Here is a 56,050-nt window from a genome sequence, read left to right as displayed (position 1 = left end):
CTTGTGCCATGCTTTATTTGTGGTGGGGAAATAAAGAATGCTGAATAAATATCAATCTGGAAAGTAGGTTGTGCTTCAACACAATAGGGAGGATTCTACATCCTGACCTTTTTTTTCAATCCAAAATGGGATTTTACTTTGGAGAGAACGATCCCTCTGTCACGTCCGATGTGGCAGACGTGTGGAGTGTAGATAAGGACCCAAGATGCAGACTGCTTAAGTGGTGAGCGAGCTTTAATAACCAAAGGATGACACAAACGGAGAAGAGGTGGGCGAAACCCAAAACCTAAGAATGAACTAAACTGGGAAAAGCTAAGCAAAAACAAACCTGAAACCTTGAAACATGAAACGGAGATGCAGGGAGAATAATGCGGCCAGAATACGCAGGAAAATGGAGGGGAATAACACAGACGAAACAGCAACTAACAGAGGCAGACACGAGGTTTAAATACACAGAAGGATAACGAGGGAATGAGACACAAAAGGAGGGCACAGCTGGGAGTAATCAGACCTGACGAGACAGGGGAAGAGTAAACTGAACACACTGAGATAAGACACAGACCGTCACAATAAAACAGGAAACACATACACACAAAGACACAGACTAGCAACGCGGACTTAACACAGGGGTAGACGGCAGAACAGAACAACACTAAACCGGAGGAAGAACAGAACCAAAATGACACTGGTAGAAAACACAAAACGCTGGGTCAAAAGGACCCAGGATCGTGACACCCTCCTACATTAGTACTACCTAATATCTCAGTTATTTTGTTGGGACATTAGCATTGAGGCAGCACACTCAACAGACTCCTCTTCATTTATATTGTAAGTACTTTCCTGCTTATTGCTTTATTCTACTAAATTTCATGTTATCATGAGTGTTACATATCTTTTTATATGACTGATGTATGTTCAGTTCTGTGAAATGTCTCAAATAGTTATTAGCAAATTAAATTTAGGATCTCATTTTGTATAGTTAGTTAGTAGCGTGGTTGTTTGAAGTATTGCTTGACATTCTAAACATATGCACAGAAAATCCCTTGAAGCTACGATCACAATATTTAATACAATCTCTGTTTTGAATGATCAGCTTTCATTTTTTCTAGGAAAAACGTACGTTACATATATTTTTAATTATCATTTCAGTTCTTCACTGAGAAGATGAACCCACTTCTTTTTTTGTGCATCTTGTGCCTATCGGTCCACATCACCTACACTCGCCTACCTCCTGATCGTAAAGGTCAGAAAGGAGATCAAGGAGATCCTGGGATACCAGGAGTACCTGGACCACGTGGGAGAACTGGAATTCCTGGACTTCCTGGACGTCCTGGTGAAATAGGTCAAAAACATTATGAGTTGACAAGAATGTTGTAAAGAATATGACTTCTTATCATCGTTTGATTTGGGCCCATATTTGTGCAATTTGACTTTAGAAGGCTCAATGCATGTTTCTTTGTTTTCAGGGGATATAGGAATACGTGGGCTTCCTGGGCACCCTGGAGAAACAGTGTGCACTGAAGGTAAAGATAAGATAAGATACAATAAGATACGACGATCCCATGTAGCATACTGATATTAGTCTCAATCTTTGTCAGACAGCACAAGATCAGTTTGATGACAGATTGCACAGTGAATTAGTTGTTGCTCTGCAATTTAAAAGAAAAATAGACCACACAGACTCATCAGCTCCTTTCATTCCTGTTGTACTCTCACAATTTAATTTCAGCTACAGTTGAATCCAGTTGCCCAGATGTTGAAACCTTAAAAAGCAGACTTGCTGAGTTAGAACTGGGTAAGTATCATGATCAAGATATTATTAAATATGTTTATTTAAAACTCTTTCAAAGGCCATCTGTTAATAATTTGTTGTTGCTATTTACAATAAATCCTGTGTTTTTGCCTGATGTTACAACTTGATCAACATTAAAACCGTTAAGAGTTAGTTAACAGTTAGTAGCAATAAAAAACAGCTGATCAGAACATCAAAGCTAAAAACATTTGAAGATGATTGATGAATTGGCATATTCATTTAGAAGCCTCCAGAGATTTGAGGTGTGGTGTGTGATGTTGTTCCTACAAGGTCTGTGTTTTTAAAATTTGATTTTACTTGCCTTTCGTTTATCTAACTATGACAAATGCACATTGAAGATAACGGTTTTTTTTCATGGTTTCTTAATTGCTTATTTGCTTTGTTGATAATGTTTTCTTGAGTCACAGCTTGTTCCCTGACATTTTTCTGTTCTATAGCCATAAATTATCACTTTGTCCGGAGAGTTGGTCAGAAATACTTTGTGTCCAACAAGGAGAGAGGCTCTTTCTCCAAGGCTGTCGAATTCTGCTCCCAACAACACTTAGAGCTGGCTTTGCCCCAGAACGAGGAGGAGAACAACGCACTGACTCAAGTGTTTGGCGATGATTACAAGGCAGCTTGGATCAGTGTCAACAACAAAAAGGCAGAGGGGAATTTTGAGGTGGACATGAAAAACCAACGTCTGATCTTTACCAAGTGGGGTGAAGGACAGCCAGACAAATCCATCCAAGATACAGGCTGCACCATGCTGTCAGAAAACGGCATCTGGCGAGTTACACCGGAATGCTCCATCAACGCTTACATCATTTGTCAGTTATAGAAAAATCCTGGTCCCTTGCAAATCTCACTTTGAGGGATTTCCCCCCACTATCATGTTTATCTCAACTTTTTTATTGCACTTTCTTATATTACATGTAGAGAAATGTTCTCATTTATCCCAAAGGAACGAAAATCTAAACTTCTAAGTTAATTACTCATAAACAGTTTCATTGTTTTGGGCAGATAACACAACATGATGAGCATGTAAGATATTAAGACAAAATCTCATGAGACAAACAAAAAAACGTAACTTTCAAACACGATGAACAATTTAGGATATTGTTAGAACAGACTCCTGTATAAACGCTCATAATGCTGAGCTTGGAGTTGCTTATGAATTATGGGTAAAGCCTCGGGGATGTGTTTTGTAGAAGAAAGAAAACTTTGTAGTAGTAAAAATGAGACCAACGATTCTCAATTGACCAACTGTAGTGAAACTCCCAATAGCAATGAGTTCATGAATGCTTTGTAATAGAAATAACTATTACCTAAACAGACCTAAGTTTAAGTCAGTTATTCTGATGCTTGACTGATGTATTGTCAATAAAACATCTACGGTAACTCTTCATGATTTCAAATAAATGCTTTTTCATCACTAATGTGTTTTCTGCTATATGTCAGTGTGTTTATGTTAGACAAAAGCCTTTTTCTGTCTCCATCTTCATAATTATATAAATATAATAATAAATGTATAAATAATTAAACATTGAACTGCAATAGAAACCAATTGTTTGTTGTTAGCGTGGCATTCAAATCATGAAATGGTGAAAGTAGGTCATTATGTTATTATTCACATGGTTATAACGCAGTCCCAGACAATTTGAAGATATCTTTTAACTTTTTCCAAAGGTTGCTTTGAATACTTATGTAGTGTTTGCGTATAAAAACATCATAAATTGTGCATTTCTACATAAAAGCGTTTTAAGCTGGTTGGTGTTTGCTCTTTGCGACGCAATACTGCAGTTGTGGTTTGTCAAGAGATTTATTCTAAAGACACTTCTTCAGCTAAGAGTCTAAGGGTAGAAACACACACAGACGCTGTGTTTTTCACTTGTATACAAGGGCGGTCACAGAACGCTCACACCAGAGTGGGGGCCCTGTGATGCGCGCTCTGTTCTTGCACTTGTCTTTATTTATATACAAAAGTAATACAACAGTGAATACGTCTATTCATAGGCAGAGGAATGTTAGTGCGTAGGGAGTGAAGATAGGAGTGGTTCGGATGTATGTGTGTGTGTTGTGAGATTCAGAAGGACGCAGCCCTTCTTCTTGTTAGAGAGCGCAGATAAAAGTGTCCAGCTCTCCTCTTCCTGCTTGTTCAGCTATTATCGCTGTGAGAAAGAATTTATAAAACAGTCTTGTAGTGGACAACAGTCTAAGTCATCAAAAGGTCAACATACAATATTCTATCATATGCAAACTTATATCATTAAAAGCTTATACTGACTACTAAGTTCCTGAGCAACAGACCCCAGAACGTAAGAATGGGAGAGCACACCTCCTCCACCCTCATTCTGAATGTGGGTGTCCCACAGGGGTGTGTCCTCAGTCCCCTCCTATACTCACTTTTCACCCATGACTGTTCACCTATCCACACCAGTAACACCATTATAAAATTTGCTGATGACACCACTGTCATAGGACTGATCGACAACAACAATGATTCAGCGTACAGAGAGGAGGTTCAGCATCTGAAGCAATGGTGTGACGACAACAACCTGCATCTGAACACAGCCAAGACCAAGGAGATGGTAATCGACTTCAGAAGAACAAAGCGATCTGAGCACTCTACCCTCTACATTGATGGGGAGGAGGTAGAAAGGGTAGAAAGCTTCAAGTTTCTCGGAGTCCACATCTCGGCCGACCTTACCTGGTCCACAAACATCTCCCACCAGGTAGGGAAAGCACAACAAAGGCTGTACTTCCTCAGGAAACTACGTCAGGCTCAATTACCCCAAAGACTGCTAGTAAACTTCTACCGCTCCACCATTGAGAGCCTTCTGACTTACTGCTGCACACTCTGGTTCAACTGCTGCACTGCGGAGGACAAGAGGAAACTGCAGCGGGTGGTGAGGGCAGCAGAGCGGGCAATCGGCACCTCACTAACTCCCCTCAGAGACATCTATACTGGCAGACTTCAGCAGAAAGCCAGCATCATCATTAAAGACCCCTCACACCCTGGACACTCACTTTTTTCCCCCCTTCCCTCTGGTAAACGCTACAGGTCCATCAGGTCGAAGACAAACAGACTCAACAGAAGTTTTTACCCACAGGCTGTCAAACATGCCCTACCTCCACCCTGATTGGAGGATAACTGCACTGCCAACACTCATGGACATTACACCTTATTTATAAATCGTATTTCTGTTTATACTTCAATGCAAACAACACCCCTACCTCTTTAAACTGTATTTATTATAACATTATTTAGTATAGTTCCAACAGCACCCCCCACCCCACTCAATGTGCAATATCACTGATCACACTGCACCTCTCAATGCACCTGCTAGTTAGATGGCATGTATGTGTATGTATATAGATGTAAGTGTGTATGTGGAAATATGTGTGTGTATGCATGTACGGATGCAAATATGTATATATACATATATGTATGTGTGTGCGTGTATGCTTGCAGGTGTATGTATAACTTGTACATATCTTTCTTGTGTAAATGTAAATTTGTCATTGTGTAAATACTTACGCTATTGTGTACTTCACACACATGGAGAGATGCCAAACTGCCTTTCACTGTTCTTGTAACAGTGACAATAAAAAGCTATTCTATTCTATTCTATTCTATTCTAAGTACAACTTTCCATTGACATTGTTGAAAAACTGGAAAGAAATATCAACATACTTAGGAATAAAATGGAGGTGTCATGATAACTTCATAATATCAGAGATCAGGAAAACGGTTGTTAAAAATGAAAGAGGATTTTGTATTAAAATGACCTCTACACACACACACACACACACACACACACACACACACACACACACACACACACACACACACACACACACACACACACACACTCATTCCTACTCCCAGTTCCCATATGAGACTACGCAGCTGTTGTTTACATGGAGGTCTGCCTAATGTCTCGGCTATTTTTCTGTGGAATGAGCAAAAAGGAGGTACACCCAACATAACAATGCTTATTTGTATGTTGACTTCTTCCCTGGAGTCTTTTAAGCACATCCCTAATGCTTCCATGGGAGTTAGGAGGACCAGTTGCAGCCATATGCTGCTAATTAAATGCACCTGATTGTTGTGGTGTAAGCCTGCGTACTATTTTGAATCTTTCATTTCTGTTAACAGAAGAGTAGGCCAAAATTACTCTACAATTATGTGAGAGATTGATGAAGTCATACAGAGGATGCTTTGTTCAAATTATTGCTGCTAAAGGTGATTCTGCAAACGTCTGATTCACAGTGTTCCTAGTTTTTCACTAAGAAATGAACATACTGAAATATTTACATTGCACACCACCTCTGCAACATCTCAGTGTACTATTTTAAACATTAAACTGCTGTTTAATTTCCTTTAAATATGTGTTTCAAACAATTCAGCGTCACCTGATTCATTTCTCTTAAATGTTGAACATTGAATTTTTACGTTTTTGACATTAATGCGTTAACGAGCCAACAGTGTTAATGCGTTGACGCCGTGCAGCCCCACGCACTGGGCGATCCGTGCTAACTCGCTAACGGAGATTTGCCTCGTTAATGCGGTTATGGCGTTAACGTAATTTTAACGAGATTAGCACTGACAGCACTACTTTAAAACAATAGTGCACTCATGTCTTAATCTTATAGTGACAATTGTTTGCTCGAAATGAGCACAGTTCTTTTTGAAATTGAGTTTTGTACAGGGCGTTGCTTTTATGTTAAGTGGCGGAAACTGTTTGTGCCTCATAAAGTCAAACTACATCAAATTACTATTCTCATGTTTAGATTCATAGAGTCTTTAAGGTATCACAACACAGTGGCCTTTTTTTGGTTTGAAAGGAGGGAGGTTAACGGACAATCCCTAATGAGACGTTCCAGCTGCTTACTGTGGACTCAATCCCTCCCACATTACTTCTAGCAAATATCTCAGTTCTCTTTCTGTGGAAGCAGCAAAGAAGCAGTACGCCCAGCACATCACTTCTCGTTGGTGGGGTGAGTTCTCTCCTGTTTATCTCTGTATTGTACTAAGTTTTGTGCTACCAAACGGTTTTAACTCTTGGAAACACTTTAAAACAACAAAGATAAAGAAGTACAACATGCTAGCAAGAAAAATTTAATTAAATTTAGCAACTTGTGCGTAGAAAATGTCTACAATGAGAATATTTATCACTCTTCCATTTGAGGGTTAGGGCTACATGGCTTGTATATGGAAAACTTAATACTATATTTAACCAAAATTTCAGTTCTGAACTACGAAGATGAAACTGCTTCTCTTACTCTCCGTCATCTGCCTGATGGCCACTGTCAGCTTCAGTCAGCCTCCTGGTCCTCCTGGTCCTCCTGGTGAAAAAGGCGAAAAAGGAGACCGAGGATCTCCTGGGTTTCCTGGGATCATGGGACCAACTGGACGAGTTGGTCTTCCTGGGTTACCAGGGGATAAAGGTCAAAATCATCGATGTTATTACTTCATTCCAGCAGTATTTTAAAAGATATAATTTCCAACCAAATTTAGGGCATTTGTTTTTTATTTGGACAGACAAATATATTTGATTTGACGCCACAAGCACCTTTAGCTCACTACCTGTTTTCCTGTTCTGCAGGGGATCGAGGATTTCCTGGGATGCCTGGATTTCCTGGAGCTGATGGAACATGCTGTAAAGTTTACACTTATTTAGATGCTGGTTAGCAGCAAGTCAATGACGATGGATGAGCTAGAAAAACAGTTTAGAAATAGTAACGACTTGTCTTTTCCATATTTCTCTCATGACTGTACAAAACATCCTGAAACTGAACAGTTTAAAGAGCCCATTCAGTAAGCTTAAGCACAAAACGAAGAAACTTTAAATGTTCATTTGTAGGTACAGCACAGCTGTAAGTGTGGCCTCTGCGTAAAGTTCACTAACTTGATCTGTTTGTTTCAGCTGCTACTGAGACGAACTGCCCAGATCTCAGAGCCTTGAAGGACAGACTTGCCAAGCTAGAGCTCGGTAAGTGTCACAATCATGTGTTTTTAATCCAAATTCAAACACAACTCAGTTACAAAGAACTGTTTTTGTCAAATACACAGGACTGTATACAAATCTGAATAGTAAAACTTTAAGACTAATTTTCAGTGATGATTAATGAGTCATAATATTCAGTTTTCAGAGTGCTGCAGAAATTTCTCTGTCGCAGTTTTCTATTTATCTACAACATTAGATTGATTTTAAATGTGAAGTTTAAGAGTAACAGTTTGCTTCATTATATTTTTCTGTTCTATAGCCATAAATTATCACTTTGTCCGGAAAGTTGGTCAGAAATACTTTGTGTCCAACAAGGAGAGAGGCTCTTTCTCCAGGGCTGTCGAATTCTGCTCCCAACAACACTTAGAGCTGGCTTTGCCCCAGAACGAGGAGGAGAACAACGCACTGACTCAAGTGTTTGGCGATGTTTACAAGGCAGCTTGGATCAGTGTCAACAACAAAAAGGCAGAGGGGAATTTTGAGGTGGATATGAAAAACCAACGTCTGACCTTCACCAAGTGGGGTGAAGGACAGCCAGACAAATCCATCCAAGATACAGGCTGCACCATGCTGTCAGAAAACGGCATCTGGCGAGTTACACCAGAATGCTCCATCAACGCTTACATCATTTGTCAGTTATAGAAAGTTCACAGTTCCTTGCAAATCTCGCTTTGAGGGATTTTCTTTCCCCATGTTATGTTTATCTCAACTTTTCATGAAGTGAATTAACACATAACTTTCTTAAATAATGATAAATGACATCCTACCCTGTGTATGTTGTTTGTTTTTTTTTACCAGTTTATTAATGACCTAGCAAGACAACTTAGGAAACAAGACCTTGATTAAGTTTATTAATAATTTTTAAAATATTACTACTGCTGACAAAACATATTTAGAGTTTTCATCTCTCTTTTATGTAAATGCCAGATGGTATATGTGTACATGCTTTAAATATAAAAATTACACAATAAAAACAACACTGCAGAAGTGTGGGATTTTACTTTTACTTTTTCACTTTTACCTTTTACTAAAGTGAAAAAACGCAACTTTAAATGGTGTTTTAATTAATTGGTTTGACTTTGTAAACTGATATTAATGAGGCAACATATAGTTTTCTGCTCTTTTTATTAAATGCAGACAGCAATTTTGTTTGTCTCTAATCATTTTAAAAAGTAATTACATAACGAAGAGAGTGAGAATTTCAGAACAAAAATAGTGCTATAGATATAAACTGTATCCAGGCCTAAAGTTACTGTGGTTTGATTAAATATTAAGACTAAAATAAACATTTATTCCAAATGAATGTAATTACACGATTTAATGTAACATTATGTTACTTATCTTGTAAGATTAGTTAAAAAGAAAAAAAACAACAACAAGTTAGCAGAGGATGGTTTCGATCCATCGACCTCTGGGTTATGGGCCCAGCACGCTTCCGCTGCGCCACTCTGCTGCCCAAGCGAGGGCCGCAAAGGACACAGTCTATTGGAGCTCTGCATACGCCCCTCCCACTGTTGTCTTTTGCAGAGGCGACGACGATAATGCATTTTACACCACATTTATAATGCTTCGTAGATAATACGCAGTTTAAACCTACCTATCACATTAGTACAACCGACTATGAGAACAACAGCTACCTGCTCCATGGTCACATCCATAAAACATCACGGAGCACTTTTTTTGGTTGTTCCTGCCTTTGTTGTAAAGCACAGTTATTGGCGGCAGAGGGCGGTGTTGCTCATTTTTGTTTCAACATTTGAAACAACAACATTCAAAAGCAAAGAGGCACGTTTAAAAATCTAAATGATTCAATTCTTTAAGTTATATTTGTTTTGTATTCAGTCATACTTTTGAACTTACGTCTCACTATAGTGATGGTCATAAGATCTCACATTTCACAGTACTAATTTCTCTACTTAGAGCATCATCATGTCCTTTCCCGAGATTATCATCAAAGTTGGTTTTCATTGTGTCATTGGCTCAAAGTTGACTCATTTTTATCATGTTTAAATAGCATCAGAATCATTTCACTGGTGTTCGGAAATCAAATGAAGAAATTGTGCCTCTAACAATGTTTTTCATAAGCTCTACAATACAATGACAGTTATTGTTTTGCTGAAATAAAATTTCTGAAAAGTTGGAAATTATTTATAAATTAAATAACCTGTATGTACTGTAATATTTAGATTATGCACATTTAACATCAACATTTGAAAATGATCATGTAGTAGAATTGAGTATTTTCTTTTGGATTGCCAAATTAATGCCATATGTCATTGACACAAAATATTGTCATCTCTGATCACTCCCCTGTCACATTAACCTTAAACATCCAAAATGCAACTAGACCGCAGCAAATATGGAGGTCAACCCTCTACTGTTAGGTGAGAAGGATTTTCATGAATATTTGGAAACACTGATCTCTCTGTATTTTGATGTAAATGACAACTCAGAAACTAAGCCTGCTATGCTTTGGGAGGCCTTTAAGGCCTATTTCAGGGGTACTATTATCTCTTTTGAATCAGCCAGAAGGAAGAGAAACCAGGCTAAGCTCCTTGACTTGGACAAACAAATTAAAGCTTTGGATAAAGAGAACGCCCAAACGCCATCCACTATGCTACATAAGAAAATACAGTCTTTAAAATATGAATATAATAATCTACTCTCAGCAAAAATCAGTAAAGCCTTTTTGTGCACAAGCAGAAATACTTTGAGCTTGGTGACAAACCACATAAAATACTAGCAAGACAACTTAGGAAACAAGAACAAGACAGTACAATTCATAAAATTAAAAATAATGCAGGTGAGGCTTTAACGGACCCCAGAGATATTACCAATCACTATTTCCAATTTTATCAAAGTTTATACGCTAAACAAAATATAGATTGTGACTCTATGAAAAAGCTCTTGGATAGCTGCACTTTTCCAAACCTAGGGGAGGATGAACTCGCATGCTTAAACTCAGGAATAACAATAGAAGGGATCAAGTAAAAACAATTAGGCTCCTGGACCAGATGGCATCCTCAGCGAATTTTATAAGAAATTTAGTGAGATTTTGTGCCCATACCTGCATAAAACATTTACTTAAGCTCTAGTAGATAAAGTCCTCCCTCCCACCCTTACAGAGGCAATTATAATTGTTATTTATAAAAAAGGTAGGAATGCAGAGAATGTTGGTTCTTATCGTCCCATCGCCTTGCTAAATCTGGATGGGAAACTATTCTCTAAAATATTTGCCAGTAGATTAAGCCCCTTTTTAACACAGTTAGTACACCCAGATCAAACTGGATTTATACCCCAGAGAAATTCATTTTTTAATCTCAGGCGACTATTCAACATTATTTACTCCACTGCCAGACCTAAAGAAGAGTTGGCAGTTTTGGCACTCGACACTGAGAAGGCATTTGACCAGACTGAATGGCCCTATTTGTTCTAAATATTGGAAAGATTTAAATTGGACAAGAAATTTATTTCAATAGTGAAGTTGCTTTATGTCAATCTTCTTACCAACCAGATTCTATCCCCATCCTTTGGCTTATATAGAGCGACAAAACAGGGATGCCCCCTCTCCCCATTGATATTTGTCTTGGCAATAGAGCCCCTTGCTGAAAGCATATGTAAAGATCCAAATATTTTTGGTTATAATACTGATACAACTACTAATAAAATCTCACTCTATGCAGATGATATGTATTTTTAAGCAGATTAAACTACACTTTAATTTGAAGTCTTTGTCCGCTATTACACCCATTGTAGGCAATCCATCTTTTCAACCATCTATTTTAGACAATACATTTAGACTTTGGAAACAGGTAGGATGTTGCACAATCAGTAATCTATACTGGGAGGGTGTCTTTGCCTCTTTCAAGCAGTTACAAGAGCTATACAAGCTACCAGGGAGAGACTTTTTTAGATAACTGCAGATAAGAGACTATGTCAGGAAATACGTACAGGGCTTTGAGAGTCTTAACATTTCCGGTCTCGATAAGTGTCTCCAACTTTCACCTCGTAGTGAGAAATGCATCTCTTGCACCTATCAGAATCTAATGTCAGTAAGCCCTGTGACCTCATCCTTTATCAAATCTAAATGGGAAGAAGAATTAGGTATCACAATCACAGACACTCAATGGGAAGAAGGTTTACAGAATAAATGTAAATAAATGTGCCTATAATGCAGGACAGCGCTTGATTCAGTTTAAATCTTTACATCGTCTACACTTTTCAAGAGAAAGGTTAAATAAAATATGCCCTGAGGTCTCTCCTATATGTGAGAAATGCTCCCTAGCTGAAGATATGTTAAGCCACAGTTTTGTTTTTGGTCCCAAGGTTGAAAAATATTAGGCCGACATCTTTGATTCAATGTCTGAAATTCTTCATGTGCAGTTGAACCCTGATCCACTAACAATTATTCTGGGCATCTTTGATGATACTGTGGGAATAGACAGTGCAAAGTGATGTTTGATATCCTATTGTATTATTAATGCAAAGAAACGTATTGTTACTCATTGGAAGAAGAGAGATGCACCCCCCCCTTAAAGCTCTGGCTTAATGAGCATGGCAAATTCATTATATCTGGAGCGAATACAATATACTCTTTTTGACAGACTCTCTTCTTTCAGTAAAATTTGGGCAACTCTCTTTACATTTCTGAAGATATAACCAGCAGTTGCGGTTATATAGCGCAATATAGCAGTGGCGGCTCTGTCAGTGCGCCCCAGGGCGGCTGTGGCAACAATGTAGCTTGCCATCACCAGTGTGTGAATTTATGTGTGAATGGGTGGATGACTGGATGTGTAAAGCGCTTTGGGGTTCTTAGGGACTAGTAAAGTGCTATACAAATACAGGCCATTTACCATTTACCATTAGTTATAGTTTTTTGGCTTCTCATTATGACAAACTAGCTGGGCAGCTGGGACTGGTATTGTGGGCATGTGGGAGGGTATTGTATCATATTATGTTATGTATTGTTATGCTATGTGATGTTAAAGTACAGAAACAGAGCAACTATCTGATGCTGTAAATTCTATTGTCATACAAACATGTGAATTGCTCAATAAATATATCTTTGGAAAAAAAACATTTGAAAATGACGTATTTGATATGTGCAGTTTCCAGCTTTGCTGTGTGTCCTGGAGATGCCCCTGTGGGGCTTTTTCCCATTTGTTAGGCGGCGGCAAACCTGGCTTATTGGCCTTTTAAAACATAGTCTGTTGAGTCTGTTTAATTCCCTTTCAAATATATATAATCCTTGTGTTTATATCATAATGATTTTCAAAAAAGATATATTTTAAATGAAAAGGACAAGCACTTGATTCTAAAGCAGTTCCTCTTACCCTGGTTAACCCTATTGTCCAGCATAAACTGGTCAGTGGCCATCTACAGTAGACTGTGGGATCTTCAATGTATGCAACTATTACAATTTGTTACAACTATTACAATTTGTTTGGCTTCAGCTTAAAAAATAATGTTCAGGTTGGATAATTACTTTACTTTATTTTATGTAAGAAACGGTGACCATTTACATGAAAACCAAATGAAATGAACTGAACTGATAGTTCACAAGATACAGATGCCTGCCTCAAGACCTCTCCTCATCAGACCTATCAAGGCTTTTCAACATCATTCCACCTCGCACCACCTTCAAATCTCTAGGAAAATTAAGATTAGGTATCGTTTGGATACTTTTCTCAGCTACAGTTTATATATTTGGTCTTTCTCTCAGAGAACTGTTTCCCTGTCTTCTTCTCTCTATCTCTATTTCAGTCTCACAGGCTTGACCACATAATGACAGACCTGCTGTGCATTAAAGGACCCTGCCCATGCATGCTCTCCCTGCCACCTCCCTCTTTATGGGCCTTTTTAAGCCTCTCACATAGAGGGGGGGACTACTCTCAAGACGAGGACCAAGCATCTGGAAGGATAACAAGCTCACAAAGTTGTCTATCCACTTACAGCCAGGATTCCCCTCTCTGAACGCTAACAATGGACAACCATTCCTACAACTTCCCTTCCGACTGCACCCCTCTCACCAACTGCAAATCTGCCCGCAAGCCTGTTGGATCCACTGTCGTGAACATGGGGAACACTGGCAAGAATCCTCCTCGAGACTATCTAGTCTGGTCGCTGTGCAACACCTTGTATGTTAACTTCTGCTGCCTGGGTTTCATGGCGCTCATCTACTCCATCAAGGTGAGGCCTTGTGCTCTTTTTCTTTCTTTCCTTCTGAAAATGTTTTACACTTAATTTACAGACATCCAACAAAGAAGGATCTACACTTTTAACTCAGTCCCAATTTAAAAAAAATCTTTTTTATTAATGTATGTTTTTAAATAAAGTAGCCTTCATTGTTGTCTCCAGTTATTTAAACTCTTTATTAAAACATTTTGAAAACAACAAAGGCAGGAACTCTTGGATACACTTGATGAAAAAAATGGAAGAATTTCTATGCAGTGTAACACTAGACTTTTGTCAGTCTTGAACAGCTTAATGCCAACAAGAACACTGTGTTACTATAATTACCTCAGCCTTCTGCAATGAAACTTGGCACAAAAGCAAAAGTTGTGCCAAGTTGGCAAGGATACCTATAAAACAATGGGCAAAACTCAAGCACCAATGAGTGGCAGCACCTATAATAACATTTCTAAAAGAAGCAGCGGGAACCAGCAATTACATTTTTGACAAACTAAAAAAAGAAAAGTGTTTTCTTTTAGCCATATGTGTAAGTGAGAGTATAAACTGTAAAAAGAGGAAAAATAACCCTGCATCCCCTATCATATTTAAGGTGTGGTTAAAAAATCTGGGGGAAAAATCCTTATAAAATGAATATGGAAGAGTTCTTCATTTAAAAATTGTACATTATACTTAATTTTTTTTTACAGATTTTTTATGTGTAAAAAGCAGAACAACTTCTAGCTTTTCCGCTGTGTAAAAGTTCTGTTGAAAAATTCTTTGAATTTGATTAAACGCAGTAACATTCTGAAGCATGTAAAGACTTATTGCTGTCTCTGGTCGAATGTCTCACACAGTAGAAAGCAGGAGCGCCCTTTACCACAGGAATGGAGCTGCAGAGAAACATAAAACAAAACAAAAACTTAACACATTTTAAAAAGTTAAGAAATCCTGGAAAACTGCATTTTCAAATCTTGTTTGGAAACACCGTATGACTACCTGGAAATAAAAGTTCCCGAAAATCTCACCACAAAAGGGTGTGTATACCCTTTATTTAAAATTTTTTTCTGCATGCACACAGTGCAGCTCAGAATCACAGGGCCACTACTGGCTCAGCACTCAGATTAAAGACAGTCACTGGTTCCTTGTCTGGGGAGTTAAAAATGGCATAATTGGTATCTTTCTAATGGGCAAGTACTCATGGGAAATTAGAGAGTTGTATGGAAGGCCCTGGCTGGGTTCTTTCCACAATAAATGGATACACTTAGAAGCAATTCAGTCTGCCCTGGGTCAGCACTGAACCAGATCTGTGGGACATGCTGTCTGTAAACAAAAAGATGATCTGTGTTTTACCTTCTTTATTTACAGTGAACTCATATTATCTTTTTTATGTAGTGCAGACAAAGCTTTAATGTCTCCAGGTGTCCAACAAGACTTATGAGACTGAGGAGTCTTCATATTTAAATTACCAGTTAAAACTGACTTCACCAGACGTCTTAATATGAATTTGTCTTCATGCATCTTTGCAGGCCAGGGACCAAAAGACTCAGGGCAACCTGCAGCTGGCTCAGGAGTGTTCGGATAAGGCCAAATGGTACAACATCCTGGCAGCCGGCTGGAACCTTCTCATTCCGCTCCTGGCCATCATCCTGCTTGTCCTCCTGCTCGTCCACTTGGGCTCATCTCAGGGCTCTTTCGACTTCCTCGGAGAAGACGGACTCCAAAACTTCCTGAAACTTTTCAGCTGGTAGATGAAGGCAAAAGATAAGAGTGATATATGAAGAAGGCATTTGATTTAAAACAAGAATATGAAGAATATGAAGAATTTATTACACTCCTTATCTAAATGGGAGTCTGGACTTGGGCTGCCCTCTCTAATCCCTAATCAGCATTAAAATACCATTTTAACTCAAAGGAAATCATGTTAGTGCATTACGACATGATCTCAAAAATGCGGAAAAGTGACCTTAAACTAAAATAAAAATAAAAATTAAGAAAAAAAAAAACTTTAAGAAAAGGCATAACAAAAATTTCACACATGGGATCTGAAAAACTAATATTAAAATGTCCCCAATTTTAATGTCAGCCTTACTAGGATTGGTCAGTAGAGATGTGAAGCTGACCAAAGACTGAATAAGTATTAGTATCATATTAAGACTGGGAGCTGAATCAGGTTGAGAGACTGAGCAAGCAGCTACTCTGCATCGTTTTTGTTATTTATTGTATTTATGAGTGAATTTGAATGATCTTTTGTCAGGTTAGAGAGAGAGAGAGAGCGAGAGAAAGAGAGAGAGAGAGAGAGAGAGAGAGAGAGGAATAGCAGAGAGAACAGGGGGCTGTGGAGCTGATGTCTGAATACCACAAGGATGAGAAACCACTGCACAAAAGGACAATCAACATTCATCTTGCATTGACAGTCAAATATATTTTATCTTTCAGCAGGTTTTAAATGTTGTTAGTCACAACACACATTTATTTTTTATCACTATTCCTGTGTTTTTATAAGTATTTTGAATTTCTCTTGCTGTCTTATAAATGAGCTAAATAAACCAGTTACTGTTAACACTGTTAGCACCAAACTTTTATTCTTTTGTTTAAAAAAACTTTTACTCACCTCATCAAAGATCTACAAATGTATTACAGGTCTTTCAGGAACACAGAGGCAAAGAGGTGCTCCATTAAATTGCGGTTTTGCACCTACACCCCACTTTAAAGGTATCATTTTGGGCCTCATATGTAAGCCTGTAGGGTGGTTCTAAGGCAACGGGAAGAGCATGGTTGTTTTCATAGCAGCTGTGAGCCTGCTGTTTTGCCAATTATATACAGCACATCCTATTTCTGGAAGCTGCACAAATGTGCCCTGCAGTTTTGAGGCAGTGCCGACCACTACAGAGGAGTCAGCACCAATGTGGAAGCCTGCAGTGAAGAGGCAACATGGCTCATTTCCACTCAATCTGCTCTTTGCTCAGGCGTTATTACAGACTGAATGGGTCTTGCTCCCTGTTTAGCACTCTGAGACTTCAGAGTCAACATGTTTTTGTTAGTTTACTCTTCTACTGCAGATGGACTCATTAGAACAGCATTAAAACACCAGTTTTAAAAAAATTATTACTTGTTCCAATAATGGATAATATATCTGACAACATTCTTTAATTTGCTCTAGCATTGCTTATATTTTAAGGAGTGAAGATTGTAGATACAGATAGAGTATACCATGTGATTCAATAAATTTTATTTACATAGCATCAAATCCCAACATCGGTTACCTTAGGATGCCTTATATTAAAAGGTAAAGAACATAGAATAATAAAGATAACTCCTATGACCAAGCACTTGACGACAGTGGAAAAGAAAAACTGCCTTTTAACAGGAAAAAACCTCCAGTAGACGCTGGCTCAGGGAGGCGCAGCCACCTGCACTGACCGGCTGGGGGTTAGGGGAAGGAGACAGGATAAAAGACACACTGTGGCAGAGAACCAGAGATTAATAATAACTAATGATTAAATGAGTGTGGTGTATAAGCACATGAAACACACCCCTCAGCAGCCTAGGCCTGTTGCACAGTAACTAAGGATCACCTGATCAAGCCCTGACTATAATGACATATGTTTGCAACAGCCCTCCCAAAATGATTTACCCTTCCAAGTGTTTTCATGTTCAGCTAAGCCCTGGTTATCATGTGCAACCCATAAAAAAGAGAAATCATTTAGAAATGTACGCAATGTAATGTATGTTTTTTTTTAGCCACACATGCAATGAATCAAACTTGTACTTACATATGTAAAATATACACCCATGAATACCTCGTGGGCAAATCAAACACTAGCCTTTCATATAATTCTTCAGAGGCTCCGTTTGACCTCCTGCAACTCATTTCCCCTCTTTGATGATTTGGGTGTCCTGCTCCTACTAACCTCCCACCTTCTGGACTCCCATCATATTAGCAGCTTTTCCTTTGCTAGCAACTTTATTTATACACACCCAAATCACAGCCTGTAGCTTCCAACTTTCTATTTTCCTCTTGTGGTCTGAGAGAAATGCTTACAGATGTCTGACCCATGGAGAATTACAGGATAGGAGGCGGCACTGCATAGGGAGGTGGTGCTAACTTCTCCACACTCTTTCTCGCAGCTGAGGCCTGTGGGAGTAAAGACGTGCAGGAGGACTGCATACACTCATGCTTACAAGTCAGTCAGGAGGCGGAAACACTTCTTAGCCGTGAACTTCAGTTGTTTTTTTATAGATGTGTGAAGGGAACTCGCAGAGTACGAATTTCATTGCTCAGCGTAATCATTGTATTTTGCGGTGTATATGACAATAAACTTCTTGAATCTCTAACATTTACACTAACCTAAACTGCATCATTAGTTTTCCAGTTGGTTTGTTAGCGTTTTAGGTCAAAACCAAACCATAAAGCTACCAGTTTATGGCACTGTACCAAAAGTACTTTTACGCAAATTCCAACATGATAAACAACAAAACACTTTTTCAAGACATTTTCTATGAATTAATAAAAACCTTATCATTACCGGACAGTCTTGGCCAATTAACTATCAAATAGTTGAGAGTTGATATTAACTATCAACTTTTTTGCTGTAATTTTACACATTTATGTTTTTATTTAGAACACAGACATATTTCTTTGCAACAGCAGCTTTTTCTGTCACGGAGAAAAACTGACACGTAGTGTTAACATTATTAATCTTTTTCATACATTAAGATACATTATTACATTGCCACCTGAAGCAAACATTTTGTGTGAATGTGTGTGTGAATGTGTGTGTGAATGGGTGAATGACTGGATATGTAAAGCGCTTTGGGGTCCTTAGGGACTAGTAAAAGCGCTATATAAATACATGCCATTTACCGTTTACCATTTTCTGGTTCAACATCCGGGCTACAAGGGTACTAACCAGGTGTAGAAATTGTCAACATGCTGTGCTTCTGTGTCTTATTTAATGTCACTCTGACTTATCACTTATTTAAGTCTAACCAAAATAGGTGTTCTACAATGTGCTCCAAGATGTATATGATTATGAATATGATTTCTACACAAGGCACAAAAATGTGCTTCAAGTCATTCATAAAGGGTCACATAGTTTCAATGATGTCAGCATTGTCTGTAGGACATGTAGCAACTTCACAGCAATCAGGAGTGGTTTATGGAATCCATCACTGGAGTACAATGACTTCAAAATTTTCCTACGATACGTTACAGTAGGGTTCCTACAGTATGATCCCCAAAAATCTAGTACTGGTCATTACAATTCATAATTTACATAGAAGTCAAACTGATTCCCAGATCATTTTTTCTTGTAGCACGGTCCAGGTTTTAAGAGCAAGTAAAGACTAAATTTTGTATCATAACACTCGATAAGCTTTCTTGCCACACCACAGCTACATGTTTTCCCTTTTATGGATAGTGCAGATAGCTGGGCTGTTGTTGTGTTGAAGCAGGACAATGGTCATGTTGTTTTGAATAGTGTTTACATTAAACTGCAGCGCTACAGGAGGGTTAAATATCTCATTGTCTCCTTATTAGCACTAGAATGACCTAACTGAAGTGTAGCACTATGAACATTTACATATAGGGCCAGAATGTAGGTTTGCAAGAGCGGTTTATGCCTAGGAGCTCCAAACAGCTCCTTTTGGTGAGTTGATCCAGCAGAAACAGAAGCGTAATGTGAAAAGCTAATTTCTCTTGTGGGTTGGCTCAAATATAATTCACGTTAGGTTAACCTGGTTTAAACAAGCAAAAATTATAGCAACTTTTGGTAAGTTACTTGTACAGGATCACTGTGGTCTAAGATGCATTGTGTTTTCTGTTCCTATTTTCTTTTTAAATATATATACGTATATATATATATATATATATATATATATATATATATATATATATATATATATATATTTTTTACACTGCTGTACACTGCAGCACATTCTGTGTTTCTGCATCCCTACCACTCGCCCAGCATTCAGTGAGTGCCTGACCCCTTGTGGACAGCAAGCTTTCAAAGAAAGAGACTGGCGTCTAATTCACTTATGCAAGAGATTCCTTGGCCTTTTCTAAATAAAAATTTAAAATATAAGAAAAACCTTGGTTTACATCACATCACTGTAAGAGGAAAAAGACTGAAGGTTCATTCATTAACTGTGAAGAGATATAATCTATTATCCATATGAAATGTTTCCAAGCAGCTTTCATACATCTATCAAAAAAGTCTCATTAGCTCAAAGAAGTATTCAAGAATATATTTCTGTTTTGTAATTCTGTTTCAACTTGATTTTAAACTCTGTTTTGGACTCTTTATCTTCATGTTACCATTTTTCTTTAAAGAAGTAAATAATCAGGCATCTCCCACATTTCCACCAATACAGACAGTTCTTAGAGAACAACGTGTACTTTTATCATTTTATGTGCACTATTGTGCAAGAGTCTTTTGTTTCCAAAGTGTAATTCTTTGAAGTGGTCTTAAGCAACAGTTCAGCTTTATTAAGGTCTCACATTTTTCTTTGGGTATTGGCTGGTTCACTCATTCTCAGTCTAGACCTCATACCCGGCACTTTTGTTACCAGCGACCTATCAGAAAAACACATAATTTGTTCCCTTTTCTTGTGAATTTATGAAAAATATGAGCAATATCACAGTTTCACAGGCATAAGATAGTATTCCAAAAGAGCTACTATGCAAAAAATTTAACATATCTTTGCATTGTAGTGTATCTTTAAAGAAATTTAAGGAAACTAAGCAAGTGGAGGACAAAAGAAGATGTGACAATTCAAAACTATTTACAGCAGATTAAAAGTCATATCATTCAAAAAAAAAAAAAAAAAAAAAAATCCAGCAAAGACTTCATACACTGACTGTTTGCCGAAGCCTCAACGGGTGGCTGTCAAGAAGCTCATTTCAGTTCATTTCATCTCAGTTCAAATTACCATTGATATGTTTGGAGGAGGTCAGGGGAGAGGTACAGCAGTGAGTGTCTACAGCCATCTGTAAGACAGGCTCTGTCATAGTTTGGGGCTCCATTTCAGCCAGTGTTGTTGGGGAAAACCTCTCAAAGTGACTCCAACATCATCTGTTCTTGCCAGGTAAAGACAATATGTTGCAATATCTGGCACTCAATAAGGGCTCTTGCTGGACGTGATCACACCGTGGCTCACATTTTTCTAAGAAACTGTGTGGCTGAATAAAAAGGACATGAAGCTTCATTCACAGTTTTTAAGTAAACGTTTTCATTCATTGCATTTTTCTGCATGTACCGTCAGCACTTAGTTTTTTAAATTGCATTTATTTTAAAAGATAATGGGTTTTTTTTTTTTTGCACTTTTGCTCTTGAAAAGCACCCTGTGTATGAAAGCATTGCGAAAAATAACGAACTAACCCAGAATGTTTCCTCCTAAATAGTAATACATGTTATATTATTATTAAATAAGTTGTATAAAGATTACATTTTTTAAATCTCCGGCTTCTTTAAGCCCGTGATTGGGGAGTTTGCATACTGGTGCAGGACAGCAGTTTTCAGCGGTACCGCGTGGGTGCAGTGTAGAGAAGGTTGTGATCCGAGGCTCGCGCACACATCCCTACAGTAAGATTTCTCTCTTGGATTAAGATTGTGAAAAATGCATCAGAGAGAAATTTCTCAGTCTTCCCAGAAATGTAAAAGGAGTTGCTGAGGTAAAAAGATGCAGTTCTTTGAGGCTTTTCTTGTCCATTCTTAACCTGTGTATTACCAGCAATGGTGTTTTCAAGCAGAAAAATTGTGTGTAGACCTACATGTCTGTATAAGCTCTGTATTAGGGACGCAAGGTTAAAGGTGCGATGTTTACGAGGTCGTCTTTGAGACAGAAATCAGGAAGTAGAGCGCGATTAAAACAGCAGGAAAACGGAAAGCGCCAGGTGTGCCAAAAAGTGATTCCACTCTGCTGCCCTCTTTGGCCAGATCTCTCTTGAAAAAGACATTTTATTGACAAAGACACTTAAAAAAAAATCCGGATAAATAAATGATATTAAACAGTGAATTTGCCAAACTGATTGACTTGTACTTGTGATCAGAATGTGCTTTCTGGGTTAAATTGGCACGATATAATTCATGAGTGATAAGTTTGAAATATTTTTGACAGTCATTTATGACACAATTCCCACAATTATGTCGTAGCAAATATCGGAAAACAGCAGGTTCACGACCTTGTCAAATCACAAAGCTTCTCCTGCATCACGCCTGCAAGGGCAGAGAAAATACCTGACAGATAATTTTGACACATGTGGCGTTTCCTAACACTGAAACACTTGAAGAGGGAAGTTGACAGGTCATAGACATCATCGGATTTACCCCCAACACATCTGAACCAGGATCGACAGACCATCATAGTGAAAGGACAGCAAAGTCAGCATGAGCAGGTAGGAGCGTGGTTAGAAGTGTGGTTAAAGGACACCAGTAGATTCAGTTAATGAATTAATAACCTGTGCGCCATGACGAGTTAGCAACTCATCCAAGAGTTTTTTCGTCGTGATTAACAACACTTGCGACAAAAAGTGCTTTTGTGATGCTATACCTCGGTATAATTTTTGCAGTAGCTTATTATTTATTATGTATACAGACGTTTACTTGTACCGTGTTTTAGTATTTCTATTGTCTCCGTCTTTATTAATATTCTACTATCTCACTTTACAGTTTTTAGAGAAAAAACTATAAACGTCAGCTTACAGCAGTGCTGTGCCATCCTATTTTTTGGTGTCGAGCCACCAAATCATTAGCATTTGGCCATTACTGGTAATACCAACACTTTTAACCTATAAAGCTGATGTAGGGAAGAGCAGTGTGCTACGACTTCATGAGATGAATCATAAATAATGTGGAAATTCTGAACACATTTTAATGACCACTAAATGGCTGTGGGTTTTACTTTCCGCAATAATTAGTTAATACAACAAAACACACCTTTCAGGGTTTTTTTTTAAACTGACGTGACAGTCAGCACAAGGCATTTTTCATTTCCATCATCATTATTATTATTATTATTATTATTATTATTATTATTATTATTATTATTATTATTATTATTATTATTTAACAGGCGGGCAACATAGAAAAACAGCATTGATACTATTGTGCTAGTATCTAAGCAATACCAGTACCAGCGTTGGTATCAATACTATCAATATTTGCATTGCCCATACGCCTCTGGTTTAGAGTGCAATGCCCAAAATCTAGCCAAAAATAAAGAATGGTAAATTGCTCCTTACATTAAACTAATAATAATGCATTAAATGATAATAATGAAATTATACACAATGATGTTAAACTTTCATTAACTTATCTTACTTTCATTGTTTATTTTGCCTCTGGGTAATTCTTGTAATGTGGAAATGTCTTGTTGGAAATTAATGTTAATTAAAAGGAAAGGTGTTTTTATCACAAATAGTCTCAGTGTAAGTTGTTTCTATGTCTATTTTTATTGATTCTGAAAGAAGCAAAAAGGAGGATGAGAATAAAAACAGGATGAAAAGCATTAGATTTTCAGCATTAAACACTCAGAACTCAGTCTGATTCTCATTAGTTGTTCAAACTTGTTTTATTACAGGAAGGAAACATGGAAAAGGTTTGATAACCAACTGATAACCACTAATCATGATACACATCATGACTGACTGGGCTTTTAGGTTTTGTCGAGCCAGTTAATGTAAGAAAGCTGGCCATGTTGAACTCTCAAAATATATCTCTCAGGTGTTCTCTTGAAGGCAGTTCTCTACTACAAGCATATCATCAGTGTGGTTACAGGTTTTGAAATCACTCCAAAAATGGACTTTGAAATTTGAATTAGCACAGGGCAGGAAACAAAATCCCCATGGTGGGACTGTTGTGTAGAGTATGGGGGAGCTTTGCAGTTTGCTGTTCTTGATTCCAGTCTTTGCATGAGAACTAGACCATCAGGCAGAAAACTCCTGTGGTAGTTTAACTGACTGTCATGGTCATATGCACTGATTTTTAATTAGATGCAGTGAGCCAAAACAATTATTTACGTAGGGCTCAAAGGTGAACACAAAATATGTGTGATGTAATCAGCTCAGCTCACACAGAATGAACTCAACAGATTCAGATGTGTTACACAGAAACATTTAATTAAACTCATCAAGGAGACAATTATAATACAATTACACAGGCTGACAGCCAGTCATGTGTGTTACACATTCACATCTACGTGTCAAAAGTGAAAGAACAAAGAAGGTATGCTAGCTATGCTTTCCAAATAAACAACTTCTGGTGCTAATAAAATGAAAATGAATGAACTTTTAGTGCACAATACATACAATAATAGATGTTAGGTGTGTTTTATGTTGTCCTATTTGGCATTTAGTTGTAATTACACAGGCAGCAGGGCAAGCCCAACTACTTCCAGGTGCTTCAGTGTGGTGCTGAGGCACTGGAGGTGGTGCGTGGACAAACCAGGTAAAGAATATGATACACCCCAGCCTTGTGGAAATAAATAATGAATAAATGTTTTTATGGTTAAGTATTGATAGGAGTTGCAGAGTGTGGCGCGTGAACTTTTTGTGGCTTTTTAAATGTCTGTCTTTCACTGCACAAAAGTTACATTGCATTTAATACACTTATATAAATGAAGTACCACTGCACCATTCTAACAAAATTAGCTAGCCACCCCTTTCATCCATGTATACTCAGGTCAAGTAACCAAGATGGTGATGGTTATTTAACCTTACAAAATAAAAGCAATACATTTTATATAATATATGATATAATTAAAATTTTTAGGTAAAATCAACTGTAATTTAAGCAAAATCAGCAATTTATGATAGAGTAAATAACTGGACTGTCGACTGTTGAATTTGATATGACTGATAAAAAAGTAGTATGTGTAATGTGTTTATTACATGCAATATCCAAACAAGCAGTAAGGTCACATCATCATCTTTACTCTACTTTTTTAAATGTTGCTTATTAAATATCACATTCCCCATGCAGATGTTTGATCAGCCATGTGGAGGTCAAAGGCTTCATTGAGAGGTGCATGACAGCAGTCGGTGCCAAGCAGCATCATGCTCGCAGTCTAGCTGAAGTGTTGGTGGAAGGAGACCACAGGGGCCACTACAGCCATGGACTCAACAGGATGGGTCAGCCTCCTTGAAAACTGTGTTTTCATCATTGTTGCTTCATTGTTTGATCCTCACTGTGCATATCGTTGTGTCTTATTTGCACAAAAACTAAGAATCTTTCCTCAATGATGCTGGAGATATCAGCAGTAATTTTAAATTTAAGTCTGTGTGTCATTTATGTGTACTCACTATATTTTTAACAGACATGTATGTGAAGGACATTCAAACTGGCATCTGTGCCAAGGATGGTGAGCCAGTGGTGGAAAAGGAGAGTGCAGCCACGGCACTGGTGGATGGGAGGAATCTCTTAGGCCCAGTGGTGGGAAACTTTTGCATGAATCTGGCCATAAAAAAGGCCAAAGACGTTGGCATTGGCTGGGTGGTGGCACACAGTGAGTCCCAACTGAACCCTAAAGGAAATGTTATAGTGGCGACACAGTCAAACAGGTTTCCAGATCATTTATTATTGAAGTGTTTGCATTTTGCTACCAGTAAGAACCAAAATTTAGTGCACTATGTTAGACACAACTGGTCTTATACTAAACAAGCAATATATGTCTGTCATTTGTTGCCTTGTTTAAAAACCTGTTCATTTTACACAGATATTTACTAAAGTATTTGATTATACAAAATCCTGCCTTCATAAATGCATGATTCCTGCTCAATAACTAGTTGACTGTTTAGTTCACTTAACACTCAGTGAGGTGTATAAGACTCAGTTAGACTTTATTAACCCTCTGAAGTCAAAAGTCACTATTGGTAATAACCCTACCCTTAACTTCTATTTTGGAGAAAAAATCTTTAAGTAGTTTTTAGACTGTAAATTGGAATTATTGTTTTCCTTGTTGCCTGACTGCCAAAAAAAGATAAGAATTAAAAACAACAACAAAAAAACCCTACATATCTAGATTGCACAGGGTTTGGATTAGGATTGAGGCCAATGATGATTTAGCTCTTAGAGGTTTAAGAAACTTTCGTTTAAGGGGAACAAGTGCTCTAGTCTCATCAATAAAATCTCTCTTGAGTTTTTAAATATAAAAATATAATTATTATATTTCAACACTTAATTATATTGGAGAGATAGTTCTCAAATCTGATGACTAAAAGTGTATTAACACTGCTGTTAGGCCATTGAATTTATATGCCACCTTTTTCTTTTTAGACTCCAACCATTATGGTATTGCTGGATATTATGCAATGCAAGCAGTGAAGGAAAACATGATTGTGAGTGAAATGTTTGTCTGTTGACCCCCCCCCCCCTTTTTTTTTCAGTTGATTTTTTTCCCCAGAAAAATTTTTTTTTTCAATTATAAACTCAGATTTAGTATGTTTTAGTATAGCTTTGTATTTCCTTCCAGGATGGTAGATGTCAATGACTTTGTTTCTCAGCTGCTACTTTAGATCATAGCATGATGAGTTGCTTTTGTTTTTTTGTGTTTTTTTAAATTTCTAATAAAAAATCTGATCTCCACAGGGGATGTCATTTACCAACACGTCACCACTGGTGGTTCCCACACGTGCTAAAGAGGTATATGTATTAACTAGTTTAGAAAAGAAACCATAATGAATGCAATATACGACACTATAATTAAAATATTTGTGAATTTAATCATAAAATCTTCAACATCCAAACTCTGTGAACTGTGCAGTGTACTTTGGGCACCAACCCCATCAGTGTGGCGGCTCCTGCTAAGGATGGAGACAGCTTTGTTTTAGACATGGCCACTTCAGCAGTAGCCCTTGGAAAGGTAAGATCAACATCTTTACTGCTGTATATTTGTTTATTGCTCATCTAAGCTTCTAACAAATTAAATGTAAGCGTGCAGTGATTGACCACTGAAACAACAACATTTTTAATGTGGAAACATTCTTCTCTTGTACTGTATATAAATGTGCATAGGTGGAGCTTCATGAGCGGCGTGGAGACCCCATTCCTGAGGGCTGGGGCTGTGACCCTCTGGGAAAAATTACAACAGACCCCAAGGAAGTGCTGACTGGAGGAGGACTGGTGCCTGTTGGTGGCAGTGAAGACACCGGTCAGAAGCAGCAGATCGTGTCAAGAATGTTTTCATTCTTCATATGTGAAATATGTGTTTGTTTGGTTTTTTTTTTTAAGTCTATATAATTGAACCAACCCTAGCTGGCTGATTTGCGCTTCATCTACACCAATAGAAAAACTCATATACAAGATTAATTGGAAACCAGTTATCAGATCTGGTGGAATTACATGCCATTGATGGCTAGGATCAGTATAATACATTTATTCCATGCATATGTTTTTCTGTGTTTTTATCTTCAGGAGGGTACAAAGGCTATGGTCTGGGAATGATGGTGGAGGTGTTCTGTGGCATCTTGGCTGGTGCCCAGTACAGCAAATACATCCGCACTTGGAAAGTAACAGACCGTGTTGCAAACCTGGTACATTTTGTTTTGCCTAGTTGTGAAATACAGAGAACACACTGGTTCTATTTTAACATGTCCCTAATGTAACTTGTGACAAAACCGGTAACACAGTGTGCTAAAAGTCATCTTGTTGTTTTGTCTGTGAAATGGAACAGACTGAGAAACTAGTTGAAACTGTTGTATCACCTTTTTATTAAGAATAATTCACAAAAAAACGCTCCCACAGCAATAATAAAATACAGTTTTTCAGCAGCTAGAATAGATAATACACTGCAGATAATGTGGTGCTGATTATCAGATCTGGGGCAAAGTTCATAAAGTGATCAGCCGTCATGTACCAGCAGAAGAGAAATCAGCATGACACAAGTCTGAAGTGTTTGACTGCTGTTATCTAAAACAGAGGCCCAGCTAGTGACTCTGATATAGGTCATCTGACATCAGATCAAGGCTCTGTTTGATGTTCATGTTTAATGAGCTCACAGTGTCACCTCTTTCATATTTTCAGGGTCAGTGTTTTGTGGCAATCAATCCAGAGAACTTTGCTCCCGGGTTCAGTGACAGGATGTCAGATCTGCTGTCCATCCATAGAAACCTGGATCCTGTGAGTTGATCCCAGTGATGGAATATTAAATGCTAGAAAAAAGATAAATCAAAAAATGCAGTTGATATCCAGTAGTTACAGTTTCTTTGTTTTATGAAATCAAATAGGGACAAACATTTGCAGGTTAAAAGTGAATTTCTTGCTCTATACTTTCTTTTTTTTCTTTTTTCATTTTTGTGGCGTATCTGCTTCAGGCTGACCTAGACACTCCTGTTTTGGCTGCTGGAGATCCAGAGAGGATGAACATGAAGAAATGTGAGGATATGGGTGGGATCCCTTACCACATCAACGTCGTCAAATACATGGTAAAAGCTAAGAAGTGGGGATGTTCTCATGCTAGTCTAAACTGCAATGGCTAAAAGGTTGTCCTTTTTCACATAGAGCTCACAACTTGAAATGCTTTTCTTCAGACCTGTTGCTTTTACTGGAAATACTCCATTTGATTTGAGTGCGAGTGCTTCTTTGGTGGAGCCAGGAAAAAAAGCACATTTAGTTAGTGTTAATTTACCAGACTATGACCTGCTCTGTTTTCAGTTACACTCACAGATTTTGCTCTAGAGAAAAGCTGATAGAGTCCCAGATATTTAACCTCTAGTGTTACATGAGCTATGTTAAATGGTACTGGTAAATGGACTGGTTCTTATATAGTATTTTTCTACCCAGTCAAAGCAATTTACACAACATGCCTTATTCCCTCATTCACACTCATTTATACAAGCACTTTTTCCCACACCCAAGTGCTTTCTATCTAACATTCGTATTCAGATGAAAGCATCAGAAAGCAACTTGGGGTTCCATATGTTGCCCTAGGTATTTTAGGTATGCTGATTGGAGCAGCCAAGGATCAACCGCCAACCTTCAAATTAGTTGATGACCTGCCATCACATATGAGTAAAGCTGTGACTTATCTGTGAGACACTGCCCCACCCTGGGTCATCAAGGTCACACATTCAAGGCGTGAGTGAGGGATGAATTGCCTGGGAAGGGATTTCAAGCCTGTGTTGCAGGCTACTGTACTCACTGATTTTTATTCAAATTAGATATAGAAATTTAGCCTCTTTTACTCCTCTCAACCCGTCTATCTTCCCTGTCCAAAATGAGAACATTTCTAACCAAAGTAGAGGTTAAATACTGGGAACTCCCCATCAGCTGTTAGGACTCAAGAAGCCTTTCAGATGAAAGGTGAAATATTTTCAAATTTAGTTCAACTCACATGCTTGAAGACTACCATAACCTGGATGACTGAGAACCTACACAGACTACAGGAAGCTTTAGAGGTCCTGTTTTAGCTTTGCATTAACTGAACAGACACCAGTTTATGTTTTTAATTAGAAAGTAAATGAGAGTATTTTTACCTAAATACTATCTGACTTTATTTAAAACCTCTTTAAGCATGATGCTAACTCCATTAGCATTTTATATTTTTTCTGCAGAATGAATGCGCAAGGAAAATTGGTGTCAACCCACTGTTGCCATGTGACAAGATCGTCTCGGGTTAAGTTTATCCAAACGGATTCTCAGCTGTGGAAATCAGCCACTAATGCTCAACTTGAAGTGCAATTCTGTTGATGCACCTTATACATTTTAAGAGTAATATTTTATTCATGATTACACATGTGACATGTGCTATTTCTTTTTTTTTTTTACTTTACTAAAAGCAAAACCATGAATTTTCTTTGCTACTGATGTGAAAATTGTATTTTTACTGTGAGATCATCTTAAAAACATAATTCTTTTATTCCCAGATCAATAAATGCCATACTATTTGGAATGTAATGTGTGTTTTTCCATGCATTAATGCAATCCTATTTTTAATAGATGTACTTTAGCTACCTCTTCATCTACCAGAAGATGGCGATGTAAGCTTCTCTCACTCAATTCCATCTGTCAGGGTTCATAGCCTAAACAAGTAGTTCAAATAATTCTCCATAACTTTAGTTCATAAATGCATGAAAGGCACTAGAACTAGCACAGAAATATATCTGATTTTCAGAATGCTTAAAATGTCATCTTTACTAAATGTTATCAATGATTTATGTTGCAGTTAAACTGTACTACATCCTAGAACCATGTAAAATTCAGCCCTGTCCTTCTTCTTTCAGTTTGATCTTGTGAAAGGACTGTGAAACGCTTTGGGTTCAAATTCTCCTCCAGTTTTTTGCTCATGTAAAAACCTTAAAAACTAACACAAAGAATAAGTTGTGTAAAATAATCTCTCAGCTTTCAAATCAAATTCAATTTTACTGACTTGAATCTGATATCACACCACTAGATGGAGACATAGACTCATTAAGTCCTGGGTCACTATTTGCTCATGCCGTAACCTGCCAGTTGTATGATATAGTCAGTTCAATTCAATTCAGTTTTATTTATGTAAATCGCAAATTTATATAAATTGCACATCACAACAACAGATGTCTCAAGGTGCTTTATAATGTAAGGTAAAGACCCAACAACTATACAGAAAAAACAGACAAAATCCCAACAATCAGATGACCCCTATGAGCAGGCACAGATAGATATTTATTTTATTTATTTTTTTTGGAGGTAGCATATAGTTTTTTTTAATTTATTTTTTTACCATACATTAGATAATTTTAATGTAATATCACATAAATGTATTTGGTGGTAATGTACTGAATGTAATGCTGATGTATGATTAGTTCGAATAGCATGATTACTCCTTTTTCTCAAATGTTCTTTGAAATCATATATGAAGATAAAATAAGGTAAACATGGGCAAAACATGACACTTAAGAATATGGCTGATAAATCGTAAAACACTCTCAGGATCAATTTATAGTAGCTGCTTACAATTTTGATTATTATTTGAAGAAAACACAACAAGATGGGTTATTGTTGATTTTGAATGTTTGACTTTTGTTTAACTTTTTCTATATACAATTGAATTTGTCTCTCTCTTTTCACAAAAATTCACATAAACTACTATAGTGAATTTCCTTGTTACACAATTCTTCCATCACTTATAAAGGACATACCCAGGGACTGATTTGCAAACTACACTGCCACAGTTTAGACTTACAACCTTAGTTATACACACAGATGTGATCCTAATGCCAACCTTTTTGGGACTGTGTTTGTACTACATCGTGGTATAAGTAAAATGAACTGCGCACCCAGGATTACAGATGTGTCTGTTAACACAGTGCACCACCAGCATTAAAAATCAATCAACTTTATTTATTGCCCAACTGTTTTCAGACATGTGGCTTTATTTGTAAACTGCCTCTATGCTCTATTTGAATCGGGGAGTTTTCTTTTTTCTCAGGGGGTCTTCAGCTTGAACAGCTAATTAACGCTGAAAATAACTCAAGAAAAGGCCCCTCTCCAAGCAGCAAGGAAAAAGCAGGACTGGACATTGACAGATGCCCAGATTTGGACCTTAATCTCCCATGCCAAAAGTCCTGTCACTGCGCTCTGGACTCTGGATGTCCCGTTAACACTCGGCCGACTGCAGACAAAAGGGGAGAAATCAACAAATCAATGGGCTTTCAGTCCCACCAGGGGAGGGAAAGGAGGTGGCAGCAGAGTGGGAAAGGAGGTGGGGGCAGAGTGGGGTAGTGGTTGGGTGGGGTTAGACTGGTGAGTGCTGGGCTGGGCCAGATTTGCGAATGGGTATGGAAAAAGATGCATAAATATTAAGTCTGGGCAGAGGGGGAAGGTGTCTGCGTGCTCGGGTGGAAGGCTCCTCTGAGTCCAGGGATTAAGAGACCAATTCAAACACTTGCTATAGGGGCCAGACTCAGAGGTGTGTGTTCATGGATGGATAAATTGATGGTGGGGGTCTAATCTGCCCTGGCCTTGGCCCGGAGCCCTTGTGTGGATTAGACCAGGCCCCAGAAAGCACAGAGAGAGCAGGGCCGCTGGCTAGGATTAAGCAGATTCTAACAGGTGTGTTCTTTTGTAGTGCTATTGGGGAGGGGGTCATCACTCACTGAACGAGCAAATCATGAAGTAACTGTTTATTACTTATTGACGCCAATGATGCCAATGATACCTGCTAAAAACATACTTGGTGATGAGTGTGTGCTGGTGCAAGGTGACATGCAGAAAACTAGCCGAATGAGGCAAAATGGAAAAAGATAAAATAAAGAGGTAATAAACTCTTAGATTGCTCCCACAGACACTTTGTCATCCCAGCAGATCAGTTGTTGTACCTGTGAAACAGCAGCTCCACTATGGAGGACAGGGAGAGAGCACTTTCACACTTGTAAGAGGATCAGCTGTGAGGAGCTTAGAAGCTCAATGACCACGTTAGAAATAGAAACAGACTTGGGGGATAGTTTATTGCACTGATGGGAAAGGTTTAGGAATAGGTGCCATGTTTAATTGGGCTTCTAACCGTCAATGGTGGGGAAAGGCATATGCACGAGTGTGTATTGGCCAGTAGGAGGGAGGAGGAGTAGAGTGATCATGAGAATGGGGAGAGCTAGGAAAGCTCTGCTGCTCTCATGCTGAGTCTTTAATGAAGTGAAACGACTTCCTGGTCTGTTCCTCCCAGCTGTTGTCCCTGCAGAGCCAAGATATTTGGCCTTGGCTCTTTGTCCCTCTCTGCCTACCATACCTCCAAATGTCTGAGCGAACACGGGAAAAAATAAAAGCAAAGCATCTGTTGTGTTTTTCACTCCAACTGCTCGGGAATGCAAACACGTCTCCATCTGTTGTCTCTCTTATTCGGATTTGAGATCGGTGTTGATTGGTGCCATGGACTTTCATAAGTGCCAAAAAGATGCTGGATACTGAACTCAAGGATGGAATATTGGAATGATTTGCATAAAACCCCATCAAGCACCTTCCCTCCCTCTACTGGCACGATCTGCTTAATGCTAAAAACACCATCTAGAGCAGTGGTATCAAACACAAGGCCCGAGTGCCAGAATCGGCCCAGCAAATACTTCAATCCGGCCCATTGGACAGGTTTGGAAAATATGAAGGACAGCATAGATTTTAAACTAGATTAGATAGATTGTTAACTCCCCATCCCCAACTGCCATTTAATGGATAAACAATGAAATGACAGAAAAGTTCCTGTTTTTTCACTGTCTGCTGTAGAAATGACAGTTTTTTACAGCCAGTCCAAAATGTGTTTGTTATAATTTACAATTTCATAACTACAAAACAGTCTGAAAGATGAACTACCAGAAAGTTTTCTGTAATATCACAAAATGATCATGTAGTTTCTCTGGGCTGTATGTGGCCCATGATGTAAAATGAGTTTGACACCCCTGATTTAGAGCATTTTGACATGTATAAATATGTTTTAATATATTTTTTAATACTTTATTTCTTGAGTTGAAGTCATGTCACTTATAAAAACAGATACCAAAACCAGAAAAAGCAAGCCCCAGCATTCTGACTTCAACAATGAAACTATGCACACGCACACAAACACACAAACACACACAAAAATATTAAGTGAGATTAGATAATGTTCCTGAGAAACTACAGAGTTTGAAATAAAATCTAAATAAAAGTCAACATTTCCTTCTCCAAAAAACTCTTATTGCCCTGGTAACTGAATAGTGCAACAAGAGTTTGCTGGTATTTGCTGGTTTGCTGGTAAGTTGCCAAACTGTGCAAAAAGTGTACAATAGTTCCTCATTTTACCCACAAGCAAATCCAATCACAGGATGCCCTGAGGTCTGCTCCTCGCTTTAAGCTCAATTTATTCCAGTTTTAGAATCTTAATGATTTTAGCACTCTCATCTTCACTCAGATATTTACATTATCTCCAACATCAATATGAGTCACTGCAATATGATAACTGACTAATGATTTACCAGAGTGTCACATGTTTGAACACTGACGCAGGTTACTTTTACCTAAATAGTGATTGCTACAGACCACAAAGTCACAGCGAGAGAAAGATGTATACATTTTGTTCTGAGCTGATTATAAAGCCACAGTGTCCACTGATAGCAGACTGATTTTAAAAGCTTCTTCAGTGTTTGTAAAGACATTTATTTCAACAAGTTAGTACGCACTGATATGAGACTTGCCAGTCACTAATTGAATGAGGAGTTTAAACGGAGCACCACAAACCTGCTTTCACAGTCTTTCTGAAACACACCCTTGGCATGGTGCAAATAAAGTGTAAATAAACTGTTGGCAGATGTTCTTGTTTAGCATGAGAAAGTTGCACAAACCACAGGAAATTCATATAAAATAACAAAACAACCAGCCTCATGCCTGTTCAGCCTCAGCATCAGCAAAATGCAGAACACCAACGACAAATGCAAAATACATAAATAAGCATAAATAGCTGTAGTTACCCTTCTTCTTTACTTCTTTATATACGAACTATACATTTAGTCTCCACTATTGCTCCCGTGTCACGGTTCCTCACTTCTAGGTACATAATTAGAGAAAACTGTCTTTGCTATTTCTGATTTGCAGCTAACTTTCAGTAAAACAACAAACACTAGTAGGAAGACAGAAAAGACAAAACAATAAATCAATGAATAGAGTCAAATTGCCCCACCTACTTATTGTTACATAACAGCAAGAAAAAAAATAGCAGCAGTAATCAAACCCGTTACTGAGAATGTTTGGGGATGTAGCTCAGAAGAGGATGTCTCTCTTTTGATCAAGCTAAAATTAGAGATGCGTAAATAAAACTTCTCACCATCTCTTTTCTTGAATCACTTTGTGGTTTGCACACCTTTGGATATGGCTGCCCCTGATGCCAGGTTCTTACACCCACATGTCCAGAGACAGCTGAGGTGCTGACCTGCTTTTGTCTATGTGTGAGGTCCTAATGGCAGTCTAACAGTTGTCCCCACGTGTTTTCCTCTTAAGGTAATGCTGACTCTGTCACTTTCCCTTAATTTGCTGTTATCACCTTCATTATTCAGCTTTCACAAGGAATTCATTTAGGTTTGTTTGCACTGATGCTTTCAGTCATAAATCAATAAACACTGCAAAAATAATGTAGACTAATCTGTTGTTTTATTGTGTTGAATGGGACATTCTTGCTGTTTTTAGTTGTTGTTGTTTTTTGTATCTTTGAGAACTGCAAGAAGAGTGTGTGATTTTGACATTCATCCTTTCTGTATAACTACTGCTAAACCAAGAAAATACATATTGCAAATGGTAAGAATTTGATTTATTTCATGAACATGTTCACCAGTATTAGATTGTCAGATTGATCTAAAAGTAATCCCATCTGTTAGGCCTCATCAAATTCTTTCACAGACACTGTCTCAAACTGGTGTAATATAGCAAGAATAGTTAGATTGCTCAGCTGGCAGAGTCAGCTCCTGTGAGCAGTGAAGATTTTGTCACTTTTGTGTTGCTAAAGCCAGCTTCAACCCGACCCCACAGTCGCAAAAAGCACATCTGAAACAGAGGCAGATTTCACTCTGCATACACTGATGTCCCTGAAGACCTTCAACAGGATCCTGCTGTGTCCTCTTATGAGGTGACAGGTATGACACAAGTCGACAAATAGTCACAGTCTGACTTCTCTGACTGTAGTTCTCACCATCAGCAGCAGCCTTGACTGAGCTGCCAGTGGGTGGTCAGTGCTTCATTTGCTAACCAGCTGGTAACCTATTGTTTTTGCTCTGAGCCTAATAATCATTGCAATCAATACTTTGTTGTAAAGAAAATCACACATAATCTCAACTAATTTTGAAACTACAACTAGAGAGAGATATGCAGACTTTATTTTTTATTTTACTTTGAGGCCATATAAATATGTGATATTTTTATTCATATATACATCAAGTGGTGATTCAAGTGGACATTTAGTGTTCAGAGAGCCTCTCATGAAAGATGCATGGGGAATATGTATTTGGAGTGGGGTCCATGCTGATGTTCAGTATACTACTCAAAAAATTAAATGAACACTTTTTTGCATCAAGACAATTAAACTGAGTTACTGATCTGTCAGTTAAGTGGTAGAGGGGGTTTTGTAATCCGTTTCAGCTGCTTTGGTCTTCATAAAATTAACAACAGGTGCACTAGAGGGAGAGTGAGGCAATCCAAAAAACAGAAATAGTTTTACAGATGGAGGCCACAGACATTTGGCTAGGGTCAGTGTCACTACTGGTAGCATGAGGTGACACCTGGATCCTACATCCCATTTTTTAAATCTATATATCATCATCTGCTTGTTCAGTTTTGGTTTGATTTGGTTCTCTCCCTTGAGTTTTGATCAGCCCGTAACTGAAGAGGTCTGCTCGCTGCTTGTAATATTTCCGGGCAATTAAAGGAAATCAAAGAACAAATGACTCACCCGTTCTCAAGCTGTTATGTAAACAAACAATGAGATCATTTCAAAGCATGAAAGGCTTTTGATCATTCCCCTTCCTACTAAATGACAGCTATTTTCTTTGTGCCCAGCAAACCTCATTCCCCCTTAGATAAGGTGTTCTGGTGCGAGATGTTTTTTTTTTTTTTTCCTTTGGCAAAAGAGGCCTTGGTACACAGCAAAAGGACTTGCAAAGCAACCTTTAACACACTCGCAGAGGCCACCCATCACACAGTCTGCTTCATTAGGCCAGCTGCTGCCCTGTTTTCTATAAGGAGTCAGAGGGCTGCTGACAATAACAGGTGACAGGTGATGGTGGGAGGGCCTGGGACAGCAGCTCACCCTTCTCTGTGGCCAGTCACTGTTGGTTTAGGGGCTCCCAGTCCAGTGCTTGGGCCTTCTGTGATGGATTGCTACAGCTGAGATGGTGATGGTTGGGGGAAACTGATCCAACAACGACCTGACCCTGAGGACCCCAAAGCCTTTTCTGAGCTCCCTTTTTATTGTGCTCACTCACTGAAAAGCAGGATTAGAGAAATGTATCAGTTTGCTGGACAGTTTATGGTCTCTTTATTAGAGATGTGATTTCAGCTTGTAAGTGTTAAATGGCAGTAACTGAGGGTTTCTCATTCTGCATTACCTCTATGTGTCATTTATGATGATATACACTCACCAGTCACGTTATACCTTTGTGCTTCAGAGCTGCCTTAATTCTTAATGCCATAGAGTCAACAAGGTGATGGAAACTTTCCTCAGAGAATTTGCTCTATATTGACATGATAGCATCAGACAGTTGCTGCAGATTTATCAGCTGCATATCCATGATGCAAATGTCCTATTACACCACATCCCAAAGGTGCTATATTGGAGACCTGGTGTCTGTGGAGGCCATTTGAATACTCACTGGCATGTTCAAGAAACCAGTTTGAGATGATCGCAGCTTTGTGGAGTAGTGCATTATCACAAAGTACGCTTCAGAACATGGGTACAATGTGGATATGAAGACATAGCAGACTTTATGTTAGTGCGCTACTGTTCACTGCTTCACAAAAAAATGTTGCTCTTAACTAACACAAACATACAAATGCAAACTTCTTAAATTTAAAAGAAAATATATATATAATAAAGGAACTAAAAACTAAAGAAACTGCATCAAGCCACAGCCTCTGTCCTTCCTTCCATCCTTTCAAACCATAAAGGGATGGAGGTGGTCAGCAATGATACTTAGGCTGTGGTCTTCATTTAGTACAAAGCAAAGGATCTAAAATGTGCCAAGAACACCAATACACCGTCACCAGCAGCCTGAAATAGTGATACAAGTCATGATTGGTTGTTGTTTACACCAAAGTCTGACCCTGCCATCCAAATGTCGCAGCAGAAGTTGAGACTCATCACAACAGCTTTTCCAGGTGAGCCCATGTGAATTGTAGCCTCCATTTCCTGTTCTTATGTGAAATGACTGGCACTAAGCGTGGTCTTCTGGTGCTCTAGCCCAGAATTGTTTTTAGACAATTCTATAAACCCTGGATGTGGTATAAAAATCCCAGTAGATCAACACTTTCTGAAATACTCACACCAGCCTGTCTGGCACCAACATCCATAACTCAAAGTCACTGAAATCACTTTTTGTATGATTTTACTGTTCTGTTCTATTGATGCGCATGTTTTGCACATGTGATGATGAGCTGACATAATGATTTCATCTTCTGTATGTCACCAAACAGGCTCACAGAATTAGCTTGTTAAACTGTTATTTGAGACTAATTTTATTTTCAATTACATTACATTAAATTACGCTGTAACTGAATTCAGTTTGCGCTCGGCTGATGATCGTGTCGCCATCTCTAACCCAACAGTCTCCCATATGTGGCATGTTGTGGTACTCGCGCCCATAAACACGTTTCCCATCCACCCTCCATATGGGCCTCCACACTGACCTTCATCTCTGTATTACACACATGCACACACACAGTCCTCCGTCCTTCCTTCCAACCACATGAAACAGACAATCAACAATAGCTGTTTCAACAAGGTAAAGAAAACTAATATGAGTGACTGATATTATCAGTAGATGTGATGTGGATAAGACACAATATTAAATACCAAAACAATTACGCAAAGAATTTTCTTGCCTGAACAAACAGCTGCCAGATAAACATTTAAAGTGAGTGAGTGTGTCTTCTTAAATTTGCTATAAAACCCTGAGAGAGCCTTTCTGAGTTGAATAAAAGTGAAAATAAATCAGGCAGTAAGATAAGGATCAGGTGTCTGCACACTGATGTATTTGTACTGAACCTTAAGGCTTGTTTATCCAGCTGTGCTAATAGACTCATTATGTGGAACACGTGTAGATTAGCCCATAGCCGAGGCCCGGCTGAGGAGCACTGTAGCTCCTTTTAGAGTCATAATCTATTTTCGCTGGCCAGTGTTCAGTTTTATTATGTCCTAAAATAGGAAATCCAAGGACAAGCACCATAATAAAGTGATCCAGTTGGGTCAAAGTCATAATGTCTGCACTGGCAGACTAGTTTTTTAATTATTAACCACTCATTAATTCAACTGTTTCAGACACAGCCTTTTACCACTTTTAACTTACGTAACGGCTGTGAGTTTTCTGCTTTTCTGGGCTTAAGATATGGAATGGTTTGCTTAACACTTTAATTTGCCTTCGTAGTAGCTCACAGGATTAAAATGTACTTTGATTATTTTTTTCCACTCGTGTTACAGTTGTGGCTTTTTAAAAAAAAGAAAAAAAAAGAAACAGGTTTACTTATTTTGAGTTATATATTACATTTTGAGTCATAGTGTTCACTTCTAAACCTCACAGAGATCTTGCAACAAAACTGAGCTTTATTGTAATTCCACCTTGCTAATAACTTACCTGTTGACTACTGGAAAAAAAAACCTGTCTCGGATCTGAACCTTTAGTCCCACAAACATTTCTTCATGGATCTGTTCCATTTGGCTCAGGTGAAAGAGTGAGAGCTGAGCTGACCTGTTACCTGCTTCTACAGTGGCCCTGAAAGGTCAAAATGCACTGCAATAGAAAAATGCTGACAAAATGCACAAAAAAAATGCACAAAAAAAATCCCCAAAGATCCTTAACAAAACTCACAAAACAAAAACGAAGTGTGGACATGACATGCTAACAGTAAACAGCTAGTAGCAAACATGTAGCTACAGTATCGTATGACTCGTGATTAAACCACACATTACCTTGCTTCTTTCTCTCCTTCACTACACTGATTAATCCACTCTTTCTTTTAACAGTCGGTGCAGTTCTTCAGATGCCCTTTTACTGCTTTTCTACTTGCTGGTGTTTTCTTAAGATGTAGCATCTTGCAATCTGAAAGAGATAGCCGATTAAAAACGTGTGTAGGACACTTCTGTTGTCACATACAGCTCAGTTCGGTGATGTTAAGAAAGGCTTAAAGCTATAGTGTGAAAATAGCTTTAAAGTGAGGATTCACATTTTATGAGACAGCTCCAGAAAACTGCTGGACACAGAATGATAATGTTTTGGGGCATATACTGTTTTTGAAAAACCAGCAACCTATCAACACATTTGCATAGGTGAATGCAACAAATATCACTAGTTTATAGTGAGCGTAAAACTATAATGTCATATTTGTCATCATATTTATCGGCACACAAAACAGGTCTAATTATGTTAGACATGTTCGACCAGCTTGTTGAACAGCTTAGTTTGTTTGTAATTGTGAATATTTTACATTTGGAAATAACTAATAATTATTACAGGTGTAATTAATCCACATATATGTAGTTATTCCAAATATGTGATTACAGTCATGTCACATAAAGGTGCAGATCTACTGTTCTGTATAACACTAATCTTTAATTGAACAGCTGTGTGAGTCAAATGGGATATATTGTGCATTTCCATGTGTGTTTTGTCTGGGATCGTTTAGGTGTGGAGTAGCTGTGGGGGGTGACAGTGTCAGCTGGTCCATACAGTGAGACGACACTACAGCACTTCCACTCCATCGACAGCGAGGAAGTCTCTGGTCTGTTTGGTGCGATCATCAGGACAGCTGGTGCCTGGGCAGCTGCACGGCTGCGGGGTGGCTGGGAAAGAGCCCGTCCTCGGCAAACCCAGTAGGGGCTACTTCATCTGCTCAGCTGTTACCCACCCACCCCCACCCTTCCTCCTTCATATCCTCCCAGCTCCCCTATACTTCATCAGCTGAAAGCAGCAGGAGAGACAGCTGGCTGATGCTGCCAGAAAGAGGAGGGTGAGGCTGTGTGTGTATTTGCATGGAGCACGGGGTAGTCAAAACACCAGTGACATCACTGCCAAACTGAAGCATTTAAATTCACTCACAAACGTGTTGTTTTGCTCCTGGTTCCTTGTCTTATTGTCAACTTACAGGCTTCTGTTTGTGAAGACTAAAGTTTGTTTTCAGCATTTAAATGACATAATTAAAGTGAACCTGCCCATTTGCACTGGCTTTAACACTACATGCATTAATAAGGTAAACTGGACTTTTTTACTTTGTGTAAGCACATGCTGTACTTAGTGCCCTATCTTTGTTTCAAATTGATGCTTTATGTGCAATACCAACAATATCCTATATTGTTATATACACTAACCCTGTGAAGCCTGAACTGTGAGATAAATGCCAGGAAATTCCAATTTTATGAAAGTGGAGCGTTTATTTAACCTTTTGACAATTTTTCTAAAATAACAATTTGCATATATTTTAACATTTTTGCTGCATTTGGAATTTTTGGACAATTTATTGATCACAGTTTGATCTTAAACAAACAAAAGAAAAATTTCAGATAAAGTCATGCATGGTCCTAAGTCCAGAACCACCTGGGTATCTGGTCATTTGCTCACATCTCTTCCATGAACTTGATTCAATATGTGTCCAACATGATCTCTGTTTCCTTCTTTTTTCCAGTCCCTCATTTCATGATTTTATTAAATGCCCGAATGACCAAAAATCACAAAATATATAGAAAATAATTATTTATTAATTTATTTTGTATTTATTTATGTATATATTTGCACTATGTGTTGAAGACTACGGTGTATCTTTTTTTTTACCACTCTGTTTAAGTGTTAAACAAAAAATCAGGAATCCATCCAATACTGAGCATGCACTTTATAACCAGCGTAACTCTATGCGGTAAAAGCGCTTATTTTCATATCATTCTGAAGGATGTTACAATACAAAAATAACTGTGCCTGGCACTGATCTCCATTCATTATGGAGGTTTTGTTGTTGATTATGACTTGGGGGGTGGGGGATCCTGGGGAGTTTAAATGAACAGAAGTCGAGTAGGGAGGAGGAATAAGAGGAGGAGGAGGGAGGTGGCTGTACTAGAAAGCAGAGTTCCTTTGTCCTCAAAAAATCTGGCCATACAGGGGTCAGGAGCAAACTTCAGTTCAAGAGGGGTGAAAGCAGAAAGAGAAGTTGATGTCATACTGAGCACAGCTGCCTTGAGGTAACAGAAAGAGGTAAATCTGGATTACTTGAACGCAGTTATTAGGTGCAATCAAACTGGATATCTAGCTTCTCCAAAGTATTTCCCCCTGGCTTAAGTGTCACTGTAATCATTATACCTTTGGATTGTTAATCAGAAAAAAAAACTTTACATTTAAAGATGTGAATTTAGGCAAACCAGTTTTTTCAAAAATAATCTGCACACTAATAACATGATGAAAATAATCTCGAGTTTTGGCTCCAGCAATATGCTTTTTTTTGTTTGTTTTTAATATGGCAACACATTTTCACTTGCAATACATTAATGCCCATCTTTGATGAACCTGTAGGCTTAAATTCACTGCATGCCCAGGGTTTTAAAAAAGAAACCCCTTGCTCTGGGCGGGGGGAGGGTAGAATTGCGGATGCGAAGGATGGACAGGGTGGGGGTGGGGGAGGCTATACATATCCATCTGTCTGGGCAATAAAGCATGATCATTTCATCTCCACTGTCATCCTGTTACGATGTCATCTAAGTGGTCACAGCCCATCTGCTGGTTGCTGGTGACAATTGATTCCTTATTGATTCCTTGAAATGTTTAATGACAATCAAGGTCAATTAATTAACCATTTGCTTGGTGTTTTAATTACCCTGGGCTAATTTAAGTCCGCTGATTAATTCTGGGTCCCCAATGGTGGAAATGAACCGCAATGTCAATGGCGGGATTAAGGGCACAACAATGGATGACAGATGACTGACAGAGCACTGAGTGGCTTTGGAAAGCTGTCCCGATGTTCGTATTGTAGATTTTAATGAGTGCATTGTGTTAATGAACTCCAAAGATGAACTGACCATATTGCTGCAGTTTATTTTGACTACCACTGGAACATATTGAACAAATTCTTGTTATTTTTGTGAGGTCAACCTCGCCAAAGGACAAAGGCTGAGTGGCTGTATAGTCCGGTATTCATATCACAGATATGTGAGCCTGTCAATTAGAACAACAGGAAACCTAACAGTGTTAGTATGTTGGGGGAGGGGGGGGGGATATACTAATTAATCTTCTTGTTGTGATAAATCTTTAACAAGTAAACACTAAGGCCAGCAGGCAATCAGCATATAAGTATGTTCACATCTTGAAAGCTCAGGTTTACCTGGAGAGGATCCTTTGAAGAGGGCTTTTTAGTGCTGTGCGATACTGCAAATTCTGGTATTGAGGTTTTGATATAAAAGCAATATGAATCCTCATCAATTTGCAAATTCTGAACACATTTTAAGGACCTCTAAGTCACTGTGATTTTTACTTTTGTGCTGTCTTTTTTGGAGACCTGGAATATAAATGCACCTGTCTCTAAAGCACTTTGGGTTAGCTTCTGTTGTTCAACTACACTATAGGCTGTAAATAACATAGACGAGACGATCAACAAAGGTTTCATAATTCATGTTTGAGGTATACTTTTTCATTTCCTGGAAAAATAATTTAGTTATTTCTTTTACATACTGAACTTTATCGATAGAAACCAAGTATCGATCCTAGCTTGCTAGTATCAATCCGATACCAATACCACCACCGCTATCAATAGTATCAACATCTACCTAATTTCTCTCTTTTTTCACCCATAGTGCACTAACGCCACAGTTACCACAGCCAGTTGGAGTCCCTTTCTTTAAAATTGAAACTAAAGTTTGAATGTTATGCTAAAGATAGTTTCATACATCATTTGTTCACTTTTCTTTACCACTTAATAGAATATGGTCATGGGTGGAAACAGGAAAAGTGGTAGTGCATTTGTGTGTGTATTTCTGTAACTGTGTATTCAGCAAATGATGTCAGCAAAACTTATAGCGACTATTTGGAGGTATAATGTTGGCCACCTGACACAAAAGAGAGTTTGCAGGGTTTGCCGTTTCCTCACATTCTCTGCCAAGTTTGGCTAAACTGGAGATTTGCATTGAAATCTGTTGGATGATCTGAGGATATATTGTTTCTACTTCTAAGTGTCTTTCCATAAATCCGGTTAAAGGGGTTTTTTTCTACCCCACATCTTATAATAATACACTCCTTGCATGGCTGTTCATTATACAAAGATAAACACAAACAAGCACATCTTTATTTCCACCTTTGTCTCCCACGTCCCTCACCCGCTGCTTAATCTCAGTGTTTGGTGACATCAGTGTTGCTCTGTGTTTGCTATCAAATACAGACCTCATCTATCAGCCCTCCTAGCCTGTGAGAAAGTCCCGCAGTCAGCAAGTGGATGTGTGTGCATGCGGTACCAGGAGGGTGTGTGTGTGTGTGTGTGTTTTCTCCTGGCTATGCCAAGATAAAATCAGTAAGCTGCAAGTGGTGAATTTAATCTCTTGCTAGCTTGAGTTCGGACTTATCAGTGTTTCCCGTGTTAGATTAAAAAGTATCTCAGACCTGTTTTTTTTATCTGAAAAGGGCAACGTGTCTAATGTAAACATCTAAATATCTAGAAATAATTTGGGGGATTTTTCTTTTGGAAGTTGATCTCTTGTTTTAGAATAAAACAAGGGAGTTCAAAGACTCTCATGGTTCTGTAAGTGAATGAAATCTTCCCCATACTAGAGCTGACCTGTTAAGAGAAAAGCAATGGTATACATAGTTAATGAGGATATAAATAGATGATCTAGTTGTTATCTAAATTTATTTAGCATTATATCTATCGTATACATTAACTAAAAATGACTGAAAATGATTTACTTTAGGATGGTATGTTTGTTTTCTGATTTTTTAAAATCTCAGTTTTAATTTTAATCAGAATCAGAATCAGAATACTTTATTGATCTCTAGGGGAAATTATGTTAGTTACAGTGCTCCAGTACAAACAGTAACAAAAACAGACAAGACAAGAAGTAAGATTTAGCACAATATATACAATATATACTTACATATAAGTCACTTACTAATAAATATCTGAATAAGAAAGAAGAGCATGTGCAAAAAGGGTGTAGCTATTGCAGTATACAGTGTGTTAGGTGGATGAGTTGTACAGGGAGATGGCCACAGGCAGGAATGATTTCCTGTGTCGGTCAGTGGTGCTTTTTGGTCATCTCAGTCTCTCACTGAACGTGCTCCTGTGGCTAGCCAGCATGTCATGGAGTGGGTGGGAGGAATTATCCAACATTGTCTTTATCTTGGACAACATCCACCTCTCCGACACCACCTTAAGAGAGTCCAGCTCCATCCCCACAACATTGCTGGCCTTGCAGATCAGTTTATTTAGTCTGTTAGCATCAGCAACCCTCAACCTGCTGCCCCAGCATGCAACAGCATAGAGGATAGCACTGGCCACAACAGACTCGTAGAAAATCCTGAGCATTGTCCGAGAGATGTTGAAGGACCTCAGCCGCCTTAGAAAATAGAGTCGACTCAGGCCCTTCCTGTAAAGTGCTGTGGTGTTTAACCTTCATTTTTTGCTGCTGTGTTTAACCCGTCTCTTCTGTGTCAACAAAGCTCCAAGAATCTTGGATACACACAGCACATTTTCTTGATCAATGTTGTGGTAATCAGATTACTGTCACACTCTTACATGGCAGTGGTAACTTAAAGATTTTCGGTAGGGTCATGTATTGACCTTTTTTACCAGCAGGAGGCGGTGCCCGTCCGCTGTAGGGCCTGATGAAATTAAACACTGCTGTCTCTCCACAGTAACAGTTATTCCCCTCATCTAGTTCCAGCATGTTATTTTATACCTGTTTAGTCATCTGTCTGCAGAGACACATGCTCAGATATTTTAGAGTTCATACCTGTGCTGTCTGTCTACACTATACCACAGAATGTGGAAGGACTCAAAGGATGAATTTAGGGGTTTTATTCTGCTTCACAAGTCTTCTGTGGCGTATTTAGCAGGCAGGTTTCTGTTTTCGTGATACAACTGTGTGTATTTTAGTTTTTAGAGTCCAATCATACTGCTCTACCCCAAGTGAGTATGTGCAGTGCATACACACCAAGCACACACGCTCACATACACAGGGCTACCTCTGTCTGGCAACCAATCTATGTCAGCCACACCCTTGTTAGAGAGAGCTGCTTCTTTGTTTGGGTGTATATGTGTGTGAGCATAAACGTAGTGTAGAAGGTATCGCTGAAAGGCCACTCTGTGTAAAGTGGTAACTGCGCTGTTTTGGTAGCACTTTTTTATACTTGATGTGAAGGTAATGGGGTTCATTTCCTGAACTGTGTATGAGTGTGCGCAGCGTATACTTGGGTGTGTGTTGGTCAGATTCAGACCAGTGTGTGCTGTGATCATAAAAGCGCCAAGGACTATTAGAGAGAATAACGCTTTGAATTTTGTTTAATCTCACAGGTAGCTTTTGCTCATGTCTTCACTCAAGGTATCAATTTACATGTTGTGCTCAAAGACACTAGCACTGTGTCCTATACTTCATAAGATCAGTCTTTGAGTTCCTATGGAGACTACTGCCTGTCTCCACCCTCACTTTCACTTTACACAGCAGTAAGAATCACAAAGTTAAGTTAACTCTGTAAATATTATTTATGACCCTAGGAAATGAGTTTTTGTTGGTAAAAGCCTTATCAGATGTGAAGTTTATTTATTTATTTTGTTGCAGGGAACCTGGCAACTTATAGTAAGTGTTCAAGTGTTTCCGATACCAGAAGGGGGCAATAGAGGTCCATTCCCAGGTGGCATTCCCCAAATGCTCAGTGGTTTTCTCTCCATCCAGAGAGCTCTCCTTCCCTCTCCCTTAATCACAAAAGGACACTAGTACACACACACACACACACACACACACACACACACACACACACACACACACAGAAAGAAAGAGAAATCACATCTCTCCTCCTAGGCATATGCCTAGGGAGTATATCCCTCCAACCTAAGAGGAAACATGAGGAGTTTGCTTCAGGTAGGCTGTGCAAAACTTGACATTGGTTCAGCAATGGTCGCTCATTCCTCTACCCTTTCCACCTATTGTCCCTACCTATGTTAAAACAAACAATCAAACAATTGACCAACGTCTCCAACATGTGTTGCCAGGGATACCTCTAAAATTAACGGTACTTTTTCAAATGCGTGTGTGTGTGTGTGTGTGTGTGTGTGTGTGTGTGTGTGTGTGTGTGTGTGTGTGTGTGTGTGTGTGTGTGTGTGCGTGCGTGTGTGTGTGTGCTCACCAGATGCAGATTCCTGAAGGGGCTGCAGTTTCATGTATCTGTGCACTTTCCCGTCAGTGCGCTAAAGGTCGAATGCTTCCTCGTATTTTGTCACAGCTGCAGCTGCATGGCATGCTCCCACATAAACCACTGGGTCGTGCATGTGTGCACGTCTGCATGTGTGCACTTACGTGACGTGAGGAATGAGTGTGCTTCAAACCAAAAACAAAGGTAAGAGTAAAAATAGCCCCCAGGGCAGCCACAACTTCAGAGAATGACAAATGTGTAAAAGCAGGGGTGTGTGTGTGTGTGGGGGGGGGGTATTCATGTGATTCACATGAATTATGATTGGTACTGATTGGACAAAATGTTACCTTTAGATAAGGTTCAGAAATATATTACTTTAGCAGAAACTTTTTGATCTAATTCAAAAATTAAGTCGTGCACGAAAAACAGGCACGCCGTTCTGAACTGAAATCCACAGACAGCACCTTGCAGTAAAAAAACAACAAATGGAAATGGAAAAAAGAAGCAAAACTATTTTCTTGTCTATGTCCACAAACATACAATATGCTTAACAGTGTCTTTTTTTGTTTGTTTGTTTTCTTTTCTTTCTTTCTTTCTTTCTTTCTTTCTTTCTTTCTTTCTTTCTTTCTTTCTTTCTTTCTTTCTTTCTTTTTCTTTTTTTTGTATTTTGGACACTTCAAACTGCCCACTACTTTCATTTCCCCTGGAAACTGTGAAAATGTACTCTGGGTTGTTTAAAGATCATATGACCTTTGTAACAAAGTTGCTATCGTTGCTAATATTGGAGTCATTGTGAGTTCCTGAGAAAACTCCCACTCTGTCTCTGCAGGTATCTATCTATTTATGTTGAAGTTGTTCTCTGACAACTGTAAAATAGGAGCAACAAGGTAACACTAACAGCCTATGGAGGAGAGGACAGGCTGCATAAATGAATCTTGACATGCTCCATTTCCCCTTAACAAGTATTTTCCAAGATTACCCATGTGTTTATTATCATTACAGTAATTTAAAAAAAGATGTTGTTTTAGCCAAAATACCAACCCTAAACCATGTTGTTTCTTAAACCTGCTTTGAAATCACTGCCAATAGGTCAGAATTTCAGAGTTCCCAGAATGAATCTGAATCTGCAACGTGCCCTCAACCCAGATTTCCCACTCACAGATTCAGAGCAACCCCAGCAAACGCTGAGTTAACAATCCAAGATGGTGGGAGTGAATGTAAAAAGTAGAAGGACTGTATATAAAGAAAATGTTCATCTGTACTGCCACTGTATTTGTGACTCACTAACAAACCTTGAATAAACCCATACCCAAAGCACAGACCAGGCTTTATCTATGAAAGTGCTGCAGTGCTGTTTGCACGTGCAAAATAAAAACAAGTATTATGCTATATTGCTAGTGATACCTGAATGGTTCTACCTTGCTACGATGCAAATCAAATGCTGTTTTTCCACAGTTTTTTTGGAATGCACTAACACATGACCCATGTGATGCCTGATTACTGATTTCCGAGGTTCCTGAAACGTGATGCAAAACCCATTAACATCATTTATTGGGTTTACAAACCATAGAAAATCTGAAGAAAAGCACAGTCCTGATGCCTCTGCACTGATGCAGCAGTAACTGGATTTTTTTCAACTGAAATGTCATTTATTTAAATTAGATCTTGATTATTATAGAAATGCTACATTGAATTATATCTACTTTGGAAAAATCCTTTTCCCCCCTCCTTTTTTTACTTTTTTGTTGGTATCCGTGAATACATTTGAAATATCCACTGCTAAAATAACTTCTCCATTTTTTCTGTTCACTACTTCCACTGTTGTGTAGTCTCATATTATTCCAAGGGAATTATGTATATGCATTTATCTATTTTTACTGATTATAAGCGTTCATCTGAAGAAGTTTATGACAAACTGACTAGCATGAGGGGTGGCTCTCTCTGCAGCAATGACAGCTGACAACTCATCCATTTTCCTTATCTGGGCTGAGATGATGGTAGACTGAGGTACCTCGGACATCCTTCCCCCAAATTCTCCAGCACTTCCTGGGAAATTGTTCCTAGGGCAAGAAGGATTTCTAATCCCAACATTTTTTTAGGTCAGGCCTGGGATCTCTTAGTGATGAAATCACCGTCTTCCTTCTCTCCCCCTCAACTGATGGTGGCAGATGGTTGCCCCTACCTGACCCTGGTTCTGCTGGACCGTTTTTTGTACAGTTATGGGGTCTATAACCTTAAAATATAAAAACGCCTTGAGGCGGTTGTTGTGGTGATATAAATAAAATTGAACTGAACTAAACTGAAATCACAAATGAGTTATGCTGAACCAGTAGAGCAGGATATATCCCTACTTCCAATGCCAAGAAACACAGGTTACCAAGATGATATGAGATTATTTTGCAATTGGCTTTATTATTAGGTTGATAATAAAGTTCCCCCCACCCACCCACCCACACACACACACACACACACACACACACACACATTTATGTTCATTGCTCACAACTACGCGAAAGTGTGAAATATGCACCCCGTCTTTCCACATTGCCACCTCCCCCTTTATCTTTATGTGTCTGTGTGTGCAACCTCCGTGAGTGCCTGCATTGACTTGCACTAATGGCCAATCCTCGGCTGCTGCTGCTGCGGCACTGCCTGGTGGGGCTTGCATAGGCTCAGGTGACATCATACCCTCCTGCCACATCCACACGGGCCCGGTGCCACTCTGCTTTTGCCCCCTCCTTTAGAGGGACCCTCTCTATGAGGGCTTTCATGTCTACTAGGCCATGTCATGGGTTTAAGTATGAGTTCATTTCCCAGGCTGGAGTCCAGGGGATGTTTAATTTGGCCCCAGGCGCTAATCATTTCACTAAAGTGGAGGTGATGGCGATGTGTTTATATACACTGCCCATTTTGAGGAAGTACACGGACTCTAAATGCACATGCATTTGCCAAAGTAGCTAGCATGCATCTGATTATAAAAATTTTCACACTTTTTAAAGGCCAGTGAGGAAAGTTGTTATTAGTTCCGTGTGCTTTTTGTGGAAAACAAGGACAAACGTGGATCGTCTTTCTTGGAGTTCAGTACAGGGCGTGCATGCAATTAAGGACTTAAGCACTTACGTAATATGCATGTGGTGCAAATGTGTGAATGGCAGGGTTACAAAAGTTGTTGTTTTGTGCCTCGCAAACACACCTGAACAGAAATCTAAAGCATTACAAGACTCAACAAAACACTAAATGCTCCTTGCCCAACTCTGACATTTATGCTAACCTTAACCTAACCGCAGTGAACATTATTACAAAACCAATATTCACATTTAATATGATTTAGATTCAGACAGATTTACGGTCCCACATTACACACATAAACACACACGCACACACACACATAAACATATCAAGGATACGCTTAAAATTGACTCCCAGTTTCCCACCCCTTCCTCTTTCTCCTGTGTGTTATTTCATTGAAAAGGTTGTGATAAGTGAAATCACACTAAAAATGTGAACCCTGCCCTCATGACTCAACTTACATGCAAACACACCATTGAGTCATGCAGCAATGCCACCAAACAGAGATTACATCATCTCACAATGCGTGTTCAAAGGGGAGGGGAGGGGGCATCTGCAAGTGGTGTTACTATTGTTTGGTCGTTTAGTGTAAGTTTGTAAGGTGTGTGTGTGTGTGTGTGGGTGTCTTAGAGGTGTGTCTGTGCATGTGCATCTGGTTGTGTGTGAGTGCATGTCTTCACATCTCAACCCCCCACATTGTGAGAGCAGAGTGTGATTCTGGATGACGCTGAGGAAGAAGCAGACTATGACTCACCACCCGTCTGAAAGAGGTGACTCTCCAGGTCTGTGTCAGCTTTTTCCCGCCAAAATCTCCCCCCCATTGTTTGTTCATCCTCCTCCCCCACCGGTGTACCGCACTCCTCCTCCTACAACCTCCCACCTTCTTTTCTCTTCTTAGGCTTCATTCTATCTCTCCTGACCTTTGACCTCATGCTCCCGTTGACCCAAGAGGCCAGGAGAAGTAACTCAGAGTGTGCCTCTGGCCAGAAAAAGAGCTTGCATAAGTGTGTGCAAATGCATTATGAATAAATGATTTTGTAGGGTGTCAGTTTGTTTATATAAATTTCTGTGTCCAAGTAAGGAACTTTTACTTCAGTCAGTCTTTTTACACTTTGGAGACTGTGCAGATGTGAAGAAATGTACAGAAAATGGAAAATATTACAAATCCTCTTTTTTAAATTCACAGGCACTTTCCCCCCCTTTTCTTTAGGTTTTCCCTTGCAAAATATGATAAATAATAAAAACATGATAAAGCCAAAAACATATCATAATGTAATGATACAAAAATAACCAAAAACGTTCAACCATATACTTCATTTATAAACCAGATACAGAGCGGGTTAATCTTTCCGTGTGACTCAATCAGCATCCTTCTAAAAAGAAAAACCTGAAAGAGGCAAGCATGGAGCAGAGTTGGGAACATGGCAAGGACATCACCTAGATGGGTGGAGGAGAATGGAAAAGTGTTGAGGAAAGGAGAAAATAAAAAATGGTTTTAGTAGAACAGATTCTGCCTTTTTAACTAGTACTGAAAATGTTGCTATCGAGCCCTTAAATACAGGGTCAGTACTGCTAACACCAATACTTTTAGCCTATAAAGCCTTATAAAGCCTATGTAGGTGAAGAGCAGTGTGTCACAATTTATGAGGCAAATCATCATTAATTTGCAAATTTGGAACAAATTTTAATAACCACTAAATCATTGTGATTTTTACTTTTGTCAATAATTAGTTCAGTCATGCTTTTCATGTATTTTGAAACCGGGTTTTTTGGACACCTGCCTGTCTCTAAAGCACTTGGGTTTAACTTCTCTTGTTTAAATGTGTTAAAATAAATAATAAAGACAAGCACACTTTTAAGGCTTGAAAGTAAACCATGTGTTACTGATACTGGAGATCAGGGCTTGTTTTTTCCAGATATCAGAGTCAACTTTCCTTCGCCAAGTTTGTGCACACAAACAAGGAATTTGGTTCACACAAAAATAGGCAGAACGTACTATATACAATAGATGAAAATTAAGGTAAAAACTAGTTACAGAAAGCAGGGGCGTAATTTCCAGGGGGGTTAGGGGGGTTATGACCCCCCCAATAATCAGACCCAACCAATAGAACACCCCCAATAAAATTATGACTTATCTTGCATAAATAGGTTGTTGATTTTCTTTACTCAATCCAGGTATTACCATCAAAATAGTTGCATGTTTAATCATCTGGGAATTTACCCAGATTTATTTATTTATTTAGACAGAGATCTTGACCCCCCCAGTGTTCAGCACAAAGTTACGCCGATGACAGAAATTCTTAAGAAACTATACAACTATAAGTGCAAAACTATTAGATACAAAAGCATTACAATATTACAACTTTACATATTGTTGTCACTGTAGTATATTATTAATAATAATCATATTAGAATTAAGGGTAAAAGAATGAACGAATGATGAAAAGAGGTAGGAAAAAAGGAGAAAGCAGAAGCATGAAGAAGTAAAGTCAGTCATGATCGTGTAAACAAACTTATCAGATGGGTTTATGGTTAAATTATGCCATGTCACTTTACTTCATTTTGCAATTTCAAGTCCACTGAATCATGCATTGTCGTAAGAAGTTGCAAGTTAAACAGGGTTATCGGTAATGTTATGTAAATGGCCTCATTGCCATGGGAAATAAAAGACAAATAGCCATCTTTAGGGTTTTGCAGTTTACGAGGACTTGAAAAATGCATGCGCACATACTTTTAGCAACATGCATTTCGTGTTTTTCAGAGACACACAGTGACTCATACAAAGTCACTGCTTTTGACCGCACATCCACACAAGAGAGTGGTGCCTCTCAGAGCAAACATATAATTGTCAAAGCCTCTCGCTCCTCGACACTTACTCTTTGCTTGTTTGAAACTCCACTGAATAATCTTGACCCCCTGGGTTCAGGAAAGACGCACAAGAGCCAGTCATATGATGTCATCAGGGTCAAAGGGCAGGATTGTGTTGCCTACACAGCCAGACTAGCTGCGGCCTTCGAACAAGCCCTGGCTTTATTCATCCTGACCTACTGGAACAGTTACAGGATCCTAGAGACACAAAGAAGTTGAAGCCAGAAACACACAATCAATAATTTTCTACTCACTTTAAACAACAAATATATGTGTGTCCGCGGCTTTTTCCACTGCAAAGAAATCAACACAAAGGATAACAACAAAAAGGCTAGGTCAAGCCAAAACTGTTTTTTGTGGCAAGTTTTAAACAGATAAAAGTGTTACTATTATTACTATTACTAATAGCAGCTGAAAGAAATATTGCCTTGTGTTTGTCTGAGTTAAGTCAAATTATCAATAAGAAACCAAAGAAGGACAAAGAACCAAATCAATACCTAAAATGAGATATTAAAAAAAGGAAAAAAAAGGGAGATTCATATCAAATGTAGGCAAGTAACAGTCACATTCATATATGCAATCTAACTAAGAGACAGAAAAAGACATTTGGGGTTTTTGTTTTTTTGTGGTTGATCGAGAATTTAAATTGATTGTCCCAGTGCAAATGCTCTGTTTGATCTTTTAAAGGTCCAAGGTCCAACTCTGTGCTACATTTTACGTGCCACATAAACTTTAGTGAAAATAAATGTTTCATTGACTAGCTGAAAGTCGCCTTTACAATGCTCACATTAAAAATAGATAGATAAATCAAAGTCCAAAACAAAGCAAGTTATAATCTTACTGTTATACTCATCTAGTTTAAGAATTGCAACAACAAACTCTCAGGATTTGATTTGGCTATATTTTGCTTTTGTGGGGGTTTTGCCTTTTTTATCTAGCATTACTTTGTGATGCTTTTGGAAGCAGACATTTATGTAAAATAACAAAATAACATATTGGGGGAAAAAATCTAAAGAACATGACAGAGCTGTAAGAGAGACACATAAGCGGTAAGAGATATGGGAGGAGATGGGTGTGGCCCACCTCTCTCTTCACACAAAGTCCTATTGTGCCCTGAGCCGTGCACATGTCAACAATGGGTTTGAGTGACAGACGGCTACCAAAACCTGAAGATCGGCAATGGCGTCTTTGTTTCCCCGGCTCATATTGTGGTGGACAAAGAGTGCTCTGCAACTGGCAGAGTTGGGGGAGGCTACTTTGTAAGTGTAGTTTTACATCAGCCACTTCGCACTGGGAGAATTTGTCAGCAGGGGGGGAAAAAACAGAAAAACTAAACAAATATTACAATGATTAGTCACACTGAGAAATGTATATTTTGGACATTTGCACCTAGATAGGTTTTCAATGGGCTATGTGTATGTGTGGGTGGGTGGGTATACACACCTTATGTGGGCAAATGCTGGTTTTCACTAACGTTACATTAATGCTTGTACTACTTAAATTATCTATTATCTATTACTAAACCAAAAACTTGATCTAAAATCTAACAAAAAAAACAAACAATCTTGATGTCAAATCCTGACTCATACATATCCTTTAAATGAACTCAATGATGCTGATAGAAAAGCAAATGAATGTTAAATTTATGGGACTGTTTTAAAATCACACTTACTGTAGTTTGGCCTGTCCTAGGTGCAACGTGATCCCATGTTGTTGCATACGAATGAAACATATGAAGGTTTATCTTGGATAGAAAGGATAGCAAAATTGAGTGAGCACTCGGGGCGCTTTGTGAAATTTTCTCATGTGCAAATATTGTGCTTTGCGTGAAGTTCCGTAACTGGTCAGGTTACACAACAACGCTTCTAACGGTGCCGATCAGAGAGACAGAACTGGATAAACCGGATTAGTGTACTCAAAATGCTAATTACAGTATGTCCAACCTTAGCAAATGTATTTAAGGTTTAACCGTTATTTACTGATCGTTTTCAAAGCAAATCTTTTCCAGTTCTACAAACAAACGAACACCATGAGCCAGTTCATACCCTCAGATTCAGTTTGAAAGTTGAGGCTTGACTCAAAAGGAGGTTGTCCTTTTTGCCTTCAGGGACCTACTGTCACAGACCTGTTATTTTGTTGTCTTTGTTCTGGTACTTTATGTTTCTCAATGAATTCATGTTTGTTTCTGTGTTCTAGCGCCTTCACGTTTCAGTAGCAAATATCTTTTGGTTTCTTCTTTTGTAAAGTGTATGGTTTGTTTGCTTTCACCTGTTTGTTACTTTCACCTGTGGCTTGTTCGCTTCTTTGTGTCTCACTGTCCTGTCTTAGTCTGATCATCCATTTTACTCGCTTGTGTGAAGGAAGTTCAACATAGCCGGGCTTTCTTTCTGTTAGCTAGCTCAACAAAACCTGAAACCTGTAACAGATTTTCTAATGTGCTCTACGAAGTGCAATTCCAGCAGTGTAAAAAACACAGCAGCAGATTAGCACCAAGCAAAAACACATATCTTTTTTTCTGAATGACCAACTATATGCATGAACGTTTCAGTGACAATGTGATTCACAGTTTAAACTGTGGATTTTGCAGGTTATAAAATCTATTCCTTCATCAGATGATTTATATCGCACTTAGAGGATAAAATAAAAAATAAAAGTGTGCTGTGTCTGTTTGCTTGATAGTTGCTCCCAACCGGGGTATGTGTTTTGCATAAGTTACCATGGTGATCTAGCCTGATCTACCTTTGTCACACTGTACAGTACCTCCAACTTCAGGCTCAATGTATCTTGCTAACCCATTCATCTTGCTTCATAGTGCACCCCTCTGATATTCTGTCATCCTGTCAGTGCTGGATTTTGTCTTCTGATTCCTCCACAGCACATCTTAACACCCAATACCAAAGAACCACCTGAAGACGTAATGTAGAAACAGTTACTACAAAGTCTCAGTTGTTTTGTTTTTTATACAGTATCATCTTTTTTGAGTTTCTGGTGTTGTTTTAATCATTATTGTGGTCAAGCCTTCTTTTGCTATTAATTTTATTGCCTTCACCACCACCACCTACCTTCCTGTCTTAATTTACTCTTGGAGCATGTATAAATTCAGTTAACCAGCTTATTTAACGTCAT

General features: G+C 38.6%; 4 protein-coding genes and 1 long non-coding RNA gene across 5 annotated transcripts; 4 read left to right on the top strand and 1 right to left on the bottom strand.

Annotated features, from left to right (window-relative positions):
• Positions 1-613: 613 nt before the first annotated feature.
• Positions 614-3,231, top strand: LOC116312359 (mannose-binding protein C-like). The gene is made up of 5 exons (XM_031729943.2): positions 614-828; positions 1,150-1,342; positions 1,467-1,523; positions 1,730-1,795; positions 2,251-3,231. Exons 2-5 carry the CDS (start codon positions 1,165-1,167, stop codon positions 2,631-2,633), a joined length of 684 nt encoding a protein of 227 aa, XP_031585803.2. The 5' UTR covers positions 614-828; positions 1,150-1,164; the 3' UTR covers positions 2,634-3,231.
• A 3,425-nt stretch (positions 3,232-6,656) lies between these two features.
• LOC116335642 (mannose-binding protein C-like) lies at positions 6,657-8,796 on the top strand. Its single transcript, XM_031759747.2, has 5 exons — positions 6,657-6,796; positions 7,048-7,246; positions 7,405-7,458; positions 7,726-7,791; positions 8,066-8,796. The coding sequence occupies exons 2-5, from the start codon at positions 7,063-7,065 to the stop codon at positions 8,446-8,448; spliced, it is 687 nt and encodes a 228-aa protein (XP_031615607.1). The 5' UTR covers positions 6,657-6,796; positions 7,048-7,062; the 3' UTR covers positions 8,449-8,796.
• A 4,913-nt stretch (positions 8,797-13,709) lies between these two features.
• LOC116334759 (interferon-induced transmembrane protein 5-like) lies at positions 13,710-16,537 on the top strand. The gene is made up of 2 exons (XM_031758648.2): positions 13,710-13,995; positions 15,504-16,537. The coding sequence occupies exons 1-2, from the start codon at positions 13,789-13,791 to the stop codon at positions 15,723-15,725; spliced, it is 429 nt and encodes a 142-aa protein (XP_031614508.1). The 5' UTR covers positions 13,710-13,788; the 3' UTR covers positions 15,726-16,537.
• Positions 16,538-22,178: 5,641 nt separating this feature from the next.
• On the top strand, positions 22,179-29,870 carry LOC116312268 (uncharacterized oxidoreductase YjmC-like). The gene is made up of 11 exons (XM_031729681.2): positions 22,179-22,375; positions 24,960-25,108; positions 25,294-25,482; positions 26,253-26,314; positions 26,565-26,618; positions 26,740-26,838; positions 26,991-27,126; positions 27,390-27,508; positions 27,999-28,094; positions 28,289-28,399; positions 29,528-29,870. The coding sequence occupies exons 1-11, from the start codon at positions 22,368-22,370 to the stop codon at positions 29,591-29,593; spliced, it is 1,089 nt and encodes a 362-aa protein (XP_031585541.1). The 5' UTR covers positions 22,179-22,367; the 3' UTR covers positions 29,594-29,870.
• Positions 29,871-35,810: 5,940 nt separating this feature from the next.
• LOC120441174 lies at positions 35,811-39,743 on the bottom strand. The gene is made up of 3 exons (XR_005613848.1): positions 39,586-39,743; positions 39,251-39,388; positions 35,811-36,885 (listed from the first exon to the last, which is right to left on the bottom strand). It is a non-coding gene; the product is annotated as an uncharacterized LOC120441174 (long non-coding RNA).
• Positions 39,744-56,050: the final 16,307 nt, after the last annotated feature.

This window comes from Oreochromis aureus, linkage group 7 (genome assembly GCF_013358895.1).
Source record: "Oreochromis aureus strain Israel breed Guangdong linkage group 7, ZZ_aureus, whole genome shotgun sequence".
NCBI lineage: Eukaryota > Metazoa > Chordata > Actinopteri > Cichliformes > Cichlidae > Oreochromis > Oreochromis aureus.
This window is presented reverse-complemented; position numbering and strand designations above follow the sequence as displayed.

Excerpts from the sequence above, each read along its gene's own strand:
- LOC116312359 (XM_031729943.2), top strand. The coding sequence starts at position 1,165 with ATGAACCCACTTCTTTTTTTGTGCATCTTGTGCCTATCGGTCCACATC. Across the intron at positions 1,343-1,466 it reads TGGACGTCCTGGTGAAATAG|GGGATATAGGAATACGTGGG; the intron begins GTCAAAAACATT and ends CTTTGTTTTCAG. Across the intron at positions 1,524-1,729 it reads AGAAACAGTGTGCACTGAAG|CTACAGTTGAATCCAGTTGC; the intron begins GTAAAGATAAGA and ends ATTTAATTTCAG.
- LOC116335642 (XM_031759747.2), top strand. The coding sequence starts at position 7,063 with ATGAAACTGCTTCTCTTACTCTCCGTCATCTGCCTGATGGCCACTGTC. Across the intron at positions 7,247-7,404 it reads TGGGTTACCAGGGGATAAAG|GGGATCGAGGATTTCCTGGG; the intron begins GTCAAAATCATC and ends CCTGTTCTGCAG. Across the intron at positions 7,792-8,065 it reads ACTTGCCAAGCTAGAGCTCG|CCATAAATTATCACTTTGTC; the intron begins GTAAGTGTCACA and ends TCTGTTCTATAG.
- LOC116334759 (XM_031758648.2), top strand. The coding sequence starts at position 13,789 with ATGGACAACCATTCCTACAACTTCCCTTCCGACTGCACCCCTCTCACC. Across the intron at positions 13,996-15,503 it reads CGCTCATCTACTCCATCAAG|GCCAGGGACCAAAAGACTCA; the intron begins GTGAGGCCTTGT and ends GCATCTTTGCAG.
- LOC116312268 (XM_031729681.2), top strand. Across the intron at positions 25,109-25,293 it reads CCATGGACTCAACAGGATGG|ACATGTATGTGAAGGACATT; the intron begins GTCAGCCTCCTT and ends TATTTTTAACAG. Across the intron at positions 27,127-27,389 it reads TGGTGGCAGTGAAGACACCG|GAGGGTACAAAGGCTATGGT; the intron begins GTCAGAAGCAGC and ends TTTTATCTTCAG.